The following is a 72089-nucleotide window of genomic DNA, read 5'->3' as shown; positions in this document are numbered from 1 at the left end:
TTATTTAAAAGAGAAAAATCCAATTTGGTAAAGTACTTACGAATTACTAATCACTTCTACACATCACGCAATATAACATTGATATTAAAAGGGACTATTCAATTCTCTCTCTCACTCTTTAATTTTTTTTAATTTCAATTTTATTTTATTTCAATTAAAATTTAAATTTAAAATTTTATAATTCTAAAAATAATTTATTATTATTAAACTAAAACCTAGTCATTATTTTGTCTTCATAAAAGAAGAAAGAAAAGCAAGAGAAGGGCAAGCCAATGGTCTGCTTCAGTAAAATACCTAGAAATTGCTAAAGACTTCTGCATCTTAGAAACAATTGATAATTAAACAAACGTTATAAATAGCAAATGCTTACACAAATTTTTAGTAACTCAACTTTTCAACTTCATATGAAGGAAATTTGGGATTGTGTGGATTTCCACTAGAAAAATGTGACAAAGGGGAGAGGCAACAACCAACAGCATCAAAAGAAAATGATTCCAAGTCAAAAAATGAATTTGGATGGAAAATTGTATTAGCGTGGTATGGATGTGGAGTAATATTTGGTGTTGCAATGGGATATGTTGTGTTTAAAACAAGAAGACCTGTATGGTTTGTGAGGATGGTTGAAGGTGAAGGGCATCGAAGGCCAAAAAGATTCAACAATTAAGATTGTTTATCCAAAAGAAACTTTTCAATGCAATTTGTTTTTGCAGGTAATATTTTGTGATGTTTCTTACTTCGTATATAATTTCATCTTAATAAGCTTTCCTTTTATCTTTTTATTTAAATATACTTAAATGTTTTTAGGAAATAAATTAATCATGTTGGTAATTAGCACTATATATGATTCTGTTATTGTAAGATTATATCCATTCAGCATAAATTTCTTACAATTCTTCCTCTTCTTTTTCTATAAATTTTGTACCTTGTTAGGCAAATGAAGCATAACTAAGAAGATGCGAAATTATTGCCAAATTAAATGAAGATGCAGTCTCAAGTGCATAGCGCATATGAGTGCAGGGGCAAATGTAGCACAATATTTCTATCATGTATAAATTTATCTTGTTATGCTTCTCTCTTTCTCTCTGTTTTTCTAGGTATAAAAGTTTTCTTTGATATGCTATTCCCACTATTTGGAATAAACCTTTAAACTCTCTTTGTAATGTTTTATTTAAGGATGTTTTCCAGGTTTTTTCACTTAACACTATGGGTTCTAGGTTGAGTGTAAGTGGGGGTCTATTGATCGGGATAGTATGAACCTATTTTGTTAAGTTTTTCCTGGATTTTATTAATAATATATTTAATTTCAAAAAAGAGTTGAGAGTTGGTGTAGGAATTCATTTTAATTTAGATGTTATGTTTAGGCTGAGTTCAATTTCTGATTGGCCTTAATTATATGTTGGTAAGTTATTTTTATTCATTTTTTCAATTATCTCCAAACACATTAAACTAATCGATTTATTTAGACTTATTTATTTATTTATTTATTCTCTTTTTCCTCCATAGCTTATTCATATTTTAGTCGTGTTACTATTGTTTTAATAAAATTCAAAAGAATTTTATTATTTTAATATTTATATCAAACAATGAATTTTTTTTATAAAAGTACAATAGAATTAAATTCTAATACAATAGAATTTGCTCACTTCTTCTTCTTTCTTTTGTTTCACTTGTTCTTCTTATTTTTTTTTTTTTTAACTTTGAATTCCTCCTCTTCTGCAATGTTGTGCCTTTATGATTAGAGCCATGCCTTGCACCATATGAAAAAAACAATTCCATTAAAATTGTTTACAATCTTAAATGAATAATATTTTTTATGAGACGTTTAAATGAATAATATTGAATATAAGATTTTAGCATATTTAATCAATGAACGAATACAATCACAAGTAATCTCCTTAATTATGTTTATGAACCTTCGATCAACCATCTCCCTCCCTCCTCACTCCTCACTCACTCTCCTCCACTCCCTCACTGCCAGACTGAGACCCACAGACTGCACTGTCTCTTAGGGCTTGCGTCTTGCGCTCGTGGTGTTTCTCGGCTTGCCTACTGCTCTGGCCTTGCTCGCCCCTGTGTCTCGATTGTATTGTTGGCTTTGTTGGTTTACCGATTGTATGTTTGCAGCATTTCCAGATCTGGTCTTTTGATCGACGACTCGGCGTTGGAATAAAAATAGGGGTCTCCAGAATTAAGTACCAGGTTTGAAGAAAATAAAAAAAATTGAAGTGAAAGTGTAAACGATTTTGAATGTGAGCATGTATAATTGAAGTGACTCTGTGATTTTGAATTTCGTGTGAATGTGGAATTGAAGTGACGACGACTTTGAATGTTTGAATCAATTCTGTGTAAAGTATATGTAATCCTATGATTTTGAATCAATTCTGTGTAAAGTAAATGTAATCCTATGATTTTGAATCAATTCTGTGGTTAATTTAATGAATTATTTGATGTTTATTTGCTTTGATTTTGAGTTTTATCATGGCTCTGTGACTGAGATCTGAGATTGAAGAATGGGAGACTACTACTGAAACGACAAATGTGAGAATTTGTGAAAGAAAAGGGAAATAAAATGGAAGAAGAAGAACCAAACTTTTAAATCGGACCGAACCATTTATTTTGGACTGGTTCGGTTAGGCTATTTTTATATTTCAACTCGATTCTAATTTTTATTGAATTTCGATATTGAATTCAACTTATGCAATGCACGTCCTCTGGTTCGGTTTGCTTACAAACTCAACACTTTTGGGCTCCGTTTTCCAAATCCCAATTTCGGAATCTACTCCTAAAATTCTTAATTTCTCTCTATTTTCTGTTACTTCTAAATTGCAATGTCTCTCTAAAATCTAAAAAAGGAGTAAAAAAAGGTCTCTGCGCTGGATCTTTGACTACATCCATGGAGGACTCTTACAGCAACCTCCCTACGAGCCATTTACTAGGCTCTGTTCCTCTAAGCACTGGTTTTTAACCATTGGCTATGATTGATTATATGCGGAATTCGCACACACATATGTGCGCATGTATATGGAATTCGTACACACATTTATTTGTTGATATTCAATGAAGTAGATATTAATGCATTTATATGGAATGAGAATGCATGAGCATTTTTACTGAACCTCTCTTCCAGAATGGGACAATAACGTTCCTTTGCCGGATGATAATAAACCCATTTTCACTCAGCTGGTTTTCAAATCGTGTGTGTTGCTCATGTATATTGTATATTCCAGGTGACTTCCCTGGCAGACAAAGACCGTCAAATTAAATAGGATTATTGGAAAGCAAAAAGTGGAAAGCCCAAAAACGACTGGAAAAATTGTTGGGTTATTTGCTGTTGTTTTCTTTTTTTCTTTTTCTGCAATTTGCTAATGAAGAATGGGCCATATTTACTTGCCATTAGGTCAATGAATAATGGAGTTTCTTGCAAGACTGGAATTCGATTTGTTCAACTCAAAACCGAAATTGATGAAAATTAATTTTGAATTAAATCAGAATTAGCAAATTTATTTCAATTTCAGAATAAAATTATAATTTTTTTTGTCTACTTTTATTTGTGGTTTAAAGTTTTCTTATGAAAATTAAGAAAGTAATTAAATCACTTAAATTATACTCCTTTCATCTCATAAATACACGCTTACTTTTCTTTTTCATTTGTTCTAAAATATTAGTTTATTTATTAACTCACTAATATGCCTATCTATTAAACAAAGTAAATTTATTAGTTTCAAAAATAATTTAGTAATATGAATAATTTAATTTTTAATTGAGCAACATGAGTGGAGGATATATTAGGGAAAGACTAGATAAAGTTTATTATTTTAACTATATTAACTATATTTTCTTAATCCACTAAAAATAGAAACAATTCTACTTTTATGGGACGGAGGGGGTAACAAAATAATTTTTAATTTGATTAAATTACTATTTATCTCACCTAATTAAGAGAGACAAGAAGGTTATAAGATGAGTTTTAAAAATTGAAAAATAATTATTGTATTTAGTAAAAATAAGGGTAAATTTGAAAAAAATTAATTAATACTCTTTAGAGGTGTTCAGTTTGGTTTATAAATCGGTCAAACCTACTTATATATAGAAAATCATAAGTAGAAGGTGTTTGGTTTGGCTTATAAGTTGGTTAAACTTACTTATAAGTAAAAAATTATAAGTAGATTAGTGTTTGGTTTGGATGATAAATTAAAAAATTATTTAAAATAAGTCAAAAGTAATAAGAAATGTACCTTTTACTTATGGCTTATCTATATATTTTAAAATTATGCTTTGACTAAGTAAAAGACTATATTATTTTAATAAGTTTTTAAAATATTAATATTATCATCATTTTAACAACCACAACACTCAATAATGTATATATATTTTTTACTATTATTATTCTAAAAAATTAAGTTACTTTTAAACATCTTTTAACCAAATCTTAAGCTATTTAAAAATTAATTTTAAATAATTTTATCAAATAATTAATTACTTATTTTTAAATTAACTTATAATTTAAAAAATATATTTTAAATCAAAAATTAAAATAAGTATCCAAGTCAAACACCCTCACCTTCTCAAAACGATAAATAATTTTGGACAAAATAATATTTAAAAAAAACAAACAAAAGCGGACAGATTAAGTAATATAAAAACAATTTAAAAATTTTAATCATTGAATTTGATTAAAATTAAAGTAATGTAAAAAAAAAAAGACTTTACAATTGATGGAGAGACATCCCAACCAAGTATTATTATTTTTATTTTCTTAAATTTTGAATTGAAACCGTGAAGCCAATGGGTGACCACCTCAACTTGAATTTCCATAGGAAAGGTTATAAAAGAAATTAACTGGGGCTTTCCTTTTCCAAAGTCAAGATATTAATAGTTAAAATTTTCATTTTTCTATACTGAGGACTGTTCTTTTTCTGCACAGCAATTTCTGTGGCTTGACTCTACTCACCCTCCCTCCGAAGACTTGCTAATTCTCAAAGACTTGATTCCCATTTGGACTACAAGTCTATTGATCTGTTATAAATAATAGTAAATTTAAGACCTCGCTTTCCCCTCTCCCTGCATTGACCTAAATAATAATTCAAGCTCATTTCGGAAAATTTAATTTAATGTGTAAATAATTTTCACAACAATATAATTTTATTATTGCAAACGAGAGAATTGACTAAATATTAATTAATTGAATTAAATTTTTATAAAATTTTAGATTCCAAACAAAAAGATTGTATTAACAAGTGTCATGATGAAGATGTGTATAGCATGTACAGGCAAACGAGTAAAAACAACTAAAGAATTTTAGTGATATAATCTCATATTTACTAAATCTTATAATAGAAAATTAAATTGTAAGTTCCTTTTAAAATAATAAATAATAAAACTAAAATTAAACCATTCTGTATCATCAAGTTCCTCATTCGGTTCCTTCACAGTGCAGAGAACATGAACCATTTTACTATTTGTGTGGTGCCATTATATTCATTATTAGGTATTTTAAACTATCAAAATCTAAGTTTGATATCTATGTTTTAGAAAATTGTAAAAATAATTATTGCATTTAATAAAGATAAAAGTAAAATTAAAAAAAAAAAAGTAATACTCCTTAGAGGTATTCAGTTTGGTTTATAAATTGATCAAACCTTATTATAGATAGAAAGTTATAAGTAAATTAATCATTGATTTTCCTTATAAGTTAAAATAACTACTTAAAATATGTCTAAAATAATAAGTAAAATACCTTATTTATTATTTATTTACTTATTTTAAAACTACTCTTTAACTAAATAAAAAAATATATCATCCTAATAAATCAATTTTCTCCATTCAATCATGTTCGAAGCCAATTTTGCATCAATATTTAAAGGTTATAATTTTTGTTATTATTACTTCCTTTCGTGTCATTTTAGGCATCTCTATTTTATTTTCATTTGTTTCACCATTATTTTATCATATTTTAGTGTTAAATCATGTTTAGATCAAGTAAATTAATCCAAATCAAATTGTTAATTAACTCTTAATTTTAAAAGCAATTTGAATTTTGTATAAATTAAAATAGATTGGAAAAATTGCCAAAAAAAACCATACACTTATACATAATTAACAATTATACCCATACTAAAAAAATTACTAATTAAACCCAATACTTTTTAATTCTTACTAATTGTACCCTACCGTAGCGTGATGTAACAACTAACGTTTCGTGACATCTAACGTGGCTCTCTGTTAGTGAGATAATGGTTTTGTTAATGGTAGGGTAGAATTAGTAAAAGTTAAAAAGTTTAGGGTTTAATCAATAATTTTTATAATATGGGGTAGAATTGTTAAAATTTGAAAAGTACAGGATTTTTTAGACAATTATCCCTTTAAAATATTAAAACTCTAAAACGTTAGCCATAAACTTTAGTTAAATAAGTTCGCAATTGCTTTCAAATCAATAGCCCCAATGGCCATAAGTTTTTTTAATGACCATAAGTTATTCTTTATTTATAGTAACAATAATTATAATAATAATTATAAATGTGTTTAAAAATATTTCAAAGTAAAAATTAGCTTTGATTTTATTGTTATTGACGTTTTCAAATTAAAAAATTAAGGAACATGATATTGGATAATAATTATATTTATTATTTAATATTTTTTTCATTATTTAAATTTGAAAGATCAAATTAATTAAGGATTCTATTTAAAAAATTAAATTCTATAATAATTATATATATTATAACTATTTAGAAAAATAAAAAATTCAATAAATTCAATTTAAAATTGTCACTTGACATAAATATGATAGTTTTGGAATTTTATATGGCAACATAAGGGAGAAAATTTGCTTGTTATATATATATATATATATTAAGTGCCGTAATTATTGAAATGAAGATAATGTTGATATTTTTAAAAATTATTAGAATAATATAGTCTTTTATTAAGTCAAAAAGTAATCCTAAAATAAGTAGATACGTTATAAGCTAAAAGGGTATCTTAATTATGACTTCTAATTCATTGTAAATAATTTTTTTTATTTATAAGTCAAACTAAATACTTATTTACTTATAATTTTTTACTTATAAATGTGTTCGATTAACTTATAAGTCAAGACTAAATATTTTCTTTAGTTTTCTCAAAATGATAAATAATTGTAGACAAAATAATATTTGGAAAGTAACAAGTAAAACTGGATTGATTGAGCACTTTTTTTTAAAAAAAAATTAATAATCGAATTTTATTAAAATTAATAAAAAAAGACTTTACAATTGATGGACGGATATCCCAACCTTTTTATTTTATTTTATTTTCTTAAATTTGAATTGAAACCGTGAAGCCGATGGGTGACCGCCTCAACTTGAATATCCATAGGAAAGGTCAGATAAGGGATTGATTGGGGCTTTCCTTTTCCAAAGTCCAGACATTAATAATTAAAATTTTCATTTTTATATTCTGAGGACTGTTCTTTTTCTACACAGCAATTTCTGTTGCTTGACTCTACTCACCCTCCCTCCGAAGACTTGCTAATTACCAAAGACTTAATTCCCAGTTGGACTACAAGTCTATTGATTTGTTATATATAATAATAAATTTACGACCTCGCTTTCCCCTCTCCCTGTATTGACCTAAATAATAATTCAAGCTCATTTCGAAAAGTTTAATTTAATGTGTAAATAATTTCCACAACAATATAATTTTTTTTATTACAAATAAGAGAATTGACTAAACATTAAATAATTAAATTAAATTTTTATAAAATTTTAGATTTTAAACGGGAGATTGTATTAACAGATGTCATGATAAAGATGTGTATAGAATGTGCAGACATAAGAGTAAAAACAACAAAAGAATTTTAATGATATAATCTCATATTTACTAACTCTTAAAACAGAAAATTAAATTGCAAGTTCTCTATAAATAATAAATGATAGTATGTTATAAATAACAAAACTAGAACTAAACTTTAATTTCGGAATTTATAACATTTTAATAAATAGAATTGCCATTCTGTATCATCAAGTTCCTCATTCGGTTCCTTTACAGTGTGGAGAACATGGCCATTTTACTCTTTGTATGGTGCCATTTAATAATGCTAATGCTATCCTAATTTTTTTTATACGAATTTTTTTTTTTAAAAATGATCAAAAATTAAAATCATTGTTGCCTTCTATCTTTGCAAAATGGACAAGGGAAAATAGAATAGAGTGTTGAAGCCATTAAAATCCATGCCTTGTTCTTCACGGCCACACTTTTCTCGATAGAAGCAAGTATTATAATGTATTTGTATATTTTTTTTTTGTTTTTTTTTAATCCTTTGGTAAGTGATGCTTCACAAAATTTTTACTATCTCTATTTATTTTTATTTGTTGCATTATTTTTTTTTCAAAATTATATATATATATATATATATATATATATATATATATATATATATATATATTAACCACATGCTCAATGCAAATTCAGTTTCTTAATTTTTTAAAAAATTAATATATAAAAAAATAGCTAATAATAATAAATATGGGAAACTGTGATGTAGAGCAACTGATATTTAATTAAGATCAAAGAAAAAAAGGTTGTAATTTGAAGTATTCTTGTTGTTTAAATTAACTTTGGAGTATAAAAATCCAATTTTTTTTGTTAGTATAAAGTCCAACTCAATTATGAGAATTGAAGATAGAAAAATAAAAGTTCCATTAAAAAAAATGGTGAAAGAAGAGTGTTTGTTTGCTTCTTTGGTCTTCGGTCTTCATGTCCTACAGACATTACAAACAAATAACTCATAATATACACATTATTTGAGCGAAATAAAAAATTATATTATTCTAATAATTTTTAAAAATATCAACATTATTTTTATTTTAACAACTACAAACCTTTTAATAAAATCCTCCTTACTTATAAAAAAATAAAAAACACAACATTCAATTATATAACATTTTTAGTTATTTTAATAAATTAAGTTACTTTTGAGCACATTTTAAATGAACACTTAAACTATTTCAAACTATGTAGAAAATATAAAAATAATTCAATAAATTAAATTAAAAATTGCCACTTGATATAAATGTGTTAGCTTTGAAATCAGCACCACCAGGGATAACCTGTCAGCTTTAATTCAACTAAAAATTGCTACATTAACTATTTATAGGCAGAGATAGAGAAAATTCAAATCAAAATTAATTAGGTCACTAAACCATTATTAATTAGAAAAATTTATTTTTTAATTGAAATAATTTTAACATTACTATTTAAAATAGGGATAATTGCCTAAAAAACTCTTTACTTTTCAAATTTTTACAATTCTACTCTATATTATAAATATTACTAATTAAACTCTGAACTTTTTAACTCTTACCAATTTTACTCTACCGTTAACAAAATCATTATCTTACTAATGGAGATGCCACATCAACTACCATGTCATGCCAATAATAGGGTATAATTGGTAAAAATTAAAAAGTATATTATTTAATTGGCAATTTAATTAGTATAGGGTATGATTACAAAAAATTGAAAGTATAGGGTTTTTCTGTAAATTTTTTCTAAAATTATTAAAATTAAAATATGAATTATTAATTATTAATTATAAATATATTTTATGTAGATAATTTTCAAAAGTACTTTGTACGTTGCCATCTATAACATAATTTAAAAACTAAAAAATAAATTTTCCTTAAATATTTACTATAAAAATTTTATAAAATTAATTTAAAAATATATAACAACAATCACAATTAAGTTTTTAAAACCAGTTAAAATTTATTATATAAATCAATTTTCGCCATTCAATTATGCTAGAAACCAATTTTATATCAATATTTAAAAGTTATAAATTTTTTATTATTACTTCATTTCATGTCATTTTAAGCATCTCCATTTTTATTTCATTTCTTTCACCACTATTTGATCATATTTTAGTGTTGAATCATTTTTAGATCAAGAAAATTAATCCAAATCAAATTGTTAATTGACTCTCAATTTTAAAAGTAATTTGAATTTTGTATAAATTAAAATAGATTGGGAAATTTGCCAAAAAATACCCACACTAATAAATTTTTTACAATTGTACCATACTAAAAAAAATTACTAATTAAATCATGTACTTTTTAATTCTTACCAATTATACCCTACTGTGGCGTGACATGGCAGCTGATGTGGCATCTGGCGTGGCTATCCATTAGTGAGATAATGGTTTTATTAACAGTAGAATATAATTGGTAAGAGTTAAAAAATTTAGAATTTAATTGATAATTTTTATAACATGGGGTAGAATTGCAAAAATTTGAAAAGTACAATTTTTTTTGGCACTTATCCCTTTAATATTAAAACTCTAAAATGTATATTAAAACTCTAAAATGTTAGCCATAATCTTTGGCTAAATAAATTGGCAATTGCTTTCAAATCAATAGCCTTAATGGCCATAAGGTTTTTTCTAGTGACCAAAATTTTTTTTTTTTTTTAAATGATCATAAGTTATTCTTTATTTATAACAACAACAACAACAACAACAACAACAACAATAATAATAATAATAATAATAATAAATGTGTTTAAAAATATTTTAAAGTAAAAATTGAGTTTTGATTTTACTGACATTGACGTTTTCAAATTAAAAATTAGGAAACATGATAATGGATGATAATTATATTTATTAATTAATCTTTTTTATTATTTAAATTTAAAAATTAAATTAATTAAGGATTGTATTTAAAAAATTAAATTCTATAATAATTATATATATTACAACTATTTAGTAAATAAAAAAAATCAATAAATTTAATTTAAAATTGTCACTTAGCATAAATGTGATAGTTTTAGAATCCTATATGGTAATATCAAGGAGAAAATTTTGCCAGCTTTATATATATATAAATAGATTAGGGCATAAATGTGATAGTTTTAGAATCCTATATGGTAATATCAAGGAAAAAATTTTGCCTGCTTTATATATATATATATATATATATATAGAGAGAGAGAGAGAGAGAGAGAGAGAGAGAGAGAGAGAGAGAGAGATTAGTGCCATAATTTATTAAAATAAGGATAATGTTAATATTTTTAAAAATTATTAAAATAATATAGTCAAAGAGTTGTCATAAAATAAGTAGATAAGTAAGAAGGATATATTATTTATGACTTAAAATTTATTTTAAATAATTTTTTTATAAGTCAAATTAAATACTAATTTACTTATAATTTTGTACTTATAAATATGTTTAATCTACTTATAAGTCAAACTAAAAATTTTCTTTAGTCAAGTGATAAATAATTTTAAACAAAATAATATTTGAAAGGTAACAAATAAAAGTGGATTGACCGAGTACTTATTTAAAAAAAAAATTTTAATAATTGAATTTGAAATTAATAAAAAAAGACTTTATAATTGACGGACGGATATCCCAACTAATTATTATTTTTATAATTTTCTTAAATTTTGAATTGAAACCATGAAGCCGATGGGTGGCCATCTCAACTTGAATATCCATAAAGGTTATCAAAGGGATTGATTAGGGCTTTCCTTTTCCAGAGTCCATATATTAACAATAAAATTTTCATTTTTCTATTCCGACGACTGTTCTTTTTCTACAAGACCTCGCTTTCCCCTCTCCCTGTATTGACTTAAATAATAATTCAAGCTCATTTCGAAAAATTTAATTTAATGTGTAAATAATTTTCACAACAATGATAAAGATGTCATGATAAAGATGTGTATAGCATGTGCAGACATACGAGTAAAAACAACAAAATAATTTTAAAGATATAATCTCATATTTACTAACTCTTAAAACAGAAAATTAAATTGCAAGTTCTCTATAAATAATAAATGATAGTATGTTATAAATAACAAAACTAAAACTAAACTTTAATTTCGGAATTTATAACATTTTAATAAATAGAATTGCCATTCTGTATCATCAAGTTCTTCATTCGGTTCCTTTACAGTGTGGAGAACATGGCCATTTTACTCTTTGTATGGTGCCATTTAATAATGCTAATGCTATCCTAATTTTTTTTATACGTAATTTTTTTAAAAAAAATTATCAAAAATTAAAATCACTGTTGCCTTCTATCTTTGCAAAATGGACAAGGGAAAATAGAATAGTGTTGAAGCCAATAAAATCCATGCCTTGGTCTTCACGGCCGCACTTTTCTCGATAGAAGCAAGTATTATAATGTATTTGTATAGAAGATAGAAAAATAAAAGTTCCATAAAAAAAAATGGTGAAAGAAGAGTGTTTGTTTGCTTCTTTGGTCTTCGGTCTTCATGTCCTACAGACATTACAAACAAATAACTCATAATATACAAATTATTTTTCCTCTCTCCATTCGGATTATAAATACCAAATGGTTACTCTGATTTTTTAATAACTCAACTTTTCAACTTTAGCTTTCCACTTAAAGAGAATGGCTAGTCTACTATGGTTTGCTCACTTTCTCTCCTTCCTTTTGTTTCACTTGCGTTTTCAAGCTGGTTCTCCTCTACCTTTCTCTTTCAATTCCTCCTCTGCAGCCATGCCGTGCCAACATGACCAGAGTCTTGCCTTGCGCCAATTCATGAAAACCTTTTCTATTAGAAGTAATGCCTCTTCCTGGGATTTCCTTTACCCCAAGCCTTATCCCAAGACAGAGTCTTGGAAAGAGGGCACAGATTGCTGCTTGTGGGATGGGGTCACTTGCGAAATAGAAACAGGTAATGTAATTGGCCTTGACCTTTCTTCTAGCTTGCTCTATGGTACCATCCATTCTAATAATTCTCTTTTCCTCCTTCCTCATCTCCAAAAGCTTGACCTCTCCAACAATGACTTCAACCAATCTCAAATTGTGCCTCAATTTGGCCAGTTTTTGAATTTAACGTATCTTAACCTAAATCACTCTGTTTTTGAGGGCCAAATTCCACTAGAAATTTCTTATCTGCCTGCTTTGGTTTCGCTTGATCTTTCTAGGAACTATGATTTGATACTTGAAACCTCTATTTTTAACGAGCTTGTTCAAAACCTAACCCAGTTACAGCAATTGGACTTGAGTGAAATAAACATGTCCTTGGTCGGACCTAGTTCCTTGATGAATTTGTCTTCTTCTTTGACATCTGTCAAACTCAGCGAATGCCAATTGCAAGGGAAATTCCCAGATATCAGTCATCTATCCAAATTGGTTTTATTGGACCTCTCCTATAACAATTTTAGTGGTGAGATTCCATCCTCATTTGAAAATCTTAAACAGCTTGATACTTTATACCTTTACAACAACAATCTCAATGGTCAAATTCCATCCTCACTTGGAAGCCTTAAGGAACTCTCTTCATTGGTCCTCTTCGACAATGATTTAAATGGTGAGATTCCCTCCTCATTTGGAAACCTTAAACAGCTTCATACTTTGTACCTCAGCAACAACAATCTCAGTGGTCAAATTCCATCCTCACTTGGAAGCCTTAAGGAACTTTCTTTATTGATCCTCTCTGGCAACAAATTTAATGGTGAGATTCCCTCCTCATTTGGAAACCTTAAACAGCTTGATATTTTGGACCTCCACAGCAATAGTCTCAGTGGTCAAATTCCATCCTCACTTGGAAGCCTTAAGGAACTCTCCTTAATGGACCTCTGCTCTAACAATTTTAATGGTGAGATTCCCTCCTCATTTGGAAACCTTAAACAGCTTGGCATGTTGTACCTCCATAACAACAATCTCAGTGGTCAAATTCCATCCTCACTTGGAAGCCTTAAGGAACTTTCTTCGTTGATCCTCCTCGACAACAATTTTAATGGTGAGATTCCCTCCTCATTTGGAAACCTTAAACAGCTTCATATTTTGGACCTCCGCAATAACAGTCTCAATGGTCAAATTCCATCCTCTCTTGGAAGCCTTAAGGAACTCTCTTCATTGTTCCTCTCTAAGAACAGATTTAATGGTGAGATTCCCTCCTCATTTGGAAACCTTAAACAGCTTAATATTTTGGACCTCCGCAACAATAGTCTCAATGGTCAAATTCCATCTTCACTTGGAAGCCTCAAGGAACTTTCCTCATTGGACCTCTCTTATAACAATTTTAATAGTGAGATTCCCTCCTCATTTGAAAACCTTCAGCAACTTGATGAAATGTATCTCAACAACAACAATCTCAGTGGTCAAATTCCATCCTCGCTTGGAAGCCTTAAAGAAATTTCTATTTTGGATCTTTCCTATAACAATTTTAAAGGTGAGATTGCTTCCTCATTTGAAAACCTTAAACAACTTCAAATTTTGGACCCCTAAAACAACAATCTCAGTGGTCAAATTCCTAATTATTTTACAAACTTCAAACAATTTTACAGGTCCCATCACTTTCCAAGGAAGCAGGCTTTCAAGTTTAGTGTACCTCGATTTATCCAATAACTTGTTACATGGCCGAATTCCAAGTTCAATTTTCAAATTTGCGAACTTGAGTGTTCTCATTCTTTCATCCAACAAATTGATAGGAGAAGTTTCTTCTGCAGTTTGCGAGCTAAATTCTCTTGAAATTCTTGACTTGTCAAACAATAGTTTAAACGGCTTCATACCACAATGTTTGGGAAATTTCAGCGACAATCTTTCAGTATTGCACTTGGGCATGAACAAATTCCATGGAACCATCCTTGAAACGTTTTCAATAGGCAGCAACTTGAGATATTTGAACTTCAATGGCAACCAATTGCAAGGGAGAATCCCACCTTCCATCTCCAATTGTATAAATTTGGAAATTTTAGATCTCGGAAACAATAATATAGATGACACATTCCCCTATTTTCTGGAAACACTTTCGAAGCTACAAATTCTAATTCTAAAATCCAATAAATTCCATGGTTTGGTGAAAGGAACCTTTGCCAATTATTCGTTCTATTCGTTCTCAAAGCTACGAATTTTTGACCTCTCCAACAACCTGTTTAGCGGACCTTTACCTGCAAAGTATTTCAATGATTTCAAGGCAATGATGATCTTTGATTTGAATATGAAATACATGGGGGCACCAAATTATTCTTCTTATGATTATTCTGTGAGTCTGACACTAAAAGGCTTAGAGATTGAGCTGGTGAAAATCCAAACACTTCTTACATCCATTGATTTGTCGGGCAATAAATTCACAGGGGAGATCCCACAGTCAATTGGAAAACTTGAATCACTTAAGTTGCTTAACTTGTCTCACAATCAACTCACAGGCAATATTCAACCATCATTGGGGAATTTGAGCAATTTGGAATCATTAGACCTTTCTTCAAATCTTCTTGTTGGAAGGATTCCAATGCAATTGACATATTTGACATTTTTGGAAGTGTTCCAGGTTTCACATAATCAACTTGAAGGACCTATACCTGAAGGAAAGCAGTTCAACACATTCGATAACACTTCATATGAAGGAAATTTGGGATTGTGTGGATTTCCGCTAGAAAAATGTGACAATGGGGAGAGGCAACAACCAACATCATCAAAAGAAATTGATTCCAAGTCTAAAATTGGATTTGGATGGAAAGCTATATCGGCGGGGTATGGATGTGGAGTAATATTTGGTATTGCAATGGGATATGTTGTGTTTAAAACAAGAAGACCTACATGGTTTGTGAGGATGGTTGAAGGTGAAGGGCATCGAAAACTAAAAAGATTTAGCAATTAATGTTCAAAGAGAAACTTTTCAATGTGACTGGTGTTTACAGGTAATATTTTGTGATATTTCTTGCTTTGCATATAATTTCAGGTTAATTAGCTTTCTTTTTTCTCTCTTTTTATATAAATATACTTAAATTGTTTTTTAGGAAATAAATTATTCTTATTGTTAATTAGCACAACATTTGATCTTATTGTTTTAAGATTTTATCCATTTACCATGAATTTCTTACAATTCTTTTTTTTTTTTTTTTGAATTTTCTACCTTGTCATGTAGATGAAGAATAACTAAGAAGATGCAGCCAAATGAAGATACAGTCTTAGATGCGTACACATGTGAATGTGGGGGCAAATCTAGCACAATTGTTCTATCATGTATAAATTTATCTTGTTATGCTTCCCTCTTTGTCTCTGTTTTCTACATATATAAGTTTTCTTTAATAATGAAAGTTTTTGTATGTCTAAGATTGTGATGCGCCCCAACCGCAAGTGCACGGGTCGTACAAGTAATATAGAAAAGATATCATTCCCACGAGGATTTGTGTTAATGATTGAATTTTTGATATAAAAAGTTGACTAAATTGAACTATTTTTGAAATTAAAGCAAATAATTGATGGGTATTGGAGTATGAAATATATATGTGCAAAATTAATAATCTATTCAACTATGTAATGATTTAACTAAATTTGCATCAAATTAAAACAAGCAAATTCAAATATGGTAAGATTTAAAATGGCAAGTAATTAAATTCGATTAGAAATTAACAATGATAAAAAAGGCGATTCCGGAGTTCGGGATTTCAATTCAAGCTATTTTGGGATTTTAAATTGGTTATCCAATCTTGTGAAACTTATGGGTTTTAAGGAGATTAATTCTTAAATCCTTTGAATACCCTTTCGAGTGAGACAAAGCGTGCCTTAATCAATCTAATCCTACTTTCGTGGAGTTAGAGTTAATCAAGACCCATTAAGTTCCTTAATTAATCTGTAAATCCTCTTAATCCTTAGTCTATTTCTAGATATAAGTTAATTAAGTCAAATTTCTTGATTATCTATCACAAGGCCTTCTCCTTTCGGTGCCTCAACCATGGATTAAGAACATCACTTAATGGGATCCTACGCTAAGCATGTCATTAAGCACACAAGAAATGAATAAAACTCATTAAGACCACAAAATATGGATTACCCAATCAAAATCCACAAAATATCTCAAATATTACATCCCTTACTCCAGAATCTATTGAAAACTACTCACTATCCATAATATTTATAAGATATTCTGAGTTTATATGGAAATAAAGCTTTAATCTAAACTAAGAAACAAAAAGCTCAACACTAAAAATGTAGGAAAAATATAAGAAAAGAAAGAAATCTCCAAATCTGGTTGGAAATGGTGTGGGAGGTGATTGTGACTATTCAGTTGCTGCCTACCCTTTCCCTTTTCTTCCTTCTTTTTTTTTCTCTTTCTAAAATGGAATATGGGGCTATTTATAACTTTTTTTTCTGACATGGAGCCCTAAAATAGTGTGTTTGATGTGAGATTTTCTGAGGAAATCTTCTGCCAGCTCATTAATGAAGTCTTTGTGGGACTGCATAAGTGGACTGCATAAGTCATGCAGTCCCTTATGCAGTTTTCGGCTGGTTTCTGGTTCACTTATGCGAAGCTGCATGACCAGGCGCATAGGTTATGCACAATTCCGTGAGATTGCATAAGGGAGGTGTGAATCTGCATAAGCTATGCACTCTCCTTATGCACAATTCGGCAGGTATTGGAACAATTTTTCTTCTCCTTATGCAGATCTGCATAACTTATGCGGCAAGTTATGCGCAATTTGGTCAAAGCATATTTCAACTTTGAAACTTGTTTTTGACATCTTTGGCTGTAGAAGTCACTCCTCAATGGCAAAATTTCATTTTAGTCCTTCAAAAACACCATTTTTCCTACAAAACAAAGTAAAAATTACAAATTAATTCAAAATTGACAATTATGAAAAACTAACTAAACAACTAATGAAATTAGTTAAAAGTGACTAATAATCAAATAAAATGGCTATGAAATTAAACCTAAATGATTATGCAAATTGTATGCATCAGATTGGGAACTTGTGTTAGATTTTAATTTCTGTTTTGTTATCGTTGAGCTATAGTCTGACTGTATATTCCTTTATTTCGAATGAAACCCCGATTTGAGCTACAATATATCAATCTTGGACTATATTTGCCGTTTGTTGAACAAGGATTGGTAGGTCCATTTTCAGCATATTTATCGTGAGGCCAACTTATGTGCTGATTGACTGGCACATTATGCACATTCCTTTCTAGCTGGATTGATGCGGTTGCAAGAGGCTCAGAGTAGATTCTTTAATTGTTGCAGCATGCGTGACTTTATTTTGTTTTTCTCTCTATTCTTTTTCTGTAAAAATGAAGATAATAAATTTGTCTTATTCAAAACCTAACCAATCTAATTAAGTGCAATTGACTTACTGCTGTTCAATTGAATCAAATCACCGAGGTCACACACAACATTTAAACAGGTCTATCCAAGCCCCCCTTCAAGATTTGGGATCCCATTGATCATAAACATGGCTCTCCCAATTTGCACCCATATGGACAGGTCTAATGTGAGTACGTAAGCAGCCCAATCAAAAAGAAATTTCACTCCATTAATGGTGATGGGGCAAGGATGGTGTAGAATATTGTGAAGAGTGGGCCTTGTGCACCAATAGAGGAGACTATGGCTAGGCGGATTGCTTGTAATTTGGGAGCTTGTGATGTGTACAGGTTGAACTTTGGAGGTTGCTACGTGGTTTGGAAATTGTGTTAGATTTTAATTTCTATTTTGTTATCGTAATTAGGCCAGATCCAGAGCTTAAGTTTGCCAATGAAGTTCGGAAACCACAGAAGCTTTGCATTCGTGGAGTATGTTATAAAGCAAGAGGCACATAATGCAGTTCAAGCACTCTCAAGCACCCATCACTATGGTCGACATTTGGCCGGGAGAGAGCAAAGGAGAGCCCTAAACAGCTGCTAAATTTATTGAAGAGCAAAATGGCTTGCATAATCCAACTAAGTTACCAAAGGAAAGGGAGCACATGGCTGTCTTTGGATGAAGGAGCGATGAAGCACAACTACATTTATTAATTTGTCTCTAAAAATTTTTCCTCCTTTGAGAGTAATAATTTTATGAAATTTAATATTTAAAATTTATTTTACCACAAATTATGAAAATAGATTAAATGTTGGAGCACAAAAAATTTAATTTTGTATGGTATAAAAGTTGTCTCTATTTATTTTATCGATTAAATGGTTAAAAAAATTTAAACATTTGTCAGTTCTGCAAATTGTTTTTATTAAATTTATTGTCAAAAATTGAAAGTAATATGAAAGGTTTAGAATCAAATTGGTAATGCTAAAATGTTGGACAAAAATTGAAAAAACTTAGAAAATTTTAGATTTTTTTATTCATTTAGCCTATTTTATCCCTATAAAGTCAAAATTTTGAAGTAATATTTAATATAATAATCATAAGTTATTATTTTAAATATTAATTAATTTAAAAATATCTCTACATAATGCATACATTTAAACTTAAGGTTCTAATGTATTTCCACTTTGGATTAGGCGACAAACTAATTAATAAGACTAATCATGCCTTAATAAGGACAGCCTTTTAAATATTAGTCCCACATTTTAAAAGAAGAGACCGCTCCTCCACAAGTGACTATAATTTGAAACAGATTAAAAAAATAATAATAATAAATTTATCTTTATGAAATAATGGATCTTTATCAGATAATGGGAGTAAAATAATTATTTTAAACACAACGCAAGAGGATGATGATTAACAGGGCTACTCATGTTTTAATAAGGACAACCTTTTTAAATGTTATTCTCATATTTTTAGAGAAGTGTCTACCCCTAAAAGCGAATATAATTTGAGGTAGATGAAAAAAAAAAAGTGAGATGGTGTGTCTACTTCTACTGTGGCCTGCTCACTTCTTCCATTTGTTTCACTTGCATTTTCAAGCTTCTTCTTAATTTCCCTTTTTTTTTTTTTTTGACTTCCTCCTCCTCTGCAATGTTGTGCCTTCATGATCAGAGCCATGCCTTGCTCTGTATCAAGAAAACATTTCCATTAAAATTTGAAAGGGCTACAGTGTTGACACCATAAATTTGGGTTTTGCAATAAAGGGTGAGAAAACTGTTGGGCTTGGGTCCCTCCTATGTGGAGAGCCCATTTTGTTGAAGTCCACAATCATTTTGGCCCATTAGGGCTACACACACACACACACATATATATATGTTTTCTTTCTGTTACACATTTACAGCAGCCCTATTCTCACTTTTGACAGTTCAAAGACATTAGAAAAGTGGAAAAAAACAGAGAAGTATTCTACAGAATTTTCTTTAGAAATTTTCATGGAGGACAACTCACATTTCTGAGATTTATGAGCTTGTTTACGGTTGAATCAAACTTAAATTTGGTCTGTAGCATCTTCACATCTGGTTCTTCATTGTGAACAGTGAAGATCTTGTTTGGAGCTCTAGTTCTAATGCTTTTGGTTGCTTGAATAATTACTGTTTTTATTGATTCTCAGCACAAACTAGTTTCACCATTTACAGCAATCGAAACGTCATTTGTGGTCTGATTGAGCTGAATTTTGGTGGGCACAGTGGGGACATATTTTTCTTTAATTTGGACGGTGGAGATCATTTTTTGACAATTAGAAAGTGTTCAATTTGGATGGGCAGCAGCTGTGTTTTGGTGAATTCTCTCCAAAACTTTGTTTTCTCTTGTTAATTCATTTGAATTGTCTTGAGATTTTTGGTTGAGAATTGTTTATGGTATTTGTAATTGCTGAAAAACTTTATTGTGATAGTGGAGTTGTTTCAATTGGACCAAGAGAGGTCCTGTGGTTTTTATCCTTCACTTTGAAGGAGTTTTCCACGTAAAAAATTGCCTTGTTCTTGTGTGATTGATTTGTGCATCTGTTGAGCAGCTTATTATTGTGATTATTTGCTACATACATACCCAATTGTTGTTCTTCATAGGTTTACACAAGTGGGAAAATTTTTTTTATTTAAATTGTTGTCCATTTACTTCCTATCAAACTGGCATCAGAGCTTGGCTCCTTGAGTGATTGCCTTGTGTAAAACAATGGAAGTTAATACAAGTAGAATGATTTGTTTCAATAGCACAAACTATCACTTGTGGAAAAATAAAATGACAGACCTTTTATTTGTGAAGTCACTGCATTTGCCTATACTTGCTAGTCAAGAGCCAGATTCTAAAAGTGATAAAGAATGAGATTTTGAGCATGAGCAAGTATGCAGGTTTATTCAGCAATTTGTTGATGATAATGTTTATAACCACATTTGCAATGAAAAACATGCTAGAAACTTATGGAATAAGCTTGAATCATGCTTCAAAGAGTGGTAATAACAAATTATTTTTGCTGAACAAAATGAAGCAGTTGAAATTTAAAGAAGGCCGTTCTATAGCTGACTATTTGAATGAGTTCAGGGGAACTATCGATTAGCTGTCTAGTATGGGCATAAAATTGATGATGAGATTCTTGGCCTTTGGTTGCTTAATACTCTACCTAATTCTTGGGAGACTTTTTAAGTATCACTTATAAATTCAGCTCCTAATTGTGTTGTCTCCTTCGAAGCTGCTGAGGGAGGTGTTCTAAATGAAGAAATGAGAAGAAGGTCTTAGGCTTCTTCATCACATACAAAGGTTTTGGTTACTGAAAGCAGGGGGAGAAGTAAAAGTAAGAGTCATGATCAAAATAATAGAAGCAGAAGCAAGAGTAAATCAAAGTCAAGGTATAAAACCTTAAATGTCATCACTGTGGTAAAACAGGGCACATCAAGAAATATTGTTTCAAGTGGAAAAAAGAGAATAAAGCTAAGAAAGGCAAGCAAGAAAGGACGGGTAATGATGATAATAATGATCATGTCAACACTACTACTTCAAATGATTTGGTTGTTGTTTATCATGAAAACATGGTTAATGTTGCCAGCAATGAAGTTAGTTGGGTATTTGATAGTGATGCTTCATTTCATGTTACATCAAGGAAGGAATTCTTTACATTTTATACTCTAGGTGATTTTGGGGTCTTGAAGATGGGTAATGATGGAATGTCAAAGGTAGTGGGCACTAGAACTATTTGTTTGGAGACCAACACTAGAACAAATTACTGCTCAAGGATGTCAGACATGCACTGGATGCTCGATTGCATTTGATCTCTGGTAGTAAACTTGATGATGATGCATACTCTGGCATGTTCAATGATAGGCAATTGAAACTCATTAAAGGTTCACTAGTTGTGGCTAGAGGAAAGAAGTCTTCGAGCTTATACTGGTTGCAAGCTTTAATCTCTACCAATCTTGTGAATGTAGTTGAGAGAGATAGTTTTTCATAATTATGGCATAAGAGGTTGAGTCACATTAGTGAAAAAGGGCTTAATTGTCTAGCTAAGAAGAATATGCTTTTAGGATTAAATGCAAAGATAGACAGACGTGATCATTGCTTGATTGAGAAGCAGAGAAGGGCATCCTCCTTTCAAGAAAAAAGATTTGCTTGAGCTGGTACATTCAGATGTTTGTGGTCCTTTAAAGGTAAAGTCATTTAGTGGTGCACTTTATTTTGTGACTTTTATTGATGATTGCTCAAGAAAGCTTTGGGTTCATGTCTTGAAGTTAAAGGATCAGGTGCTTGATGCATTTAAAGAACTTTAAGCTTTTGCTGAAAGAGAATGTAACACCCTAGGCAAATCCCACGTCGACAAAACACGGGAGAGATGCTGGGTTTGTAAGTTGATGGTTTGTAACTCCTAGTAACGCGTTTTAAAACCGTGAGGGCTTCGGCCCAGAGCGGACAGTATCACTAGTGGGTCGGGCCATTACATTTGTGGTATCAGAGCCGCTCCGCGTGCAACCTTGAACGATGGTGGGGCAAACCTCAGCGAGGACGCTGAGTCCCATAAGGGGGGTGGATTGTAACACCCTAGGCAAATCCCTCATCGACAAAACACGGGAGAGATGCTGGGTTTATAAGTTGGTGGTTCGTAACCCCTAGTGACGCGTTTTAAAACCGTGAGGGCTTCAACCCAGAGCGGACAATATCACTAGTGGGTCGGGCCATTACATTTGTGGTATCAGAGCCGCTCCGCGTGCAACCTTGAACGATGGTGGGGCAAACCTCAGCGAGGACGCTGAGTCCCATAAGGGGGGTGGATTGTAACACCCTAGGCAAATCCCACATCGACAAAACACGGGAGAGATCTTGGGTTTATAAGTTGGTGGTTCGTAACCCCTAGTGGCGCGTTGTAAAGCCGTGAGGGCTTGCCCGAGGCGGGCGATATCACTAGTGGGTGGGCCATTACATTTGTGGTATCGAGCCTCTCGCGTGCAACCTTGAGCGATGGTGGGGCAAACCTCGGCGAGGCATTGAGTCTCATAAGGGGTGGATTGTAACACCTAGGCAAATCCACATCGACAAAACACGGGAGAGATCTGGGTTGGCATCTCTCCGTGTTTTGTCGATGTGGGTGTTGCAATCCACCCTTATGGGACTCGGCGTCCTGAAGTTGCCCACCATCGTTCAGGCGTGAGCGACTGATACCACAAATGTAATGTGATCTTGTCGCTGGCAGCCTCGCGATTTAACGGCGTCTGCTGAGCTCCAACCGACATCTCTCGTGTTTTGTCGATGTGAATTGCCTGTACAATCCACTTACCAGTTCCTGGCGTCAAAGTTACAAACCATCAACTACAAACCAGCATCTCTCCGTGTTTCTTCGATAATTTGCCTAAGTATTCTGAAGAGAAATAGGAAAGAAGCTTAAATGTATCCAAACTGATAATGGTGGAGAATATTGTGGGCCTTTTGATGTATATTGCACAGAACAATGTATTAGATATCAGAAAACACCTCCAAAGATTGCTCAGTTAAATGGTTTGGCAGAAAGGATGAACAAAACATTAATATAGAGAGTCAAATGTTTACTTTTAGATGCAAAATTGCCTAGATCTTTTTGGGGTGGGGCATTGTGCACTGTTCCACATTAATCAATTTAACTCCTACTGTTGCATTGGAGGCTGATGTTCCTGATAGGGTGTGGTATGGTAGGGATGTTACCTATGACCACTAACGTGTTTTTGGCTGTAAATGCTTTGTGCATGTCCCTGAAGATGAGAGATCCAAGTTAGATGCCAAGACAAGGCCATTCATCTTTATTGGCTATGGTCAAGATGAGTTTGGCTATAGGTGTTATGATCCAATTGAAAAGAAACTTGTTAGAAGCCGTGATATGATCTTTGTAGAGGATCAGACCATTGAAGATATTGACAAGGCAGAGAGGTCAAAGTCTGAAACTGATGGTTTGATTGATTTGGATAGATATGCCTAATGAAGTTAAGGTTGATGTGCAAAATAATACTCAGAATAATGAAGCTGAGGGTGAACATGAAGTTACAGATGAGGTAGATTCTCCTGTACATGAAGCAATTGATGATCAATAATAAACACATGTTGAGCAACCTGAATGCTACCAAGAAGCTATTGAGAGTGAGCAGAAGGTAGAATGGGTTACAGCCATGAAGGATGAAATGCAGTCTTTGCTCCATAATCATACCTTTGAACTAGTTAAGCTTCCCAAAGATAGAAAAGCCTTGAAGAAATGGTGGGTCTTTAGGGTGAAGCATGAAGAAAATTCCTCATTTCCATGATACAAAGCTAGATTGGTTGTTAAAGGCTTCAGTAAAAAAAAAAGGATTTGATTTTGAGGAGGTCTTATCACCAGTGGTCAAAATGTCATCAATTCGAGTCATTTTGGGTTTAGCTGCAAGTCTTGACTTAGAAGTTGAACAGATGGATGTGAAAACAACTTTTCTCCATGGTGACCTAGAGGAGGAAATTTACATGGAATAGCTTGCAGGTTTTGTGGTAAAAGGAAAAAAGAATTGTCTGCAAATTGAAGAAGACCTTATATGGTTTAAAATAAGCGCTCAGGTAGTGGTATAAGAAGTTTGAGTTAGTTATGGTTCAACAAGGCTATAAGAAGACTACTTCTGATCATTGTGTCTTTGTGTAGAAATTCTCTGATAATGACTTTATCATTTTGCTACTGTATGTTGATGACATGCTCATTGTGGGTCCTAACTCTTTCAGGATTGATAGTTTGAAGAAAGAGTTGAGCAAGTCCTTTGTAATGAAAGATTTAGGACCAGTGAAGCATATTCTTAGCATGAAGATCATCCGTGACAGAAAATGCAAGAAGTTATGGCTATCTCAAGAAAAATACATTGAGAATGTACTACAGCGATTCAATATGGCTAAAGCTAAAGCTATAAGTACACCTCTTACTACATCCTTTAAATTGAGCGTCAAATAGTCTCCTTCTAGTGAGCAAGAGAAGGAAGACATGTAAAGAATCCCTCATGCATTTGCAGTAGGGAGTTTGATGTATGCTATGATTTGCACTAGGCTAGATATAACTCATGCAGTTGGTACAGTTAGTAGATTTTTATCTAATCTAGGAAAGGAGCTTTGGAATGCAATAAAGTGGATATTAAGATATCACCATGGTACTTCTAGTTTAAAAAAGTGTTTTGGGTCTGACAAACCTATTCTCATTGATTATACAGATTCTGATTTGGCAGGTGATATTGATTCGAGAAAGTCTATTTCTGGGTATTTGATCACCTTTGCAGGGAGAGCTATGGCATGGCAATCCAGATTGCAAAAATGTATTGCATTGTCTACTACAAAAGCTGAGTTTATTGCAGCTATTGAAGCTTGTGAAGAGCTGCTTTGGATGAAGAAATTTGTGAATGAGCTTGGATTCACATAAAAGAGGTATGTACTATTTTGTGACAGTCAAAGTGCTATTCATCTTGGTAAGAATCCTACTTTTCATGGTAGATCTAAACATATTGATATGGGGTATCATTGGATTCGAGATGTTTTTGGACTCCAAAGTGCTTGAGCTTGACAAAATACACACCGATGATAATGGTTTTGATATATTTACAAAAGTTCTACCAAGAATGAAATTTGAGACATGCCGTTTGATTGCCAGTTTGGCAAATTCCTCGACATAGTCGGGAGCGGGAGAATTGTTGGGCTGGGTCCCTCTTATGTGGAGAGCCCATTTTGTTGAAGTCCACAATCATTTTGGCCTATTATATATATATATATATATATATATATATATATATATATATATATGTTTGCTTTCTGTTAACACTTTTGATTGTCCAAAGACATTAGAAAGGTGGAAAGAAACAGAGAAGTATTATGCAGAATTTTCTATAGAAATTTTCATGGTGGACAGCTCACATTTCTCGGATTTCTGAGCTGGTTTATTGTTGGATCAAGCTTAAATTTGGTCTGTAGCATCTTCACATCTGATTCTTCATTGTGGATGGTGGAGATCTTGTTTGTAGCTCTGGTTCTACTGCTTTTGATTACTTGAACAGCTACTAATTTTATTGATTCTCCGCACATACCAGTTTCATCATTTACAGCAATCGGAAGGTCATTTGTGGTCCGATTGAACTGAATTTTGGTGGACACAGTGGGGACATATTGTTCCTTAATTTGACAGTGGAGATTGTTTTTTGACAACTAGAAAGTGTTCAATTTGGATGCGCAACAGTTGTGTTTAGGTGAATTCTCTCCAAAACTTTGTTATCTCTTATTAATTCATTTGAATTATCTTGAGATTTTTGGTTGATAGTTGCTTATGGTGTTTGTAATTGCTGTAAAACTTTATTTTGTAGTAGTGGAGCTGTTTCAATTGGACCAAGAGAGGTCCCGTGGTTTTTATCCTTCACTTTGAATGAGTTTTTTCACGTAAAAAAATTGCCTTGTTCTTGTGTGATTGATTTGTGCATCTGTTGAGCAGCTTATTATTGTGATTATTTGCTGCATATATACTCAATTATTGTTCTTCATAGGTTCACACAAGTAGGAAGAAATTGTTGTCCATTTACTTCCTATCAAAGACAAGTCCTGTTGGTTTGGTGATTTTTTTGGTGTTTATATATGTTTTTTGTTTGGCATTTTGAGATTTAATTTTGAAGGAAAGGTGATCCTAATCAATTGCATCATGGAAATTGGTAAAATTTTGATTTTTTTTTAGAGAAGTCGGTGCTTTTTGGCTTTTGTAAGAATGAGAGTTTAAATGTGACTGAGGTTAATGGTAATGCAACGCTTAAATATGGAATTTTGTGGGAAAGATTTTACTTAGAGCCTATTAAATGGATAATTTCATCTTTATTTATATTGGTTTTCTTTGGAATATTTCATTTGCAATAAAACAATTTAATTGAATTCTCACACAATTTTGATTTTTATTTCTTTTAAAATGAAAATTTTTTATTGAATTCTTTTATTCCAAATATGAAAATTAATTAAAAAGAAATCAATTGGATTGTTTTGTTGTAAAATTCTGTTTCCAAACAAGGGGATTAAGTGAAGCTCATGAATTTTGTTGATGCAAAATAGATTGATGTTTTATCTTTTTTCTGTTAATATTGTTTGATAGATAATTTGATTAGTATCTTTTTTTTTTTCTTTTTCCCCCTTGCTTTATAAGCTGCGGTCAGTGAAGAAAAAAGTACCATCACCTATGAAGGTGTGAGTGTTTTTTTTTCTTTCATTCGTTCCGATAAAATTGTTTAGTTAGCGATCACATTGAACCGGTATCAAAAATCTAATAATTTGAAACTAAAAATTGTTTATGAACTTATGTGCAGTCCCTGAAGCAAATATGCAAACATTCCCACCAAATAATAATGGAGGAGGTAGCAGCCGGGGTTATCAAACTCTTGGAAGTCCACCGGATATGGTGTTTAAATATTTTATTTCCATGGTTTTGAATGAGTTATCGTGGATTATTAAGCTTGGTTATGTTCTTGCTTTTATCCTTGGCAATTCTCGCTATTATTTATTTTTTTGTGAATCATTTTGTGGATCAATAATATATTTTTGTAATTTACTTTCCAAAATAACAATTCTACCTTGAGGTAGCCGAGACTGAGTCTTGGTCATATATTTTGTTATGTTTAAGCAAATAGGTTCTCAAAAACACTATGCAAACAATGACTTGCACATTATATGCAGAATTCGTACACACATTACATTCACATTCCTTTGCATTAGATTAGAGCTTTGCTTTTTTACTTCTCTACAAATTTTTTTAGCTAATGTATGAACAGGGCATTTGGTTGGCCTGGAAACATGAAAAGTAATAGCCTGATAACATCATCTTTGTGGTGAAATTCATGAAAACTGAAACTATTGAAGAATTTCTCCCATCGTAGTTTTACTTAGCATAACTGTATGCTCATAGGCATTGTGGCTATAAATGAGGAATGCCATTCTTATATTTTTTCCCCTTCACAATATGTAAGATTTACATCATCACTAAAATAGATATATATCCTAGGCTTAGAAATGTTATGATTATGTGCAATCTGTTTTGATTAATTAAAATACTAAAGTTAGAAATTGCACATTTAAGTATTGTAAGAAGTTCAAGGATAATTAATACAATAAAAAGTTCAAGGATTTAACTATATATTTAAATAAATCTGGAAATATTATGTATAATAATATTTGAAATAATTGATAGAAAAATCTATCTAGCAGTGAACCTTGAACGACATCAATGGTATCGTGCTTGGTCTCTTTCCATTGGAGAAGAATAATTTTCTTTCTTTTTTATTTATGTGTTGGTAATATCAACATTTATAATTAAAAAGACAAGTAATACTTAATTTAATAGTACTAAAGTCGTCTTTAAAACTGTAAAGTTTTAAATTCCTATCAAAATCAATTATAAAAAAATTGCTAATAATGACTTGATATCCATCTAATTAAATACTTGCGGAAATAAATGTCATAAAAATTAAATTTCACTTTTATGCGTAAAGAATGGTGTAGAATATGATGAGGAATAGAGTTATCATTCAAATTAGAAATTGATTGAAATGTCTAATAATCAAGAAAAAGTAAAGTCAAACTTGAGAATCCATCTAATTATATGCTTGGGGAAATAAATGTCATAAAAATTAAATTTCACTTATTAAGCGTAAAAAATGGTGTAGAATATAGTGAAGATTAGAGTTAAGTCATCATTCAAATTAGAAGTGGATTGATATGCCTGATAATCAAACTAAAGCAAAGTCAAACTTGAGAATCCATCTAATTGAATGATTGTGGAAATAAAGGTCATAGAAATTAAATTCCACTTGTTATGTGTAAAGAATGGTGCAGAATATGATAAAGAATAGAGTTTTTTTTTTTTCTTTTTTTTATAAGCAAGAAATTTTATTAAATGAAATAAAGACTAGAAAAAATTTAGTCTGCATCATCTAGCTAAGCCCCGATCAGCAGACCTCCCTGATGCATCTTACCTAAAACAATGCTAAGTGAAAAAAAAAACCTGAAACATGGTACACTTGGAGCAAGACAACTAACAGTCCGAAAACAAAAATGATAACAAGTGTACATAACGCAAAGCTACAACCAGAGTCACAGTAAAGCAATTAACCAGGATGCACATCCATCAGACCAAAACGAAAGATAGCATGCAGTCCTTGACCAGTGTCAACTATAGAACCGCTATAAACTTACAGTTGCGGCTAAGCCATCATTCAAATTAGAAGTTGATTGATATCTCTAAAAATCAAAGATAAGTGAAGTTAGAAAATGTGTTTAACTTTAATTTATATGCACCTAAGAATTTGGTATACCATTATCACATACGAACAAAACCTTATTATGTCATTAATCATAGTCTTAGTGGCTCTATTCTGATGGAGATACTCCTCTATTTAAAAGTAGGTACATTTTAATTATAATTAAGATATTTGAAATTTGAATGTCTTTTTTCATTTTATAAAAAAAATAAAATCTCATATATATATATATATATATATATATATATATATATATATATATATATATATATATATAATTTGAGATTACAAACCAATATTTTCATTCGTATAACCTAATAAATTCAACGAAGTTAATCTTGTCGGTAAGGAGCTTCATTATTCTTTATCAATTAAATACTTAAAATACTGGTTTATCACCCGTATGGTGAAAGTTATTTAATAGAACGGGCTATCTCTTGCTTTGTGATCCACCAAATATTATATAGTCTTCAGACCTCCTACGAATAATTTATTAAAAAAAAGAAAAAAAATCCTAATCACTGCCTTGTGACATGTTACATTAACTGGTTAGGAGCTATTTTGCGTCATGGAACATTTGAACTTTAGCTCAATGTTAGTTGGATGGTGAGGACATTTTCTTTTTCAGCAACTTTGTCAAGATCTCACTTCAGTTGGTCCAAGGGATATCTTTCATTTTTATCATAATTTATGAAAGAAAAAATATATACTGGGGTTTTTCATTTATCATAATTTTTAATTAATTAAGAAAATTAAGTTCTCTGATTAATGTCTTGAAAATTACAGAATTAATGATATATCAATCTGCAAATTATGGGGTGATATCTATATGGAGTAAAATGTTATGATTATGTGCAATCCGTTTTGATTAATTAAAATACTAAAGTTTGAAATTGCACATTTTCGTATTTTAAGAAGTTCAAGGATAATTAATACAATAAAAAGTTGTACTGGGGAGGCCTGATGATCGAGGTTTAGATGAGTGAGACATGCTAAATTTTTCCTGGCTTTTTGATTAATAATATATATGCTTATAAAAAAAATTCAAGGATTTAACTATATATTTAAATAAATCTAGAAATATTATGTATAATAACATTTGAAATAACTGATAGAATAATCTATTTAGCAGTGAACCTTGAACGACATTCATTGTATCGTGCTTGGTCTCTTTGCATTGGAGGAGAATAATTTTCTTTCTTTCTTTTTTATTTTTTTTATATGTTAGTAACATCAACATTTATAATTAAAATGACAGGTAATGCTTAGCTTCATAGTATTAAAGTCATCTCTAAAACTATGAAGTTTTAAGTTTCAATCAAAATTAATTGTAAAATAGAAAAATGCTGGTAGTGACTTGAGAATCCATCTAATTAAATGCTTGTGGAAATAAATGGCATAGAAATTAAATTCCACTTGTTATGCTTAAAGAATGGTGTAGAATATGGTGAAGAATAGAGGTAAGTCATTATTAAAATTAGAAATTGATTGATATGTCTAATAATCAAAGAAAAACTAAGTCAAAGTTGAGAATCTATCTAATTATATGCTTGTGGAAATAAATGCCATAAAAATTAATTTCTAGTTGTTTTGCCTAAAGAATGGTGCAAAATATGATGAAGACTAGACATAAGTCATCATTCAAATTAGAAGCGAATTGATATGTCTAACAATCAAAGTAAAGCGAAGTCAAACTTGAGAATCCATCCAATTAAATGCTTGTGGAAACAAAGGTTACGAAAATTAAATTTCACTTGTTATGCATAAAGAATGGTGTAAAATATGATGAAGAATAGAGTTGAGTCATCATACAAATTAGAAGTTGATTGATATGTCTAATAATCAAAGAAAAGCAAAGCCAGAAAATGTGTTTAACTTCAATTCACATGCACCAAAGAATTTGGTCTACCATTGCCACATGTGAATAAAGACTTATTATGTTATTAATCAGAGTCTTAGTAGCTCTATTCTGATGGAGATACTCCTCAAATTAAAAGTACGTATATTTTAATTGTAATTAAGATATTTAAAATTTGAATGTCTTTTATCATTATATATATATATATATATATATATATATATATATATATATATATATATATATATATATAATTTGAGATTACAAACCAATATTTTCATTGCATAACCTAATAAATTGAATGAAGTTAATCTAGTGGGTAAGGAGCTTCATTATTCTTTATCAATTAGGATTTCGACTCTGCTAATTAAACCTTCATTATTTTATAATTGAAAATGACAAGTCTTTATCTCGAGAAAATGGACAAGAGAAAATAGAGTGTTGAAGCCTTTAAAACCCATGCCTTCGTCCTCGTAGTCATATTTGTCTTGATAGAAGCGACTTTTATAATGTATTACTATTTTTGTGAATCCTTTAGTAAGTGATACTCCTAAAAATTATATTCATTAGTAGTTATAAGTGTTGTTGAATAAATACATAAATGGAAATAATTCACTTCTATGATAAATTGGAAATATATATATATATATATATATATATATATATATATATATTAGAGAAATATAAAAACAAGTACAAATATATTAACTAAGTTACACCATACAAAATTTCTTTAATTTTATGTTTTATGTGTTTATTGTCTCAATTTTGGAGAGGAAGAAAGAGAGAATGTAAAATATCAATCTTAAAATGAAGAAAGTGAGAGAGGAGAGTATAAAAAAGAAAGAAATTGAGTGTCTAGGAGAAATCAAAGCACCCTGTAAAAGGATGAAGATGCTAGGTATTTGATATCTAACATAATTATGTACTAATTTATTTATTTTTAATGATATAGGATCGGATGTTTAATATCGTGTTAATAAATAATATTTTTTAGATTTCCGATTTCCTTAATTATAGCTAATTTACTAATTTTAAGATCATATTAAACTACTAGTACAGGCATTTAATTATATATATATATATATATATATATATATATATATATATATATATATAACCACATGTGCACTGTAATGCAAATTAAGTTGTATATCTCCTCATAGAGGAGTTGAGAAAACCTTTTTTGTTAATGTTTTAAAAATTAATATATAACAAAAAAAATATTAGCTAATAATAATAAACTATGCAAAGCTGTGATATTAGAGCATCTGATATTCAATTAAGATCAAAGTAAAAAGGCTGTAATTTGAAGTAGTCTTGTTGTTTAAACTAATCTAGAGTATAAAAATCTAATATCTTTTTTGTTAGTGTAAGGTCTAACTCTATTATAATCTTTGAAGAAAGAAAAAAAAAGTTCCATTAAAAAAAATGGTAAAAGAAGAGTGTTTGTCTGCTTCTTTGGTCTTCGGTCTTCACGTCCTACAGAATTGCAAACCAATAACTCATTATATAGAAATTATTTTTCCTCTCTCCATTCGGATTATAAATTCCAAATGGTTACACTGATTTTTTAATAACTCAAACTTTTCAACTTTTGCTTTCCACTTCAAGAGAATGGCTAGTCTACTGTGGCTTGCTCACGTTCTGTGCTTCTTTTTGTTTCACTTGCATTTTCAAGCTTCTTCTCTATCTTTTTCTTTTAATTCCTCCTCTGCTGCCATGCTGTGCCAGCATGACCAGAGTCTTGCCTTGCTCCAATTCAAGAAAACCTTTTCCATCACAAGTGATGCCTCTTCCTGGGATTTCCCTTACCCCAAGCCTTATCCAAAGACTGAGTCTTGGAAAGAGGGCACGGATTGCTGCTGGTGGGATGGGGTCACTTGCGACATAGAAACGGGTAATGTAATTGGCCTTAACCTTTCTTCTAGCTTGCTCTATGGTACCATCCATTCTAATAATACTCTTTTCTTCCTTCCTCATCTCCAAAAGCTTGACCTTTCTAACAATGATTTCAACCGCTCTCAAATTGTACCTCAGTTTGGCCAGTTTTTGAATTTATCATATCTTAACCTAAACTACTCTGTTTTTGAGGGCCGAATTCCACTAGAAATTTCTTATCTGTCTGGTTTGGTTTCGCTTGATCTTTCTAGGAACAATTATTTAACACTTGAAGCCACTACTTTTAATGAGCTTGTTCATAACTTATCCCAGTTACGGGATTTAGACTTGAGTGAAGTAAACATGTCTTTGGTTGCACCTAGTTCCTTGATGAATTTGTCTTTTTCTTTGACATCTCTCAATCTCCATTCTTGTTCATTGGAAGGCAAATTCCCAGATATCAGTCATCTATCTGTACTGATTTCACTTGATCTTTCTGATAACTATGATTTGATACAAGAAAGCACTTATTTTAAAAAGCTTGCTCAAAACCTAACCCAGTTACAAGAATTGGACTTGAGTGGTGTAAACATGTCTTTGGTTGCACTTAGTTCCTTGATGAATTTGTCTTCTTCTTTGACGTCTCTTAAAATAAGCAGAAGCCAATTGCATGGCAAATTCCCAGATATCAGTCATCTATCTGTACTGGTTTCACTTGATCTTTCTGATAACTATGATTTGATACAAGAAAGCACTTATTTTAAAAAGCTTGCTCAAAACCCAACCCAGTTACAAGAATTGGACTTGAGTGGTGTAAACATGTCTTTGGTTGCACTTAGTTCCTTAATGAATTTGTCTTCTTCTTTGACGTCTCTTAAAATAAGCAGAAGCCAATTGCATGGCAAATTCCCAGATATCAGTCATCTATCTGTACTGGTTTCACTTGATCTTTATGGTAACTATGATTTGATACAAGAAAGCACTTATTTTAAAAAGCTTGTTCAAAACCTAACCCAGTTGCAAGAATTGGACTTGAGTGGTGTAAACATGTCTTTGGTTGCACCTAGTTCCTTGATGAATTTGTCCTCTTCTTTGACGTCTCTTAAACTAAGCAGAAGCCAATTGCATGGGAAATTCCCAGATATCAGTCATCTATCCAAATTGGTTTCATTGGTCCTCACCCACAACAAATTTAATGGTGAGATTCCCTCCTCATTTGGAAACCTTAAACAGCTTCATACTTTGAGCCTCCGCAACAACAGTCTCAGTGGTCAAATTCCATCCTCACTTGGAAGCCTTAAGTAACTCACTTCATTGGTCCTCTCCTACAACAAATTTAATGGTGAGATTCCCTCCTCATTTGAAAACCTTAAACATCTTCTATTTTTGGACCTCAGCAACAGCAATCTCAGTGGTCAAATTTCATCCTCACTTGGAAGCCTTAAGGAACTCACTTCATTGGTCCTCTCCGACAACAAATTTAATGGTGAGATTCCCTCCTCATTTGGAAACCTTAAACAGCTTCATAATTTGCGCCTCCGCAACAACAGTCTCAGTAGTCAAATTCCCTCCTCATTTGAAAACCTTAAACATTATCTACTTTTGGACCTCGGCAACAACAATTTCAGTGGTCAAATTTCATCCTCACTTGGAAACCTTGAGGAACTCTTTAAATTGGATCTCTCCTATAACAATTTTAATGGTGAGATTCCCTCCTCATTTGAAAACCTTAAACATCTTCTAATTTTGGACCTCAGCAACAACAATCTCAGTGGTCAAATTTCATCCTCACTTACGAGGCTTAAAGTCGTCTTATCATTGGATCTCTCCTATAACAATTTTAAAGGTGAGTTTCCTTCCTCATTTGAAAACCTTAAAGAACTTCAAATTTTGGACCTCTAAAACAACAATCTCAGTGGTCAAATTCCTAATTATTTTACAAACTTCAAACAATTTTACAGGTCCCATCACTTTCCAAGGAAGCAGGCTCTCAAGTTTTGTGTACCTCGATTTATCCAACAACTTGTTACATGGCCGAATTCCAAGTTCAATTTTCAAACTTGTGTACTTGAGTGTTCTTATTCTTTCATCCAACAAATTGATAGGAGAAGTCTCTTCTGCAGTTTGCGAGTTAAATTCTCTTGAAATTCTTGACCTGTCAAACAATAGTTTGAACGGCTCCATGCCACAATGTTTGGGAAATTTCAGCAACAATCTTTCAGTATTGCACTTGGGCATGAACAAATTCCATGGAACCATCCTTGAAACGTTTTCAGTAGGCAGCAACTTGAGATATTTGAACATCAATGGTAACCAATTGCAAGGGAGAATCCCACCTTCCATCTCCAATTGTATAAATTTGGAAATTTTAGATCTTGGAAACAATAATATAGATGACACATTCCCCCATTTTCTGGAAACACTTTCGAAGCTACAAATTCTAATTCTAAAATCCAATAAATTTCATGGTTTGGTGAAAGGGACCTCTGCCAATTATTCATTCCCAAAGCTACGAATTTTTGACCTCTCCAACAACATGTTTAGCGGACCTCTACCTGCGGAGTATTTCAACAATTTCAAGGCAATGATGATCTTTGATTTGAATATGAAATACATGGGGGCGCCAAATGATTCTTCTTATGATTATTCTGTGAGTCTGACACTCAAAGGCTTAGAGATTGAGTTGGTGAAAATCCAAACACTTCTTACATCCATTGATTTGTCGGGCAATAAATTCACAGGGGAAATCCCACAGTCAATTGGAAAACTTAAATCACTTAAGTTGCTCAACTTATCTCACAATCAACTCACAGGCAATATTCAACCATCATTGGGGAATTTGAGAAATTTGGAATCATTAGACCTCTCTTCAAATCTTCTTGTTGGAAGGATTCCAATGCAATTGACATATTTGACATTTTTGGAAGTGTTTCGGGTTTCACATAATCAACTTGAAGGACCTATACCTGAAGGAAAGCAGTTCAATACATTTGATAGCACTTCATATGAAGGAAATTTGAGATTGTGTGGACTTCCACTAGAAAAATGTGACAATGGGGAGAGGAAAAAACCAACAACATCAAAGGAAGATGATTCCAAGTCTAAAAATGGATTTGGATGGAAAGCTGTATTGGCAGGGTATGGATGTGGAGTAATATTTGGTGTTGTAATGGGATATGTTGTGTTTAAAACAAGAAAACCTACATGGTTTGTGAGGATGGTTGAAGGTGAAGGGCATCGAAAGCCAAAAAGATTTAGCAATTAATCTTCAAAGGGAAACTTTCAATGTGACTGGTGTTTGCAGGTAATATTTCGTGATATTTCTTGCTCTGCATACAATTTCAGGTTAATTAGCTTTCTTTCCTTTTTTTTTTTTATCTCTTTTTATATAAATATGCATAAATTGTTTTTTTAGGAAATAAATTATTCTTATTGTTAATTAGCATAATATTTGATCTTCTTGTTATAAGATTTTATCCATTTACCATGAATTTCTTACAATTCTTTTTTTTTTTTTTTTTGAATTTTCTACCTTGTTAGGTAGGTGAAGAATAACTAAGAAGATGCGGCCAAATGAAGATACAGTGTTAGATGCATAGCACATGTGAATGTGGGGGCAAATCTAGCACAATTGTTCTATCATGTAAAAATTTATCTTGTTATGCTTCGCTCTTTGTCTCTGTTTTCTACATATATATAAGTTTTCTTAAAATAATGAAAGTTTTTGTATGTCTAAGATTGGGAACTTGTGTTAGATTTTAATTTCTATTTTGTTATTCTTGAGCTATATTCTGACTGTATATTCCTTTATTTCGAATGCAATTTGACCTACAATATATCAATCTTGTACTATATTTGCCATTTGTTGAACAAGGATCGGTAGGTCCATTTTCAGCATATTTATCGTGAGGCCAACTTATGTGCTGATTGACTGGCACTTTATGCCCATTCTTTTCTAGCTGGATTGATGCGGTTGCAAGAGGCTCTGAGTAGGTTCTTTAATTGTTGCAGCATGCATGACTTTATTTTGTTTTTCTCTCTATTCCTTTTCTGAAAAAATGAAGATAATAAATTTTGTCTTATACCAAACCTAACCAAGCTAATTAAGTGCAATTGACTTATTGCCATTCAGTTGAATGAAATCACCGAGGTCACACACCATATTTAAAAAGGTCTATCCAAGGCCCCCTTCAAGATTTGGGATCCCATTGATCATAACCATGGCTCTCCCAATTTGCGCCCATATGGATGGGTCTAATGTGAGTACGTGAGCAGCCCAATCAAAAAGAAATTCCACTCCATTAATGGTAATGGGGCAAGGATGAGATTAAGGCTTCCCGCCTCCATCTCCACTTCGATCCACCTTAATTTTTGTGTTCATATGATGTATATTTGCACGTTATGATAAAATATTTTAAGTATATATTTTTATTTATTATAAAATTAAAGAATAATGAAGAGAAATCCCTTCCTGCTTTACCTTCTCCTTGGCCATTTTCATTTGGGTCCTCCTCCTTGATACCTAATGAGGCAGGGATGGAAAAAAGGAGAAAACTAACCTTGTCCTACCTACTCGTCGTGCTCCTATTATTGTAAGAAAATTCAAAAGAATTCTATCATTTTAAAATATATTTTAAACACAAATTTGGAATAAAAGCCCAAATTTCAGCCTATGATTATTCTGGCACAAGTGAAGTTTGTCTTTATTTTTATTTTTATTTTTTTTTATAGAATTGTCTTTATGCATTGATGGATTCCTCCTATTGTGGATAAAAGTTTTAATCTAGAGATCAATATAACATAATTAACCGAAATTCATATGAAAAAATTTAAAATCTTTAAATATTTAAAATAAAAATAAAAAAACATTTTAAACATTACAATTTAAAAAATTTCGAAGTTTCACAATTAATCACAAATAAAATATTTCATAAAAATTAAAAAAAAAATTGACTATAAAACTAATCCAGTACTTGAATTTCATAAAATCAAGATCTCTAAACTTAAAATTGTTAAAGCATATGTACACATATTTGCATCAATTACCTAAATTGTTTAAGGGTATAAGGAATAAGATGTTCTCGAGACTTTCCCTAATTATGCAAATTGTGAGTTTATCACCCGTTAGGTGAAAGTTATTTAATAGAACGGGCTATCTCTTGCTTGTGATCCACCAAATATTATATAGTCTTCAGACCTCCTATGAATAATTAAATTAAATTTAAAAAAAAAAAAAAAAAACATAGTCACTACCTTGTGACATGTTACATTAACTGGTTAGGATCTATTTTGCGTCATGGAACACTTGAACTTTAGCTCAATGTTAGTCGGTTGGTGAGGACATTTTCTCTTTCAGCAACTTTGTCAAGATCTCACTTCAGTTGGTCCAAGGGATATCTTTCATATATATCGCAATTTATTCATTTATCATTTTTTTTAATTAATTGAGAAAATTAAGTGCTCTAATATAATGTCTTCAAAATTACAGAATTAATGATATATAAACCTACAAATTATGGGGTGATATCTATATGGAGTAAAATGTTATGATTATGTGAAATCCGTTTTGATTAATTAAAATACTAAAGTTAGAAATTGCACATTTAAATGAGCGAGGTATGCTATGTTTTTCCTGACTTTTGGTTAATGATATGTATGCTTATAAAAAAAAATTCAAGGATTTAACTATATATTTAAATAAATCCAGAAATATTATGTACAATAACATTTAAAATAACTGATAGAATAATCTATTTAGCAGTGAACCTTGAACGACATTAATGGTATTGTGCTTCTCTTTACATTGGAGAAGAATAATTTTCTTTCTTTCTTTTTTTTAATGTGTTAGTGATGTCAACATTTATAATTAAAAAAACAAGTAATGCTTAGCTTAATAGTAATAAAGTCATCTCTTAAACTTAAACTATGAAGTTTTAAGTTTCAATGAAAATTAATTATAAAAAAGAAAAATGCTATAGTAGTGACTTGAGAATCCATCTAATAAAATGCTTGTGGAAATAAATGTCATTTCACTTGTTATGCTTAAAAAATGGTGTAGAATATGGAGAAGAATAGAGTTAAGTCATCATTCAAATTAGAAATTGATTGATATTGTCTAGTAATCAAAGAAAAACCAAGTCAAACTTGAGAATCCATCTAATTATATACTTGTGGAAATAAATGTCATTTCACTTGTCATGCTTAAAAAATGGTGTAGAATATGGAGAAGAATAGAGTTAAGTCATCATTCATATTAGAAATTGATTGATATTGTCTAGTAATCAAAGAAAAACCAAGTCAAACTTGAGAATCCATCTAATTATATACTTGTGAAAATAAATGTCATAAAAATTAAATTCCACTTGTTTGGCCTAAAGAATGGTGTAGAATATGGTGAATAAAAGACTTAAGTCATCATTCAAATTAGAAGTGGATTGATATGTCTAACGATCAAAGAAAAGCGAAGTCAAACTTGAGAGTCCATCCAATTAAATGCTTGTAGAAATAAAGGTCATAAAAATTAAATTCCACTTGTTAGTCCATCCAACTAAATGCTTGTGGAAATAAAGGTCATAGAAATTAAATTTCACTTGTTTGGCGTAAAGAACGGTGCAGAATATGATAAAAAAATAGAATTTAATCTACCATTGCCACATACCAATGAAGGCTTATTATGTTATTAATCACAACCTTGGGGCTCTATTCTGAAGGAGATCTCCTCTGATTAGAAGTAAATATATTTTAATTTTAATTAAGATATTTAAAATTTGAATGTCATTTATTATTATATAAAATATATATATATATATATATTACAAGCCAATATTTTATTGTATAACCTAATAAATTCAACGAAGTTACTAGGCGGTAAGGAGTTTGTGCACTTTGCCTGTGGCTTGGCACAGGAATGAATCTATTTCACCATTTTCACTCTATTTGCAAATTTAACTGAGCCAAACTAAACTTCCTTAAGCTTAAGCGCGAAGGCACTGAAGTTTCTTAATTCTCTATCAATTAGGATTTCGACTCGAAGGCACTGAAGTTTCATAATTCTTTATCAATTGGGATTTCGACTCTACTGCAGCTTCATTATTTTTTTTTTTTCAGACAGAAATAATTAATAGTTAGTATAGCATTAGCAATCTAGATCACTGTTTTTTTCCCCGCCACTTGATGGGTGGTGTAGTTTTCAACCCAAACCAACCAACCCCAAGAAATGGTATGCAAATTTGGCTTAATAGGTAGGTGTGTCAATGAATTTCTTAAAATTTTTTATTAAAATTTTATAATTGAAAATGACAAGTCAAGTCACTGCTTTAATCTTTAGAAAATGGATAAGGGAAAATAGAGTGTTGAAGGCATTAAAATTCATGACTTGGTCTTCAAAGCCATACTTATTTTCATAGAAGCAGCCAACTATTATTATGTATTTATATACTTCTTATTGTTTTGGCTTGAAGTGATACTCCCAAACATTATATGCATTGGTGGTTAGAAGTAGTCTTCTTGAGTGAAACCTCCTTTGGAGCTTGGATTGAGATAGCAATTATAGCTGCCATACATTGTCTTCATATAGGATTGTCTTCATACATTGATGGATTCCTCCTAATGAGGATAAAAGTTTTATTCTAGTGATAATTTAAGACAATTGTTGGTATATATGGAAGAGAATAATAGAATATAACAGCAGAAGATATATTTTATTTGATTCACCAAGCTTACATATATAGAACTTGGAATAACAGAAATTCAATAAAAATTCTAAGTCCTAGCAGCTGATTACGTGATCCACAAAATCTCAAGTAAGACTAACAGTTTCCTAAAGAATAGGAATTAATTATTGACAAGGAAATATTCAAATTTTGAATTAGTAAAACAAGGTTACGTGCAGTCCAAAAGCATTATTCTAACAACAATAAACTGAAATTGATATGAAAAAAATTTATACTTTTATATAATAAAACTATTTAAATATTTTAAATAACGAACTTTTGAACATTACAATTTACAAAATTTCGAAGTTTCATAATTAATCAAAAATAAAATATACACTAAAAAATAAAAAAAAAAAGAAAATAAACTAAAAATTTAATCCACTACTCGAAATTCTTAAAATCAAAATCTCTAAACTTGAAATTGTTATAGCATATGCATACATATTTGCATTGATTACCTAAATCAGCTAATTACTATACCTAAAGGTGTAGGGAATAAGAAGTTTTCGAATTTGACGTTCCCTAATTACTAACTGTGAGTTATCACCTATATGGTGAAAGTTATTTAATAGAAAGGACTATCTTCTGTTTTCTAATCAACCAAATATTATACAATCTTTAGAGCTCCTATGAATAATTAAAAAAAAAAAAAAAAAAGCCTAATCACTACCTTGTGACATGCTACATTAACCGGTTAGGAGCTATTTTGCATCATGGAACACTTGAACTTAGCTCAACGTTAGTTGGAAGGTGAGGACATTTTCTCTTTCAGCAACTTTGTCAAGATCTCACTTCAATTGGTCCAAGGGATATTTTTCATAAATATCATAATTTATGAATGAAAAAAAATATATACTTGAGTTTTTAATTTATCATTATTTTATGCTAAGCTTAATAGTACTAAAATTATCTCCAAAACTGTGAAGTTTTAAGTTTCTATCAAAATCAATTGCCAAAAAAAAATGCTAGTAATGACTTGAGAATCCATCTAATTAAATGCTTATGGAAATAAATGTCATAGAAATTAAATTTCACTTGTTATGCGTAAAAAAATGGTGCTGAATATAGTGAAGAATAAAGTTAAGTCATCATTCAAATTAGAAATTGATTGATATGTCTAATAATCAAAGAAAAGCAAAATCAGGCTTGAGAATCCATCTAATTAAATGCTTGTTAAACTAAATGTCATAGAAATTAAATTTCACTCGTTATACGTAAAGAATGGTGTAGAATATAATGAAGAAGAAGAATTCATCATTCAATTTATAAATTGATTGATATGTCTAACAATCAAAGAAAAAGCAAAATCAGAAAATGTGTTTAACTTTAATTTATACTCACCAAAGAATTTGAGATACTATTGTCACATATGAACAAAGACTTATATATTATATTATTAATCATTGTCTTAGCGCCTCTATTCCGAAACGCCCCTAATTACAAGTCTTCAATGGATTAGGAAGAGAGATGAATTGATTGAAAATGACAAGTCAAGTCACAGGCTTTATCTCTGCAAAATGGACAAGAGAAAACGGAGTGTTTAGCCATTAAAATCCATGCCTTTGTCATCACGGCCACAGTTGTCTTCATTGAAGCAGTTGATTAGTACCATATATTTGTGTACTTAAGGTTATTTTTGTGAACCCTACGGAAATTGATACTCCAAACATATTGATGGTTATAAGTCATCTTGACGTGACTTGAAGCTTGGATTGAGATAGCAATTGCACCATTAGACTTTGAACAGTGAACTAGTTAAGGTCATTAACTCCCTGCCTTGGCATTGACGCCTATGCTTGGATTGAAACTGATCACACTATTTCTTGATGTAAAGGCTCCTTCACATTTGGAAGAGCAAGACTGGTGGCTGAAGAATGCAGATTTTTTTTTTTTTTCTCATAGCAAATTCATATTTAGCTTAGTCAATCCTTGATTGTGAATGAGTGAATGAAGGAAGGAGAGTGTCAAAAAGGGATGTAGAAGAAATTGAAGCACCTGGAAGAGGATATTTTAAACTTTCAAAATCTATATTTGGTATCTGACCCTTTGTTGTATCCTTAATTGTGCAGCGAAATAAAGAGGAAGTTAATAGGTAAAATGAAGAGAAAAAAAAAAGAAAGAAAATTTAATATGAATAACATTTTCGTATTCCTACATTTTCTTCTATTTCACTCCAATTTGAAGGAAAATATTTTGTATTAATTAATTAAAAGGATTTGAGAGATGAAATTTTATTTCTATTCTCCTTCTTTCTGTATCCTACTTAATGTCTAAACAAGAAGAATTGAAGAAATCATTTTTTTTTCCCTTCTCTCCATTTCTCTCAATCCAAACAAATCATAAAATAACTATACAACTAAGAAACAAGAAAAGGTAAAAGGAGAATGAATTTTATAAAATAATAATAATTTATTTTTTCCTAACAATATTTTCCTAATTCCCAATTCCTTTAATTAAAGTTAATTTACTAATTTTAATGCCATATTAAACCACTTGGCATTTAATTATAACTATGATTTCTCAATTTTAGCATTATAATGTATATTAGATTACTACTGTTATTATTTAAACTTGTGTGGACTCTTGAGCAATGCAAATTCAGTTACGTCTCCTACTATAGGAGTTAAGAAATTTTTTTTTAAAATAATAAATATTTTTTGTTAGTGTAGAGTCCAACACAATTATAAGTGTTGAAGAATGAAAAGTAAAAGAAGAGCGAGTCATTTATCTGCTTCTTTATTTGGTCTTCAGTCATCACGCCCTGCAGACTTTAGGAAACTCCCTCCAAACTCCAAAATTCTTTCATTCGGAATATAAATACCAAATGCTTACACTGATTTTTTAGTAACTCAACTTTTCAACTTTAGCTTTCCACTTCAGGAGAATGGCTAGTCTACTATGGCTTGCTCACTTTCTCTGCTTCCTTTTGTTTCACTTGCATTTCCGAGCTGCTTCTTCTTTACCTTTTTCTTTCAATTCCTCCTCTCCAGCCATGCCGTGTCAACATGACCAGAGTCTTGCCTTGCTCCAATTCAAGAAAACCTTTTCCATTAGAAGTAATGCCTCTCCCTGGGATTTCCCTTACCCCAGGCCTTATCCCAAAACTGAGTCTTGGAAAAAGGGCACAGATTGCTGCTTGTGGGATGGGGTCACTTGCGACATAGAAACGGGTAACGTAATTGGCCTTAACCTTTCTTCTAGTTTGCTCTATGGTACCATCCATTCTAATAATACTCTTTTCTTCCTTCCTCATCTCCAAAAGCTTGACCTCTCTAACAATGATTTCAACAACTCTCAAATTGTACCTCAGTTCGGCCAATTTTTGAATTTAACATATCTTAACCTAAATTACTCTGTTTTTGAGGGCCAAATTCCACTTGAAATTTCTTATCTTGCTGGTTTGGTATCTCTTGATCTTTCAAGGAATTATGATTTGATACTCAAAGCCACTGTTTTTAACGAGATTGTTCAAAACCTAACCCAGTTACAGGAATTGGACCTAAGTGATCTAAACCTGTCGTCGGTTGCAACTAGTTCCTTGATGAATTTGTCTTCTTCTATATCATCACTTGCACTCTCCTCTTGTGAATTGCAAGGGAAATTCCCAGACAACATAATTCGACGACCAAAACTCCAATTGCTCGATTTATCGGGCAATGAAGATCTCACTGGTTCCCTACCTAGGCATAATTGGAAAAACTCCTTCCGTTCCTTGTCTCTTTCTGGGACAAAAATTCCAATATATTTAGACCATGACTTCATTAGTAATTTAAAGTCCTTGGAAACACTGGAACTTCGTGCCTGCAACTTTGGAGGTTCAACTTTGGAATTGTTTGGTAACTTGACTCAACTCATTAACTTGGACATCTCTCATAATAATCTCAGCGGTCAAATTCCATCCTCACTTGGAAGCCTTAAACAACTCCTTTTATTGGACCTCTCTTACAACAATTTTAGTGGTGAGATTCCCTCCTCATTTGTAAGCCTTAAACAGCTTGAAACTTTGGACCTCCGCGTCAACAATCTCAGTGGTCAAATTCCATCCTCACTTGGAAGCCTTGAGGAACTCTATTCATTGGACCTCTCCTATAACAATTTTCATGGTGAGATTCCCTCCTCATTTGGAAACCTTAAACAGCTTTATACTTTGAACCTTTACAACAACAATCTCAGTGGTCAAATTCCATCCTCACTTGGAAACCTTGGGGAACTCTATTCATTGGACCTCTCCTATAACAATTTTAATGGTGAGATTCCCTCCTCATTTGTAAGCCTTAAACAGCTTGAAACTTTGGACCTCCGCATCAACAATCTCAGTGGTCAAATTCCATCCTCACTTGGAAGCCTTGAGGAACTCTATTCATTGGACCTCTCCTATAAAAATTTTCATGGTGAGATTCCCTCCTCATTTGGAAACCTTAAACAGCTTGAAACTTTGGACCTTTACAACAACAATCTCAGTGGTCAAATTCCATCCTCACTTGGAAGCCTTGAGGAACTCTATTCATTGGACCTCTCTTATAACAATTTTAATGGTGAGATTCCCTCCTCATTTGGAAACCTTGGGGAACTCTATTCATTGGACCTCTCTTATAACAATTTTAGTGGTGAGATTCCCTCCTCATTTGGAAACCTTAAACAGCTTGGTACTTTGAACCTTTACAACAACAATCTCAGTGGTAAAATCCCATCCTCACTTGGAAGCCTTAAAGAACTCTCTTCATTGGACCTCTCCTGTAACAATTTTAATGGTGAGATTCCCTCCTCCTTTGAAAACCTTAAACAGCTTGATATTTTGTGGCTCAACAACAACAATCTCAGTGGTCAAATTCCATCCTCACTTGGAAGCCTTAAAGAACTCTCTTCATTGGACCTCTCCTATAACAATTTTAATGGTGAGTTTCCCTCCTCATTTACAGTATCAAATTTTGGAACTCCAAAACAACAATCTCAGTGGTCAAATTCCTAATTATTTTACAAACTTCAAACAATTTTACAGGTCCCATCACTTTCCAAGGAAGCAGGCTTTCAAGTTTAGTATACCTCGATTTATCCAACAACTTGTTACATGGCCGAATTCCAAGTTCAATTTTCAAACTTGTGAACTTGAGTGTTCTTATTCTTTCATCCAACAAATTGATAGGAGAAGTCTCTTCTGCATTTTGCGAGTTAAATTCTCTTCAAATTCTTGACCTGTCAAACAATAGTTTGAACGGCTCCATGCCACAATGTTTGGGAAATTTCAGCAACAATCTTTCAGTATTGCACTTGGGCATGAACAAATTCCATGGAACCATCCTTGAAACGTTTTCAGTAGGCAGCAACTTGAGATATTTGAACTTTAATGGTAACCAATTGCAAGGGAAAATTCCACCTTCCATCTGCAATTGTATAAATTTGGAAATTTTAGATCTTGGAAACAATAATATAGATGACACATTCCCCCATTTTCTGGCAACACTTTCGAAGCTACAAATTCGAATTCTAAAATCCAATAAATTTCATGGTTTGGTGAAAGGGACCTCTACCAATTATTCATTCTCAAAGCTACGAATTTTTTACCTCTCCAACAACTTGTTTAGCGGACCTCTACCTGCGGAGTATTTCAACAATTTAAAGGCAATGATGATCTTTGATTTGAATATGAAATACATGGGGGCGCCAAATCATCCTTCTTATGATTATTCTGTGAGTCTGACACTCAAAGGCTTAGAGATTGAGTTGGTGAAAATCCACACACTTCTTACATCCATTGATTTGTCGGGCAATAAATTCACAGGGGAGATCCCACAGTCAATTGGAAAACTTAAATCACTTAAGTTGCTCAACTTGTCTCACAATCAACTCACAGGCAATATTCAACCATCATTGGGGAATTTGAGCAATTTGGAATCATTAGACCTCTCTTCAAATCTTCTTGTTGGAAGGATTCCAATGCAATTGACATATTTGACATTTTTGGAAGTGTTCCGGGTTTCACATAATCAACTTGAAGGACCTATACCCGAAGGAAAGCAGTTCAACACATTTGATAACACTTCATATGAAGGGAATTTGGGATTGTGTGGATTTCCGCTAGAAAAATGTGACAATGGGGAGAGGCAACAACCAACATCATCAAAAGAAATTGATTCCAAGTCTAAAAATGGATTTGGATGGAAAGCTGTATTGGCAGGGTATGGATGTGGAGTAATATTTGGTGTTGTAATGGGATATGTTGTGTTTAAAACAAGAAAACCTATATGGTTTGTGAGGATGGTTGAAGGTGAAGGGCGTCGAAGGCTAAAAAGATTAAGCAATTAATCTTCAATGTGACTGGTGTTTACAGGTACTATTTCGTGATATTTCTTGCTTTGCATATAATCTCAGGTTAATTAGCTTTCTTTTTTTTTTTCTCTTTTTATATAAATATACTTAAATTGTTTTTTTAGGAAATAAATTATCTTATTGTTAATTAGCACAATATTTGATCTTATTGTTATAAGATTTTATACATTTACTATGAATTTCTTACAATTCTTTTTTTTTCTTTATGAATTTTCTACCTTGTTAGGCAGATTAAGAACAAGTAAGAAGATGCGGCCAAATGAAGATACGGTCTTGGATGCATAGCACATGTGAATGTGGGGGCAAATCTAGCACAATTGTTCTATCATGTATAAATTTATCTTGTTATGCTTCTCTCTTCGTCTCTGTTTTCTACATATAGAAGTTTTCTTAAAATAATGAAAGTTTTTGTATGTCTAAGATTGGGAACTTGTGTTAGATTTTAATTTCTATTTTGTTGTTGTTGAGCTATAGTCTGACTGTATATTCCTTTATTTTGAATGAAACCCCCAATTTGAGCTACAATATATCAATCTTGGACCATATTTGCCGTTTGTTGAACAGGGATCAGTAGTTACATTTTCAGCATATATATCGTGAGGCCAACTTATGTGCTGATTGACTGGCACATTATGCACATTCTTTTCTAGCTGGATTGATGTGGTTGCAAGAGCTCTTAGTAGAATTCTTTATTTGTTGCAGCATGCGTGACCTTTCAGAAAGTTGTCCTTTGTTAGTCTTTGTGTTTTTGTTTTTCTCTTTATTCATTTTCTAAAAAAAAATGAAGATAATAAATTTGTCTTATACCAAGCTAATTAAGTGCAATTGACTTACCGCTATTCAGTTGAATGAAATCACCGAGGTCACACACCAGGTCTATCCAGGGTCCCCTTCAAGATTTGGGATGCCATTGATCATAGCCAGGTATATTTGTAGGTTATGATAATATATTACAAGCATATATTTTTATTTATTATAAAATTAAAGAATTAAAATAAGAAATCCCTTCCTACTTTACCTTCTCCTTGGTCATTTCACTTGATACCTAATGAGGCAGGTGCGGAAAAGGAGAAAACAAACCTTGTCCTACCTACTCGTCCTGCTCCTATTATTTTAAGAAAACTCAAAAGAATTCTATCATTTTAAAATATATTTTAAACACAGATTTTATAAAAATATTTTTTTGAATTCCTTTAATTGACAAAATTGAATTGTAATCCCTTCGTCCCACAAAGATGGGCTTACTTATATTTTTACATAATTCAAGAAAATATAGTTAATAAAGTTAAGGTAATAAATTTTGTTTAACTTTTTCCTTATATACTTTCCAATTATTGTTAGAACTAATGGATATTTTTTTTCAATGTATATTATTAAGGACATATTAATAAACTAATCAATAAACTACCAATTAGTGATTAGTAACATTTGGATTAAAAGCCCAAATTCCAGCCCATGATTATCCTTTGCGCGTGTAACGCCTGAACTTGAAGGTGAAAGTTGAAACATGAAAAATTTGGTGTGGCCAATAACATAATCATTTTGGAGAAATTCATGAAAACTGAAACTATTGAAGAATTCTTCCATTACATTTAATTTCTTCTCCTTCGTGGGGTAACTGGCAAGGTAAGATTCCTTTTATCCACCAATAGCTAGAAGAAAACACATCTTCTTTGTATCTTCTGGCACAAGTGAAGATTGCATTGCATATACAATTCCAAAGCTTTAAGCAATAGTAGAAGCGACATGTAGTACTGCAATACTTAATTATGTCAAAATCATTTACTACTGAAGACTAATACTTAATTAAAAATACTAGTAGGATTATCTTCATATTTATTTATTTTTTTTATAGGATTGTCTTCATACATGATGGATTCCTCCTAATGAGGATAAAAGTTTTATTCTAGAAATAATTTAGCATAATTAACCGAAATTAATATGAAAAAAAAAATTTATACTTTTATATAATAAAAATATTTAAATATTTTGAATAACAAACCTTTGAACATTACAATTTACAAAGTTTCGAAGTTTCATAATTAATCAAAAATAAAATATTTCCTAAAAATAAAAGAAGAAAATAAACTATAAAATTAATCCACTACTCGAAATTCTTAAAATCAAAATCTCTAAACTTGTAATTTTTATAGCATATGTATACATATTTGCATTAATTACCTAAATCAGCTAATTACCATGCCTAAAGGTGTAACGAATAAGAAGTTATCGAATTCGACTTTCCCTAATTACTAATTGGCAGTTTATCACCTGTAAAAGGACAAGTACTGCTTAGCTTAGTAGTACTAAAATCATCTCTAAAACTGTAAAGTTTTAAGTTTCAATCAAAATTAATTATAAAAAAGGAAAATGCTAGCAATGACTTGAGAATCCATCTAATTAAATGCTTGTGGAAATAAATGTCATAGAATTAAATTCCACTTGTTATGCTTAAAGAATGGTGTAGAATATGGTAAAGAATAGAGTTAAGTTATCATTCAAATTAGAAGTGGATTAATATGTCTAATAATCAAAGTAAAGCAAAGTCAAACTTGAGAATCCATTCAATTAAATGCTTGTGGAAATAAAGGTTTATGCATAAAGAATGGTGTAGAATATGGTGAAGAATAGAGTTAAGCCTTCATTCAATTTAGATGTTGATTGATATGTCTAACGACCAGAGAAAAGTAAAGTCAGAAAATGTGTTTAACTTTAATTTATATGCACCAAAGAATTTGGCATACCAACAAAACCTTATTATGCTATTAATCAGTCGTAATGGCTCTTTTCTGATGAAGATACTCCTCTATTTAAAAGTAGGTACATTTTAATTGTAATTAAGATATTTGAAATTTGAAAGTCTTTTATAATTACATAAAATAAATTAAATCTCATTTACATATATATTTTAATTATAATATGAGATTACAAACCAATATTTTCATTGTATAACCTAATAAATTCATTATTAGGATTTTGACGCAGCTGGAGAATGCTTCATTATTAGGATTTAGTTAGTAGGATGTGTCTTCCAGGACTCCAGAGAGAGTTCATGGCTTAACACACTGCAATTAGCAACCTAAATCACTGTTTCTTTGCGCCACACCCCACTTGACGGGTTGTGTCGTTTCAACCCACCCCAAGAAATGGTGTGGAAAGCTGGCCTAATGGGTAGGTGTGTCAATGATTTTTATTTTAAATTTTTTATTTGAATAGGTGTAAATATCAAATGACAAGGTATTTAAATTTAATATTATAATTAAAAATGACTAGTCAAGTCATTGTTTTAATCTCTATAAAATAGACAAGGGAAAATAGAGCGTTTAAGCCTTTAAAACCCATGCCTTCATCTTCGTAGTCATACTTGTCTTGATAGAAATAGTCGACTATGGAAAGTGAAACCCTATGGAAAGTGATACTTCCGAACATTATCTTCAAAATAAGTCTTCTTGACTTGACTGAAGCCTCCTTTGTCGCTTGGATTGAGATAGCAGTAGACTTTGAACAATGAACTAGATAAGGTCATTAACTCCCTGCCTTGGCGTTCACGCCTATGCTTGGATTGAAATAGATCAAACTATTTCTAGATTTAAAGTCTCCTTCATATTTGGAAGAGCAAGACTGGAAGCCGACGAATACATATTATTTTTCAATAGCAGATTCAGATTTTAGCTTAGCTAATCCTAACCTCATGCTTATGCATTAATTTATTGATTAGAAGTCCATGTACTTTCAATGAAGTGCTAAATAAGTTTAAAATTCAGTTTTAGATCAAATAAAGACTGAACTTTTTAATTAAGGCAAAATAAATCCTCATCTAATAAAATATTATTTTTCTAATAATAAAATATAATTTTTTAGTTTTTAAATATTAAAAATTATTTATTATTTTTAATTAAAGAAAAATTAAAAAAAAATTGAAGAACATGGTAAATAAAAATTATTATTTTTAATAATTTATTATTAAAAAATAGAGAAAATAATATTTTAATTTTTTGACAAAAAATGGGATTTATTTGGTCTTAATAAGAATTCTGCCCTCATTTAGCCAAAAACTTTATTTGAACTTATTTAACCTTCAACTAAAAGTACATGGGCTTATTAGATTTTTTTTTTTTTCCAAAGAAAATTTAGTAAAGCACCTGGACATTGCTTAAGACTTCTGCAACCAACTAATAAAATGCAATTCTCATATGAGATATTTGATTCTGAAATTAATGAAATTTTATGTGTTTTTGTATACTTTTTATTACTTTTGTTAAGCCTTTGGAAAAGTGATACTCCCAAGCATTATATTCATTGGTGGTTATAAGTAGTCTTCTTGAGTGAAATCTCGTTTGAAGCTTGGATTGAGATAGCAATCGTAGCAACCAATGCACTTTGAATTTCATTTAAATTTGAAATTCTAATTTATGTCTGATCTTGTGATCTTGCAGCCTAATTTCTACTCTATCAAGCCTTCAAATGTTCAGGGACCATTTAGAAAAATGTCTTCAATGGATTAATAAACGAGATGAATTGATTGAAAAAGATGAGTCAAGTCATTGCCTTTATCTCAGCAAAACGGACATGGGAAAATAGACTAGAGTGTTGAAGCCATTAAAATGAATGCCCTGGTCTTCACGGTCATGCTTGTCTTGATAGAAGCGACTTTTATAATGTATTATTATTTTTGTGAATCCTTTGGTAAGTGATACTTCTAAAAATTATATTCATTGCTAGTTATAAGTCTTGTTGAATAAATACATAAATTGGAAATAATTCACTTCTATGATAAATTGGAAAAATATATATAAATTCGAGAAATATAAAAACAGGTAAAAATATATGTTTAATTTCTTTAATTTTATGTCGTATGCTTTTATTAACTCCGCCTAAATAGTTTGTGCTTAGCCCATCCCAAGTCCGGATAAAGGAGGAGGGTTGCTGTAGGTGATAACCAGCGTAAAAATTTCGTCACAGATATGGATTCAAATGATATAAACATTGGAGTGTTCTCTACTTATGACGTACTACATAGGAGCCCGAGTATAGTGAGAAATATGAAAGGGTGTAGAGCGTTCACCGAAAGTGACGCTCCATGCCGACGCCCGGGTGTGGTGTTAAAATCATGGATAAGCGTAGATAAATAAGTTAGTCCATAAGACAGATAGGGATAATTTTTTTTTTTTTTTTTTGTAAAAGAAAGAGCTTCTCGCCGCAGTTTTGCGACTTATAAAAATATATTGGTCTGGATTCTGGCAATAGCCTGCGGGTTGTTGTCGTTTCCATACAACAGTATCCACAATCGTAAAGGCACTAGGAGCCTTTTTATTTATTATTTATTTACTTTATTTTCGCGTGTCTTTTCCGTTGTGGGGGTAACTTTTCACCATTGATATCTGGACAAGTGTCCTCCTACTTTTTAGTATTTTAATGATCATAATAAATAAGTAGGTCATATTGGGCCACAGTTCATATCTTCAGCCAATATATATATATATATTTTGGTTTCCAGTTTACTCCTTAATTTTTGTCGGTTTCTACATTTTAGTTATTCATGAAGTTTTGTTCCGTTAACTAACAGGGTGAAATTGAATAATTTAATTTAATTAAATATTTATATTATTATTTAATTTATAAATATTATTATTCATAAGTTAATTTTTACATTTTAAAATTATATTAATTAATTTATAAAGTTTTATTAAATCAATTAATTAGTCATTTTTTTCAATTGTAACGGTTGCAAATTATTCATAAGTTACTAATTTATAAAATTAAATGATAAAAGCTAATTAATATAATTTTTAAAATATATAAAGTGATTAGTTAATAAATAATAACATTGACTATAGAATAAATATATATATATATATATTTTTTCTTTTATTTGGGCATTATTAAGTGGACCACCTTCTCCCATCTCGTCATAGTCGTGCCACTATTGAGTCAATTGCCTTAATTGTTAGTAAATTACTATAATGCCCAACATTTTCGAGTTATTAGTATATAAAAATATATTATTTTTATGTATTTTCAAAGTACTACATTTTGATAGGGCTGATTCAGGGCAGGAGCTTTCTATAGACGATAGTGGGGATTGGGAAACGGATATGATAGGTTGGAAACTGGAATATATAAAAAATTATCCCTTCAGTTGGTCCAAGGGATAGCTTTCATATATATCATAATTTATGAAAGAAAAAAATATATACTTCTTAATTTATCATTATTTTTAATTAATTAAGAAAATTAAGTGCTCTGATTAACGTCTTGAAAATTACAGAATTAATGATATATCATTCTACAGATTATGAGGTGATATCTATATGGAGTAAAATGTTATGATTATGTGCAATCCGTTTTGATTAATTAAAATACTAAAGTTTGAAGTTGCACATTTTCGTATTTTAAGAAGTTCAAGGATAATTAATACAATAAAAAGTTGTACTAGGGAGGCCTGATGATCGAGGTTTAGATGAGCGAGACATGCTAAATTTTTCCTGGTTTTTTGATTAATAATATATATGCTTATCAAAAAAAAAATTCAAGGATTTAACTATATATTTAAATAAATATAGAAATATTATGTATAATAACATTTGAAATAACTGATAGAATAATCTATTTAGCAGTGAACCTTGAACGACATTCATTGTGTTGTGCTTGGTCTCTTTGCATTGGAGGAGAATAATTTTCTTTCTTTCTTTTTTATTTTTTTTATATGTTAGTAATATCAACATTTATAATTAAAATGACAGGTAATGCTAAGCTTCATAGTATTAAAGTCATCTCTAAAACTATGAAGTTTTAAGTTTCAATCAAAATTAATTGTAAAAAAGAAAAATGCTAGTAGTGACTTGAGAATCCATCTAATTAAATGCTTGTGGAAATAAATGGCATAGAAATTAAATTCCACTTGTTATGCTTAAAGAATGGTGTAGAATATGGTGAAGAATAGAGGTAAGTCATTATTAAAATTAGAAATTGATTGATATGTCTAATAATCAAAGAAAAACTAAGTCAAAGTTGAGAATCTGTCTAATTATATGCTTGTGGAAATAAATGCCATAAACATTAATTTCTAGTTGTTTTGCCTAAAGAATGGTGCAAAATATGATGAAGACTAGACATAAGTCATCATTCAAATTAGAAGCGAATTGATATGTCTAACAATCAAAGTAAAGCGAAGTCAAACTTGAGAATCCATCCAATTAAATGCTTGTGGAAATAAATGACATAGAAATTAAATTCCACTTGTTATACTTAAAAAATGGTGTAGAATATGGTGAAGAATAGAGGTAAGTCATTATTAAAATTAGAAATTGATTGATATGTCTAATAATCAAAGAAGAACTAAGTCAAAGTTGAGAATCTATCTAATTATATGCTTGTGGAAATAAATGCCATAAAAATTAATTTCTACTTGTTTTGCCTAAAGAATGGTGCAAAATATGATGAAGACTAGACATAAGTCATCATTCAAATTAGAAGCGAATTGATATGTCTAACAATCAAAGTAAAGCGAAGTCAAACTTGAGAATCCATCCAATTAAATGCTCGTGGAAATAAAGGTTACAAAAATTAAATTTCACTTGTTATGCGTGAAGAATGGTGTAAAATATGATGAAGAATAGAGTTGAGTCATCATACAAATTAGAAGTTGATTGATATGTCTAATAATCAAAGAAAAGCAAAGCCAGAAAATGTGTTTCACTTCAATTCACATGCACCAAAGAATTTGGTCTACGATTGCCACATGTGAATAAAGACTTATTATGTTATTAATCAGAGTCTTAGTGGCTCTATTCTGATGGAGATACTCCTCTAATTAAAAGTATGTATATTTTAATTGTAATTAAGATATTTAAAATTTGAATGTCTTTTATCATTATATATATATATATATAATTTGAGATTACAAACCAATATTTTCATTGCATAACCTAATAAATTGAATGAAGTTAATCTAGTGGGTAAGGAGCTTCATTATTCTTTATCGATTAGGATTTCGACTCTGCTAATTAAAGCTTCATTATTTTATAATTGAAAATGACAAGTCTTTATCTCGAGAAAATGGACAAGGGAAAATAGAGTGTTGAAGCCTTTAAAACCCATGCCTTCGTCCTCGTAGTCATACTTGTCTTGATAGAAATAGTAGACTATGGAAAGTGAAACCCTATGGAAATTGACACTCCCGAACATTATCTTCAAAATAAGTCGTCTTGAATTGACTGAAACCTCCTTTGAAGCTTGGATTGAGATAGCAGTAGACATTCAACAATGAAATAGATAAGGTCATTACTCATTAACTCCCTGCCCCGGCGTTCACGCCTGCGCTTGGATTGAAATAGATCAAACTATTTCTAGATGCAAAGTCTCCTTCACATTTGGCAGAGCAAGACTGGAAGCTGACGAATACATATTATTTTTTAATAGCAGATTCAGATTTTAGCTTAGCTAATCCGTACCTCATGCTCATGCATCAATTTATTGATTAGAGGTTTGAATGCAATCATTACCAGTATACAATCTTCTTTATTTTTAAAGAGAATTGTAAAAAATAAATAAATAAATAAAAATAAAATAAAAAAAAATATACTTTCAACATCTAATAAAATATTTTTTTAATAATAAAATATAATTTTTAAATATTAAAATTATTTAAAATTTTAATAAAAAAATAAAAAAAGAAATTGAAGTACATGAAACAAAAATTATTTAATATTAAAATTATTATTTTTAATATTTCATTGTTAAAAACAGGAGAAATTGAAGCCATTAAAATGCTTGCCCTGGTCTTCACGGCCATACTTGTCTTGATAGAAGCGACTTTTATATTACTATTTTTGTGAATCCTTTAGCAAGTGATACTCCTAAAAATTATATTCATTAGTAGTTATAAGTCTTGTTGAATAAATACATAAATTGGAAATAATTCGCTTCTATGATAAATTGGAAATATATATATATATATTAGAGAAATATAAAAACAAGTACAAATATATTAACTAAGTTACACCATACAAAATTTCTTTAATTTTATGTTTTATGTGTTTATTACCTCAATTTTGGGGAGGAAGAAAGAGAAGAATGAAAAATATCAATCTTAAAATGCAGAAAGCAAGAGAGGAGAGTAAAAAAAGAGAAAGAAAATGAGTGTCTAGGAGAAATCAAAGCAACCTGTAAAAGGATGAAGAGGCTAGGTATTTGATATCTAACATAATTATGCACTAATTTATTTATTTTTAATAATATAGAATCGAACGTTTAATATCGTGTTAATAAATAATATTTTTAAAATTTTCGATTTCCTTAATTATAGCTAATTTACTAATTTTAAGACCATATTAAACCACTAGTATAGGCATTTAATTATATATATATATATATATATATAACCACATGTGCACTGTAATGCAAATTAAGTTGTATATCTCCTCATATAGGAGTTGAGAAAACCTTTTTTGTTAATGTTTTAAAAATTAATATATAACAAAAAAAAATTAGCTAATAATAATAAACTATGCAAGGCTGTGATATAGAGCATCTGATATTCAATTAAGATCAAAGCAAAAAGGCTGTAATTTGAAGTAGTCTTGTTGTTTAAACTAATCTACAGTATAAAAATCTAATGTCTTTTTTGTTAGTGTAAAGTCTAACTCTATTATAATCATTAAAGAAAGAAAAATAAAAGTTCCATTAAAAAAAATGGTAAAAGAATAGTGTTTGTCTGCTTCTTTGGTCTTCGGTCTTCACGTCCTACAGAACTGCAAACAAATAACTCATAATATAGAAATTATTTTTCCTCTCTCCATTCGGATTATAAATTCCAAATATTTACACTGATTTTTTAATAACTCAAACTTTTCAACTTTTGCTTTCCACTTCAAGAGCATGGCTAGTCTACTTTGGCTTGCTCACTTTCTCTGCTTCTTTTTGTTTCACTTGCATTTTCAAGCTTCTTCTCTATCTTTTTCTTTTAATTCCTCCTCTGCTGCCATGCTGTGCCAGCATGACCAGAGTCTTGCCTTGCTCCAATTCAAGAAAACCTTTTCCATCACAAGTGATGCCTCTCCCTGGGATTTCCCTTACCCCAAGCCTTATCCAAAGACAGGGTCTTGGAAAGAGGGCACGGATTGCTGCTGGTGGGATGGGGTCACTTGCGACATAGAAACGGGTAATGTAATTGGCCTTAACCTTTCTTCTAGCTTGCTCTATGGTACCATCCATTCTAATAATACTCTTTTCTTCCTTCCTCATCTCCAAAAGCTTGACCTCTCTAACAATCATTTCAACGGCTCTCAAATTGTACCTCAGTTTGGCCAGTTTTTTAATTTATCATATCTTAACCTAAACTACTCTGTTTTTGAGGGCCGAATTCCACTAGAAATTTCTTATCTGTCTGGTTTGGTTTCGCTTGATCTTTCAAGTAATTATGATTTGATACTCAAAGCCACTGTTTTTAACGAGATTGTTCAAAACCTAACCCAGTTACAGGAATTGGACCTAAGTTATTTAAACCTGTCTTCGGTTGCAACTAGTTCCTTGATGAATTTGTCATCTTCTATATCATCACTTGCACTCTCCTCTTGTGAATTGCAAGGGAAATTCCCAGACAACATAATTCGACGACCAAACCTCCAATTGCTCGATTTATCGGGCAATGAAGATCTCACTGGTTCCCTACCTAGGCATAATTGGAATAACTCCTTCCGTTCCTTGTCTCTTTCTGGGACAAAAATTCCAATATATTTAGACCATGACTTCATTAGTAATTTAAAGTCCTTGGAAACACTGGAACTTCGTGCCTGCAACTTTGGAGGTTCAACTTTGGAATTGTTTGGTAACTTGACTCAACTCATTAACTTGGACATCTCTCATAATAATCTCAGCGGTCAAATTCCATCCTCACTTGGAAGCCTTGAGGCACTCTATTCATTGGACCTCTCCTATAACAATTTTCATGGTGAGATTCCCTCCTCATTTGGAAACCTTAAACAGCTTGATATTTGAACCTTTACAACAACAATCTCAGTGGTCAAATCCCATCCTCACTTGGAAGCCTTGGGGAACTCTATTCATTGGACCTCTCTTATAACAATTTTAGTGGTGAGATTCCCTCCTCATTTGGAAACCTTAAACAGCTTGATACTTTGAACCTTTACAACAACAATCTCAGTGATCAAATTCCATCCTCACTTGGAAGCCTTAAAGAACTCTCTTCATTGGACCTCTCCTATAACAATTTTAATGGTGAGATTCCCTCCGCCTTTGAAAACCTTAAACTGCTTGATAGTTTGTGGCTCAACAACAACAATCTCAGTGGTCAAATTCCATCCTCACTTGGAAGCCTTAAAGAACTCTCTTCATTGGACCTCTCCTATAACAATTTTAATGGTGAGATTCCCTCCTCCTTTGAAAACCTTAAACTGCTTGATATTTTGTGGCTCAACAACAACAATCTCAGTGGTCAAATTCCATCCTCACTTGGAAGCCTTAAAGAACTCTCTTCATTGGACCTCTCCTATAACAATTTTAATGGTGAGTTTCCCTCCTCATTTACAGTATCAAATTTTGGAACTCCAAAACAACAATCTCAGTGGTCAAATTCCTAATTATTTTACAAACTTCAAACAATTTTACAGGTCCCATCACTTTCCAAGGAAGCAGGCTTTCAAGTTTAGTGTACCTCGATTTATCCAACAACTTGTTACATGGCCGAATTCCAAGTTCAATTTTCAAACTTGTGAACTTGAATGTTCTTATTCTTTCATCCAACAAATTGATAGGAGAAGTCTCTTCTGCATTTTGCGAGTTAAATTCTCTTCAAATTCTTGACCTGTCAAACAATAGTTTGAACGGCTCCATGCCACAATGTTTGGGAAATTTCAGCAACAATCTTTCAGTATTGCACTTGGGCATGAACAAATTCCATGGAACCATCCTTGAAACGTTTTCAGTAGGCAGCAACTTGAGATATTTGAAAATCAATGGTAACCAATTGCAAGGGAGAATCCCACCTTCCATCTCCAATTGTATAAATTTGGAAATTTTAGATCTCGGAAACAATAATATAGATGACACATTCCCCCATTTTCTGGAAACACTTTCGAAGCTACAAATTCTAATTCTAAAATCCAATAAATTTCATGGTTTGGTGAAAGGGACCTCTGCCAATTATTCATTCCCAAAGCTACGAATTTTTGACCTCTCCAACAACTTGTTTAGCGGACCTCTACCTGCGGAGTATTTCAACAATTTCAAGGCAATGATGATCTTTGATTTGAATATGAAATACATGGGGGCGCCAAATCATTCTTCTTATGATTATTCTGTGAGTCTGACACTCAAAGGCTTAGAGATTGAGTTGGTGAAAATCCAAACACTTCTTACATCCATTGATTTGTCGGGCAATAAATTCACAGGGGAAATCCCACAGTCAATTGGAAAACTTAAATCACTTAAATTGCTCAACTTATCTCACAATCAACTCACAGGCAATATTACCATCATTGGGGAATTTGAGCAATTTGGAATCATTAGACCTCTCTTCAAATCTTCTTGTTGGAAGGATTCCAATGCAATTGACATATTTGACATTTTTGGAAGTGTTTCGGGTTTCACATAATCAACTTGAAGGACCTATACCCGAAGGAAAGCAGTTCAACACATTTGATAACACTTCATATGAAGGGAATTTGGGATTGTGTGGATTTCCGCTGGAAAAATGTGACAATGGGGAGAGGCAACAACCAACATCATCAAAAGAAATTGATTCCAAGTCTAAAAATGGATTTGGATGGAAAGCTGTATTGGCAGGGTATGGATGTGGAGTAATATTTGGTGTTGTAATGGGATATGTTGTGTTTAAAACAAGAAAACCTACATGGTTTGTGAGGATGGTTGAAGGTGAAGGGCATCGAAAGCCTAAAAGATTTAGCAATTAATCTTCAAAGGAAACTTTCAATGTGACTGGTGTTTGCAGTTAATATTTCGTTATATTTCTTGCTTTGCATATAATTTCAGGTTAATTAGCTTTCTTTTCTTTTTTTAATCTCTTTTTATATAAATATGCATAAATTGTTTTTTTAGGAAATAAATTATTCTTATTGTTAATTAGCACAATATTTGATCTTCTTGTTATAAATTATGCTTTGCATACAATTCTTTTTTTTTTTTTTTGAATTTTCTACCTTGTTAGGTAGGTGAAGAATAACTAAGAAGATGCGGCCAAATGAAGATACAGTGTTAGATGCATAGCACATGTGAATGTGGGGGCAAATCTAGCACAATTGTTCTATCATGTAAAAATTTATCTTGTTATGCTTCTCTCTTTGTCTCTGTTTTCTTATATAAATGCTTCTCTCTTTGTCTCTGTTTTCTACATATATAAGTTTTCTTAAAATAATGAAAGTTTTTGTATGTCTAAGATTGGGAACTTGTGTTAGATTTTAATTTCTATTTTGTTATTCTTGAGCTATATTCTAACTGTATATTCCTTTATTTCGAATGCAATTGACCTACAATATATCAATCTTGTACTATATTTGCCATTTGTTGAACAAGGATCGGTAGGTCCATTTTCAGCATATTTATCGTGAGGCCAACTTATGTGCTGATTGACTGGCACATTATGCCCATTCTTTTTTAGCTGGATTGATGCGGTTGCAAGAGGCTCTGAGTAGGTTCTTTAATTGTTGCAGCATGCATGACTTTATTTTGTTTTTCTCTCTATTCCTTTTCTGAAAAAATGAAGATAATAAATTTTGTCTTATACCAAACCTAACCAAGCTAATTAAGTGCAATTGACTTACTGCCATTCAGTTGAATGAAATCACCGAGGTCACACACCATATTTAAACTGGTCTATCCAAGGCCCCCTTCAAGATTTGGGATCCCGTTGATCATAACCATGGCTCTCCCAATTTGCGCCCTTATGGATGGGTCTAATGTGAGTACGTGAGCAGCCCAATCAAAAAGAAATTCCACTCCATTAATGGTAATGGGGCAAGGATGAGATTAAGGCTTCCTGCCTCCATCTCCACTTCGATCCACCTTAATTTTTGTGTTCATATGATGTATATTTGTACGTTATGATAAAATATTTTAAGTATATATTTTTATTTATTATAAAATTAAAGAATTAAAATGAGAAATCGCTTCCTGATTTACCTTCTCCTTGGCCATTTTCACTTGGGTCCTCCTCCTTGATACCTAATGAGGCAGGGATGGAAAAAAGGAGAAAACTAACCTTGTCCTACCTACTCGTCATGCTCCTATTATTTTAAGAAAATTCAAAAGAATTCTATCATTTAAAATATATTTTAAACACAAATTTGGAATAAAAGCCCAAATTCCAGCCTATGATTATTCTGGCACAAGTGAAGTTTGTCTTCATTTTTATTTATTTTTTTTTTATAGAATTGTCTTTATGCATTGATGGATTCCTCCTATTGAGGATAAAAGTTTTAATCTAGAGATCAATATAACATAATTAACCGAAATTCATATGAAAAAATTTAAAATATTTAAATATTTAAAATAAAAATAAAAAAAACATTTTAAAAATTACAATTTACAAAATTTCGAAGTTTCACAATTAATCACAAATAAAATATTTCATAAAAGTTTTAAAAAAAAAAATTGACTATAAAACTAATCCAGTACTTGAATTTCTTAAAATCAAGATCTCTAAACTTGAAATTGTTAAAGCATATGTATACATATTTGCATCAATTACCTAAATTGTTTAAGGGTATAAGGAATAAGATGTTCTCGAGACTTTCCCTAATTATGCAAATTGTGAGTTTATCACCCGTAAGGTGAGAGTTATTTAATAGAACGGGCTATCTCTTGCTTTGTGATCCACCAAATATTATATAGTCTTCAGACCTCCTATGAATAATTAAATTAAATTAAATAAATAAATAAAAAAAAAAACATAGTCACTACCTTGTGACATGTTACATCAACTGGTTAGGAGCTATTTTGCGTCATGGAACACTTGAACTTTAGCTCAATGTTAGTTGGTTGGTGAGGACATTTTCTCTTTCAGCAACTTTGTCAAGATCTCACTTCAGTTGGTCCAAGGGATATCTTTCATATATATCGCAAGTTATTCATTTATCATTATTTTTAATTAATTAAGACAATTAAGTGCTCTAATATAATGTCTTCAAAATTACAGAATTAATGATATATCAACCTACAAATTATGGGGTGATATCTATATGGAGTAAAATGTTATGATTATGTTAAATCAGTTTTGATTAATTAAAATACTAAAATTAGAAATTGCACATTTATGTATTTTAAGAAGTTCAAGGATAATTAATATAATAAAAAGTTGTACTGGGGAGGTCTAATGGCCAGGGTTTAAATGAGCGAGGTATGCTATGTTTTTCCTGACTTTTGGTTAATGATATATATGCTTATAAAAAAAATTCAAGGATTTAACTATATATTTAAATAAATCCAGAAATATTATGTACAATAACATTTGAAATAACTGATAGAATAATCTATTTAGCAGTGAACCTTGAACGACATTAATGGTATTGTGCTTCTCTTTTCATTGGAGAAGAATAATTTTCTTTCTTTCTTTCTTTCTTTTTTTTAATGTGTTAGTAATGTCAACATTTATAATTAAAAGACAATTAATGCTTAGCTTAATAGTAATAAAGTCATCTCTTAAACTATGAAGTTTTAAGTTTCAATGAAAATTAATTGTAAAAAAGAAAAATGCTATAGTAGTGACTTGAGAATCCATCTAATAAAATGCTTGTGGAAATAAATGTCATTTCACTTGTTATGCTTAAAAAATGGTGTAGAATATGGAGAAGAATAGAGTTAAGTCATCATTCAAATTAGAAATTGATTGATATTGTCTAGTAATCAAAGAAAAACCAAGTCAAACTTGAGAATCCATCTAATTATATACTTGTAGAAATAAATGTCATAAAAATTAAATTCCACTTGTTTGGCCTAAAGAATGGTGTAGAATATGGTGAATAAAAGACTTAAGTCATCATTCAAATTAGAAGTGGATTGATATGTCTAACGATCAAAGAAAAGCGAAGTCAAACTTGAGAGTCCATCCAATTAAATGCTTGTGGAAATAAAGGTCATAGAAATTAAATTTCACTTGTTTTGCGTAAAGAACGGTGCAGAATATGATAAAAAATAGAATTTGATCTACCATTGCCACGTACCAATGAAGGCTTATTATGTTATTAATCACAACCTTGGGGCTCTATTCTGAAGGAGATCTCCTCTGATTAGAAGTAGATATATTTTAATTTTAATTAAGATATTTAAAATTTGAATGTCATTTATTATTATATAAAATACACACACACACACACGCACACTTGAACTCTTTAAAGGTGGAATTGAGAAATCCTTAACATCTTAATTTTTTTAATTAATTAATTTCTTCTCCTTCAACTTGTAAGTTGCAAGATAAGATTCCTTTAATCTACCAATAACTAGAACAACACACACATCTTCTTTGTATATTCTGGCACTAGTAAAGATTGCATTGCATACACAATTCCAAAGCTTTAAGCAATAGTAGAAGCGACATGTAGTAGTACAATACTTAATTATGGCAATATCATTTACTACTCAAGACTAATACTTAATTAAAAATACTTGCAGGATTATTTTCATTTTTATTTTTTTTTTATAGGATTGTCTTCATACATTGATGGATTCCTCCTAATGAGGATAAAAGTTTTATTCTAGTGATAATTTAAGACAATTGTTGGTATATATGGAAGAGAATAATAGAATATAGCAGCAGAAGATATATTTTATTTGATTCATCAAGCTTACATATATAGAACTTGGAATAACATAAATTCAATAAAAATTCTAAGTCCTAGCAGCTGATTACGTGATCCACAAAATCTCAAGTAAGACTAACAGTTTCCTAAAGAATAGTAATTAATTATTGACAAGGAAACATTCCAATTTTGAATTAGTAAAACAAGGTTACGTGCAATCCAAAAGCATTATTCTAACAACAATAAACTGAAATTGATATGAAAAAAATTTATACTTTTATATAATAAAACTATTTAAATATTTTAAATAACAAACTTTTGAACATTACAATTTACAAAATTTCGAAGTTTCATAATTAATCAAAAATAAAATATATACTAAAAAATAAATAAACTAAAAATTTAATCCACTACTCGAAATTCTTAAAATCAAAATCTCTAAACTTGAAATTGTTATAGCATATGCATACATATTTGCATTGATTACCTAAATCAGCTAATTACTATACCTAAAGGTGTAGGGAATAAGAAGTTTTCGAATTTGACGTTCCCTAATTACTAACTGTGAGTTATCACCTATATGGTGAAAGTTATTTAATAGAAAGGACTATCTTCTGTTTTGTAATCAACCAAATATTATACAATCTTTAGAGCTCCTATGAATAATTAAAAAAAAAAAAAAAAAAAGCCTAATCACTACCTTGTGACATGCTACATTAACCGGTTAGGAGCTATTTTGCATCATGGAACACTTGAACTTAGCTCAACGTTAGTTGGAAGGTGAGGACATTTTCTCTTTCAGCAACTTTGTCAAGATCTCACTTCAATTGGTCCAAGGGATATTTTTCATACATATCATAATTTATGAAATAAAAAAATATATATACTTGAGTTTTTAATTTATCATTATTTTTATGCTAAGCTTAATAGTACTAAAATTGTCTCCAAAACTGTGAAGTTTTAAGTTTCTATCAAAATAAATTGCCAAAAAAAAATGCTAGTAATGACTTAAGAATCCATCTAATTAAATGCTTGTGGAAATAAATGTCATAGAAATTAAATTTCACTTGTTATGCGTAAAAAAATGGTGTAGAATATAGTGAAGAATAAAGTTAAGTCATCATTCAAATTAGAAATTGATTGATATGTCTAATAATAAAAGAAAAGCAAAATCAGGCTTGAGAATCCATCTAATTAAATGGTTGTTAAAATAAATGTCATAGAAATTAAATTTCACTCGTTATACGTAAAGAATGGTGTAGAATATAATGAAAAAGAAGAATTCATCATTCAATTTATAAATTGATTGATATGTCTAATAATCAAAGAAAAAGCAAAGTCAGAAAATGTGTTTTAACTTTAATTTATACTCACCAAAGAATTTGAGATACTATTGTCACATATGAACAAAGACTTATATATTATATTATTAATCATTGTCTTAGTGCCTCTATTCCGACGGAGAAACTCCCCTAATTACAAGTCTTCAATGGATTAAGAAGAGAGATGAATTGATTGAAAATGACAAGTCAAGTCACAGGCTTTATCTCTGCAAAATGGACAGGAGAAAACGGAGTGTTTAGCCATTAAAATCCATGCCTTTGTCATCACGGCCACAGTTGTCTTCATTGAAGCAGTTGATTAGTACCATATATTTGTGAACTTAAGGTTATTTTTGTGAACCCTACGGAAATTGATACTCCAAACATATCGATGGTTATAAGTAGGGGTGAGCAATCGGTTCAAATCGAATCGAATCGAACCGAACAGAATTAAATTATAAAAATTAAACCATCAATTTTAGAAATCGAATCGAATTAAAATTGATAAAAAATCGAATCGAACTGAATTACTTTATTTCAGTTCGATTCGGTTTAAACCAATCGGTTTAATTTTTGATTGATTTTTTAATTTAGACTTGATTTTCAAGTTATTTGGTCTAATTTTAACTTTGGTTTGAACCTAATAACCATTAATCAATGAAATTAAACAATTAATATATATAAAATTAAATATAATTCATAAATTTTTCATAAAAATAAATTAATTCAAAAATCGATTCGGTTTGATTTGACTATATAAATCACTATTCGGTTCGGTTCGGTTTAACTGATTTTTTTCTCTTCAAAACCGAACCGAACCGAAATAACCGAAATTTTTATAAATTAAAACCGAATCAAACTGATTAAATTTTAAAACAGAATCGATTGAATCGAATTAACTCAATTCGATTCGATTTTTTGATTTGAACCGAATTCTGCTCGGCCCTAGTTATAAGTCATCTTGACGTGACTTGAAGCTTGGATTGAGATAGCAATTGCACCATTAGACTTTGAACAGTGAACTAGTTAAGGTCATTAACTCCCTGCCTTGGCATTGACGCCTATGCTTGGATTGAAACTGATCACACTTATCATTGGATCTCTCCGATAACAATTTTAAAGGTGAGATTCCTTCCTCATTTGAAAACCTTAAACAACTTCAAATTTTGGACCTCTAAAACAACAATCTCAGTGGTCAAATTCCTAATTATTTTACAAACTTCAAACAATTTTACAGGTCCCATCACTTTCCAAGGAAGCAGGCTCTCAAGTTTAGTATACCTCGATTTATCCAACAACTTGTTACATGGCCGAATTCCAAGTTCAATTTTCAAACTTGTGAACTTGAGTGTTCTCATTCTTTCATCCAACAAATTGATAAGAGAAGTCTCTTCTGCAGTTTGCGAGTTAAATTCTCTTGAAATTCTTGACCTGTCAAACAATAGTTTGAACGGCTCCATGCCACAATGTTTGGGAAATTTCAGCAACAATCTTTCAGTATTGCACTTGGGCATGAACAAATTCCATGGAACCATCCTTGAAACGTTTTCTGTAGGCAGCAACTTGAGATATTTGAACTTCAATGGTAACCAATTGCAAGGTAGAATCCCACCTTCCATCTCCAATTGTATAAATTTGGAAATTTTAGATCTCGGAAACAATAATATAGATGACACATTCCCCCATTTTCTGGAAACGCTTTCAAGCTACAAATTCTATTTCTAAAATCCAATAGATTTCATGGTTTGGTGAAAGGGTCCTCCACCCATCATTCATTTTTAAACTTACGTATTTTTGACCTCTCCAACAACACGTTTGATGGACCTTTACCTCCAGAGTATTTCAATAATTTCAAGGCAATGATGATCTTTGATTTGAATATGAAATACATGAGGGCACCAAATTATTCTTATTATGATTATTCTGTGAGTCTAACACTCAAAGGCTTCGAGATTAAGTTGGTGAAAATCCAAACACTTCTTACATCCATTGATTTGTCGGGCAATAAATTCACAGGAGATCCACAGTCAATTGGAAAACTTAAATCACTTAAGTTGCTCAACTTGTCTCACAATCAACTCACAGGCAATATTCAACCATCATTGGGGAATTTGAGCAATTTGGAATCATTAGACCTCTCTTCAAATCTTCTTGTTGGAAGGATTCCAATGCAATTGACATATTTGACATTTTTGGAAGTGTTTCGGGTTTCACATAATCAACTTGAAGGACCTATACCCGAAGGAAAGCAGTTCAACACATTTGATAACACTTCATATGAAGGGAATTTGGGATTGTGTGGATTTCCGCTAGAAAAATGTGACAATGGGGAGAGGCAACAACCAACATCATCAAAAGAAATTGATTCCAAGTCTAAAAAAGGATTTGGATGGAAAGCTGTATTGGCAGGGTATGGATGTGGAGTAATATTTGGTGTTGTAATGGGTTATGTTGTGTTTAAAACAAGAAAACCTATATGGTTTGTGAGGATGGTTGAAGGTGAAGGGCGTCGAATGCTAAAAAGATTTAGCAATTAATCTTCAATGTGACTGGTGTTTACAGGTACTATTTCGTGATATTTCTTGCTTTGCATATAATCTCAGGTTAATTAGCTTTCTTTTTTTTTTTTTTTCTCTTTTTATATAAATATACTTAAATTGTTTTTTTAGGAAATAAATTATTCTTATTGTTAATTAGCACAATATTGGATCTTATTGTTATAAGATTTTATCCATTTACCATGAATTTCTTACAATTCTTTTCTTTTTTTTTTTTTTTTTAAATTTTCGACCTTGTTAGGTAGATGAAGAATAACTAAGAAGATGCAGCCAAATGAAGATACGGTCTTAGGTGCATAGCACATGTGAATGTGGGGGCAAATCTAGCACAATTGTTCTATCATGTAAAAATTTATCTTGTTATGCTTCTCTCTTCGTCTCTGTTTTCTACATATAGAAGTTTTCTTAAAATAATGAAAGTTTTTGTATGTCTAAGATTGGGAACTTGTGTTAGATTTTAATTTCTATTTTGTGATCGTTGAGCTATAGTCTGACTATATATTCCTTTATTTTGAATGAAACCCCGATTTGAGCTACAATATATCAATCTTGGACCATATTTGCCGTTTGTTGAACAAGGATGGGTAGGTCCATTTTCAGCATATTTATCGTGAGGCCAACTTATGTGCTGATTGACTGGCACATTATGCACATTCTTTTCTAGCTGAATTGATGTGGTTGCAAGACGCTCTTAGTAGAATTCTTTATTTGTTGCAGCATGCGTGACCTTTCAGAAAGTTGTCCTTTTGTTAGTCTTTGTGTTTTTGTTTTTCTCTTTATTTATTTTCTAAAAAAAATGAAGATAATAAATTTGTCTTATACCAAGCTAATTAAGTGCAATTGACTTACCGCTATTCAGTTGAATGAAATCACCGAGGTCACACACCAGGTCTATCCAGGGTCCCCTTCAAGATTTGGGATGCCATTGATCATAACCAGGTATATTTGTAGGTTATGATAATATATTACAAGTATATATTTTTATTTATTATAAAATTAAAGAATTAAAATAAGAAATCCCTTCCTACTTTACCTTCTCCTTGGTCATTTCACTTGATACCTAATGAGGCAGGTGCGGAAAAGGAGAAAACAAACCTTGTCCTACCTACTCGTCCTGCTCCTATTATTTTAAGAAAACTCAAAAGAATTCTATCATTTTAAAATATATTTTAAACACAAATTTTATAAAAATATTTTTTTTAATTCCTTTAATTGAATTGTAATCCCTTCGTCCCACAAAGATGAGGCTTACTTATATTTTTACCTAATTCAAGAAAATATAGTTAATAAAGTTAAGGTAATAAATTTTGTTTAACTTTTTCCTAATATACTTTCCAATTATGCTGTTCCATTAAAAATTAAATAACTTAAACTTTCAAATTATTGTTAGAACTAATGGATAATTTTTTCAATGTATATTATTAAGGACATATTAGTAAACTAATCAATAAACTACCAATTAGTGATTAGTAACATTTGGATTAAAAGCCCAAATTCCAGCCCATGATTATCCTTTGCGCGTGCAACGCCTGAACTTGAAGGTGAAAGTTGAAACATGAAAAATTTGGAATGGCCAATAACATAATCATTTTGGAGAAATTCATGAAAACTGAAACTATTGAAGAATTCTTCCATTACATTTAATTTCTTCTCCTTCGTGGGGTAACTGGCAAGGTAAGATTCCTTTTATCCACCAATAGCTAGAAGAAAACACATCTTCTTTATATCTTCTGGCACAAGTGAAGATTGCATTGCATATACAATTCCAAAACTTTAAGCAATAGTAGAAGCGACATGTAGTACGTAGTATAATACTTAATTATATCAAAATCATTGAATTCTCAAGAATAATACTTAATTAAAAATACTATTAGGATTTTCTTCATTTTTTTTTTTTTTTTTGTAGTATTATCTTTATACATTGATGGATTCCTTCTAATGAGGATAAGTTTTATTCTAGAGATCAATATAACATAATTAACCGAAATTCATATGAAAAAATTTAAAATATTTTAACTTTTTAAAATAACAAACATTATAAACATTACAATTTACAAAATTTCAAAGTTTCACAATTAATCAAAAATAAAATATTTCCTAAAAATAAAAAAGAAAATAGACTGTAAAACTAATCCACCACTCGAATTTCTTAAAATCAAAATCTCTAAACTTGAAATTGCTATAGCATATGCATACATATTTGCATTAGTTACCTAAATCAGCTAATTACTATGTTTAAAGGGATAAGGAACAAGAAGTTCTCGAGACTTTCCCTAATTGTACAAATTGTGAGTTTATCACCTGTATGGTGAAAGTTATTTAATAGAATGGGCTATCTCTTGCTTTGTGATCCACCAAATATTATATAGTCTTCAGACCTCCTTTGAATACTTTAAAAAAAAAAAAAAAAAAAACTAATCATTACCTTGTGACACGTCACATTAACTGGTTAGGAGCTATTTTGCGTCATGGAACACTTGAACTTTAGCTTAATGTTAGTTGGATGGTGAGGACATTTTCTCTTTCAGCAACTTTGTCAAGATCTCACTTCAGTTGGTCCAAGGGCTATCTTTAATATATATCATAATTTATTCATTTATCATTTTTTTAATTAATTGAGAAAATTAAGTGCTCTAATTAATGTCTTGAAAATTACAGAATTAATGATATATCAATCTACAAATTATGGGCCGATATCTATATAGAGTAAAATGTTAGGATTATGTGCAATCTGTTTTAATTAATTAAAATACTAAAGTTTGAAATTGCACATTTATGTATTTTAAGAAGTTCAAGGATAATTAATACAATAAAAAGTTGTATTAGGGAGGTCTAATGGTATTGTGCTAAGTTTGTTTTGACTTTTTGATTAATAATATATATGCTTATAAAAAAAAATTCAAGGATTTAACTATATGTTTAAATAAAATCTAGAAATATTGCATACAATAACATTTGAAATAACTGATAGAATAATCTATTTAGCAGTGAACTTTGAACGACATTAATGGTATTGTGCTTGGTCTCTTTACATCGGAGAAGAATCATTTTCTTTTTTTTTCTTTTTTTTTTCTCGTATGTGTTGGTAATATCAACCTTTGTAATTAAAAGGACAAAGCTTAATAGTATTAAAATCATCTCTAAAATTATGAATTTTTAAGTTTCAATCAAAATTAATTGTAAAAATGAAAAATGCTAAGAATCCATCTAATTAAATGCTTGTGGAAATAAATGTCATAAAAATTAATATCCACTTGTTATACTTAAAAAATGGTGTAGAATATGGTGAAAAATAGAGTTAAGTAATTATTCAAATTAGATTTTGATTGATATTATCTAATAATCAAAGAAAAACTAAGTCAAACTCGAGAATCCATCTAATTATATGCTTGTGGAAATAAATGTTATAAAAATTAAATTCCACTTGTTTTGCCTAAAGAATGGTGTAGAATATGGTGAATAATAGACTTAAGTCATCATTCAAATTAGAAGTGGATTGATATGTCAAACTTGAGAATCTATCCAATTAAATGCTTGTGGAAATAAAGGTCATAGAAAATAAATTCTACTTGTTATGTATAAAGAATCGCGCAGAATATGATGAAAAATAGAGTTTACTCATCATACAAATTAGAAGTTGATTGATATGTCTAATAATCAAAGAAAAGCAAAGCCAGAAAATATGTTTAACTTTAATTTTTATGCACCAAAGAATTTGGTCTACCATTGCCACATGCGAATGAAGGCTTATTATGTTATTAATCACAGTCTTGGTGGCTCTATTCTGATGGAGATACTCCTCTAATTAGAAGTAGATATATTTTAATTTTTATTAAGATATTTAAAATTTGAATGTCATTTATTATTATATAAAATAAACTGAGCCAAAATAGAGTGATTTTGGAAGAAATTTGAAATAGTGTCCATTTACGTCCATAGAACTCTTTCAAATTTCTTCCAAAAGGTGGTATATCATTATATACCATTTTCACTTTATTTGCAAATTTAACTGAGCCAAACTAAACTTCCTTAAGCTTAGGCCCGAAGGCGCTGAAATTTCATTATTCTTTATCAATTCAGATTCTCTACTGCAGCTTCATTATTTATTTTTTTTCCTTCAGACACAAAAAATTAATAGTCAGTAGGGCGTGTATTCCATGACTCCAAAGAGAGTTCATAGCTTAACGCATAGCAATTAGCAATCTAAATCACTGTTTTTTTCCCCACCACTTGATGGGTGGTGTAGTTTTCAACCCAAACCAACCCACCCCAAGAAATGGTGTGGAAATTTGACCTAATGTGTAGGTGTGTCAATGAATTTCTTAAATTTTTTTTATTAAAAT

General features: G+C 30.9%; 4 protein-coding genes and 1 pseudogene across 4 annotated transcripts; all 5 read left to right on the top strand.

Moving 5' to 3' along the window:
• Positions 1 to 12390: 12390 nt before the first annotated feature.
• On the top strand, positions 12391 to 15607 carry LOC131173039 (receptor-like protein 53). Its single transcript, XM_058134692.1, has 2 exons — positions 12391 to 14081; positions 14185 to 15607. The coding sequence occupies exons 1-2, from the start codon at positions 12391 to 12393 to the stop codon at positions 15605 to 15607; spliced, it is 3114 nt and encodes a 1037-aa protein (XP_057990675.1).
• A 17164-nt stretch (positions 15608 to 32771) lies between these two features.
• Positions 32772 to 36317, top strand: LOC131173038 (receptor-like protein 9DC3). Its single transcript, XM_058134691.1, has 3 exons — positions 32772 to 34353; positions 34450 to 34898; positions 35014 to 36317. Exons 1-3 carry the CDS (start codon positions 32789 to 32791, stop codon positions 36315 to 36317), a joined length of 3318 nt encoding a protein of 1105 aa, XP_057990674.1. The 5' UTR covers positions 32772 to 32788.
• Positions 36318 to 43635: 7318 nt separating this feature from the next.
• LOC131173037 (receptor-like protein Cf-9) lies at positions 43636 to 47070 on the top strand. Its single transcript, XM_058134690.1, has 3 exons — positions 43636 to 44520; positions 44599 to 45662; positions 45767 to 47070. Exons 1-3 carry the CDS (start codon positions 43652 to 43654, stop codon positions 47068 to 47070), a joined length of 3237 nt encoding a protein of 1078 aa, XP_057990673.1. The 5' UTR covers positions 43636 to 43651.
• A 9903-nt stretch (positions 47071 to 56973) lies between these two features.
• On the top strand, positions 56974 to 60026 carry LOC131173036 (receptor-like protein 9DC3; annotated as a pseudogene).
• A 7021-nt stretch (positions 60027 to 67047) lies between these two features.
• LOC131173035 (receptor-like protein 9DC3) lies at positions 67048 to 67725 on the top strand. The gene has a single exon (XM_058134689.1). The coding sequence runs from the start codon at positions 67048 to 67050 to the stop codon at positions 67723 to 67725; it is 678 nt and encodes a 225-aa protein (XP_057990672.1).
• The last annotated feature ends 4364 nt before the right edge of the window (positions 67726 to 72089 follow it).

The sequence above is a fragment of the Hevea brasiliensis genome, chromosome 14 (assembly GCF_030052815.1).
Source record: "Hevea brasiliensis isolate MT/VB/25A 57/8 chromosome 14, ASM3005281v1, whole genome shotgun sequence".
NCBI lineage: Eukaryota > Viridiplantae > Streptophyta > Magnoliopsida > Malpighiales > Euphorbiaceae > Hevea > Hevea brasiliensis.
This window is presented reverse-complemented; position numbering and strand designations above follow the sequence as displayed.

What these genes read in the sequence shown, in the direction of transcription:
- LOC131173037 (XM_058134690.1), top strand. Translation starts at nt 43,652, where the DNA reads ATGGCTAGTCTACTATGGCTTGCTCACTTTCTCTGCTTCCTTTTGTTT. An exon ending in ATTCCAATATATTTAGACCA is followed by an intron (nt 44,521 to 44,598) that starts TGACTTCATTAG and finishes AACTTTGGAATT; the next exon opens with GTTTGGTAACTTGACTCAAC. An exon ending in CTCCTATAACAATTTTAATG is followed by an intron (nt 45,663 to 45,766) that starts GTGAGTTTCCCT and finishes ACAATTTTACAG; the next exon opens with GTCCCATCACTTTCCAAGGA.
- LOC131173035 (XM_058134689.1), top strand. Translation starts at nt 67,048, where the DNA reads ATGATGATCTTTGATTTGAATATGAAATACATGAGGGCACCAAATTAT.
- LOC131173038 (XM_058134691.1), top strand. Translation starts at nt 32,789, where the DNA reads ATGGCTAGTCTACTGTGGCTTGCTCACGTTCTGTGCTTCTTTTTGTTT. An exon ending in TCCTCACTTGGAAGCCTTAA is followed by an intron (nt 34,354 to 34,449) that starts GTAACTCACTTC and finishes TTTGGACCTCAG; the next exon opens with CAACAGCAATCTCAGTGGTC. An exon ending in CTCCTATAACAATTTTAAAG is followed by an intron (nt 34,899 to 35,013) that starts GTGAGTTTCCTT and finishes ACAATTTTACAG; the next exon opens with GTCCCATCACTTTCCAAGGA.
- LOC131173039 (XM_058134692.1), top strand. Translation starts at nt 12,391, where the DNA reads ATGGCTAGTCTACTATGGTTTGCTCACTTTCTCTCCTTCCTTTTGTTT. An exon ending in CTTCAGCAACTTGATGAAAT is followed by an intron (nt 14,082 to 14,184) that starts GTATCTCAACAA and finishes TTTAAAGGTGAG; the next exon opens with ATTGCTTCCTCATTTGAAAA.